The sequence below is a fragment of the Mercenaria mercenaria genome, chromosome 3, assembly GCF_021730395.1.
Source record: "Mercenaria mercenaria strain notata chromosome 3, MADL_Memer_1, whole genome shotgun sequence".
Taxonomy (NCBI): domain Eukaryota; kingdom Metazoa; phylum Mollusca; class Bivalvia; order Venerida; family Veneridae; genus Mercenaria; species Mercenaria mercenaria.
The window spans coordinates 95,326,981-95,399,069 of NC_069363.1; the positions used below are offsets into that span (position 1 = coordinate 95,326,981).

The following is a 72,089-nucleotide window of genomic DNA, read 5'->3' on the forward strand; positions in this document are numbered from 1 at the left end:
ATCCTTAAAAGCCCAAAACAACAACAGCTTTCTCGGAAAGCAACGCGGTTCATACAAATCTTGAATTGCAAAAAAAAATTCATTTTGCAATTTGAATCGCAAACTGCAAAACGGTGGTTTTCAATTCGAATCTCAATCTGCTAAATAGTTTGCCGTTTATAGTTCGAACTGCAAAATGCAAAACAGTTTGCGGTTTGCAATTCGAATTGCGAACTGCAAACTGCAGACCAACTTCACGCCTATATTCAACCACAACAACGGAGTTACAAGGATAAACGATCTATGTAAATACAACTATTACTACAGAATATAACACAACGCTAGGATATATTATTTCATCTCAGAAGTCAAACTTAATGAGAAAAGCTGAAACAGCAGTTAATATTTCAAGCACACACTTTTCAGGTCTAAAACAACGGAGGAAGAAAAACCTTTCACTATCAATCATTATTGCAGGACCAGCGGTGGCTTTGAGTATTTGTTTATTTCTTTGTAATCGCATTTTATTTCTAGAATATGCAACTGAAAAACAAAGCAAAACGTTTGTCTTTCATCTTACATAATACACCAGATACGTCTGTTAAAAATATTATATGTATTTATTCTAATGCCATGTGTACACAGAAACTCGTGTCAGCGTCTTCTAGCATGTGAATTTCTCGGGAAGAAATATTCAGTCAAAAACGGAAAAGTGCTTTAAAGGCGTACGCTAGAATTCCTTGTATATGAGATGGGCGAAATGTTTCCCAATAATAGAATTTCTTTATTGAAGGACAATCATCTAAGAAACAAAAATATGCAATAAGAATCATATGTCACTGGTTTTGAAAGAGTTATCTGCCTTTGAAAACCGCTTTTTCGGGGAGAGTTTGAAGAAATTCTATTATTGGGAAAAATTTCGCCCCGAATTCTAGCGTACGCTTTTAACCGCAACATCAATGATTCCAGAAACGAGGATCAAATTGGAATGTCTTTGCAGACCTGGAAATGCTTAGCCTGGCTGCCCCAAAAAGACATTCGACTTTCATCATCTAACTTTCAAAGTTGTGTCGGGTACTTTGAAATGTTGCTTAGGTTTAGGATCTAGTCTAACTGAAATAGATTCTTAACTTATACTTCATCTAAACAGAGAATATGACAGATAATAAGAAAACTCGTTTTTGACATCTTATTGATAATCTGGTAAATGTTTCTGTTTTTTCCAAAGATTGATAGTTCTGATACAAAGTCCCAATTAACGATTAGCATGCATTAATAATTGATATAAGATGGGTTTTTTTGAATTTTGAAGATCCAGATTGTCCTAAAGACAACTTCACATTGTAAATCCTTACATCTCTCACTTCTGTATACAAATGCTGATAATCTGAACAGGAAGAACACGCAAACAGAAAAGTGATGTGCATTAGAGCGTACATGTATTTACCCTGTAGACTGATGGTATCAAATTAATTAACAAGATTATTTATCGGTTTGCCTTGATATCAAACCATTTTTATAAGTATTCAACTTGGAAAATCATACTAAGAAAATGATGTCCATGTATTAGGGAAAATAACTTTAAGCAACTAAATAAAAGTGTCGTGATATATTATAAACAATGTGCGTATGTTCTATGTTTGTATGGTTATTAAGCTTCATTTTAGAACAATTTTGGAATTAAAGTTTGATCATTTTATACTACAACGTCAAGAAAAAATAGCGCACCAACAAATTTTGACCATATTTTTTTCAATGGTGCGAGCGTGAGCTTAATGATTTGTGCCTTTGCAAACTTGCGACAGGCAAAATAAAAGAATAATTCGTAATTTGGTGAGGCCTTCCAAGTGAAAAAAAACTAAAGTTTTATAGTTAGGTAAAACGCCAGCTATTTAAATAATTATTGCATGATTTACAGTAAATACAAAACCACTTTATTCATGTCGTCATTATGTTTTAAAGCAGCATGCCTCCAGATTTGGCTAAAAAAATAATATTTCTTTCAAACTGAAGTTTTGGTCATATTATGAACTTTAGAATATGCTTTTTTGTTTCTAAAATATTTTAAAAATTCCAAATCAAGAAAAACAGATGACCGCGTCGGGAATCGAACCACGGACCGCCGCGGCAATAAAGACATTTATTTAATTGATCAGTCATTAAAGTTTGAAGCCTGACTGGCTGCCTTTAAACAAAGTGTATTTCATGTCTTGAAACTGTTATAAGATCACATATATCTAACATTTACACGTTTGTTTCTCATTTCTTTACAGCTGTATTACGCCATTACGCTACCCTCTTACAGTTGGGAATATACTGCACACTTCGGCAGGATTTTTTAAGGCGAGAACTCAATTATTTGAAGTAACGGGTTAACTCTTTATAATGAAATTGAAGACTATATAAATCACCGATTCATAATTTGTGTAATTCATAGGATTTTGTGCAATATTTTTTAATAATATTGACTGTCAAGCTATTCAGTAAATGTATAATATTCACACAATACTAAAGCATCTATTATAGTCTATATCCTGATTCAGTAAGGTCGGTTTGTTTTTAGAATAGATATTAATGTTTGTCCATATTTGATAGCGCATAAAACACTGAGAGAATGCAAGGTTTTGTAACACGTTAAATATACGTAAAGATGCATTCTGCCATTGAAGCCAGTAAATCAAAGATTAACAGTCTGATACAGTACTTTACAAAAATGTTGTTGAAAACGGGCGAAACCCGTAAAATAAACAGAAAGAAAACAGTAATCATTCCAGGCTAATTTTCTGACTTTTATGTCGGTCAAAATATGTACAGCCAGAACGACACGAAGTTAACGTCAGACGTTAAAAGTGTACGGGCACGAAGTAAATAAATTATTGCACTTATGCAGTTGATAAACAGTAATTGTGTTGGATTTACGCCGTTACTCAACAAACTTCCAGTCTGCTTACACAACCTGCCTTTATAGTTTCTAACCAGTAGGCACAGGCACTCCGTAAGAAATTAACAACTTCTCCACCTTATGGAGCGCTGTAGCTAGTCGGGCTCGAACTAACAATCTCCGGATTCTGGGAGTAATTGTATTTAACCATGTATAAATTAGTTGAAACGGACTTAAATCCCACACGAAAAGAATATTTTATAATGCAACAAGCCTTTAAAAAATGTCTTCAAATAAATTCTACTAATTGACAATGTGAAGTTGGTTGAAAAACGAGGGGAAAAGACTTAACGTTTTAACTGTGCTTTAAATTCCCAATTGTCATAGCATCATAGCATTAAAATGAAACTAGTAGTCAAGGAATTTAATAATCTTTATTTAATTTGAAACAAAAATCAGGAACATTTTCAGAAAAAAAGTACTTGTGTACGAGTCGGTAAATGGCCTACACAATGAAAAAACGCTTAAAATGAAATTTATATTATTGTAAACTTTTCTGCGATTAACTTTTTTCTCTAAAATGCAAACAGATCCTTGTGAAATTTTGATGCACAAAAATTGCTCGAGATAAGGGGGGTAGGAGAAAATTTAAGACAATACTGCGAAAACGAAGTTGAAGACATCCGTAATATTTTCGCTCATTTTACAGTAAAATAAACTGATAAGATAATTCTAGTTGTCTTCTAAAAACCTACAGACCAGTTTTACATACTACTTTAATAAATTACAATTCTCAGAAATGCAAAATGAAATCTGTATTTCATACGGCAGGTGCATTTTTCAGTTGTATCGATTGCTTATGATAGTAGAATATTTTCACCTTAACCAAGGTTGCATGTATGAATCAATGAAATTGCAAAGTGCTGTTACTACACACATACTTGTTAATTTCATGAACTATATACAGTAATTGGTCGTATTTTCAACTATGAAATTTTAGCTTAGTATACCTTATGATATTCAAACTGTGTAGTGTTCTTTTCGAATAAGCTTTGATATACTGACAGGTATATTTAAAGACATATTAACTGTACTTTTATTTTTATTTCATCACTAATTCCTATTTATTCCGGCAATAAAACATGTTCTTTACATTTTGCTATAAGCATAAATGCAAAGCAACATTTTGCCAGCTTTACTTTGTGCTTTATAGCAGTACACTTAGTACATACAAACATGACGCGATAGTTCGTGCTTAGCCCTGGGGGGTCATGCCTGTTTTTGAATTGTTGTGCATTGTGGGCATTAACTCATTAAAAACTTTAGTTCATTTAGTACTTCGGTTTGGGATATCGATTGCTTATTGTTCAGCTGAAACTGATAAACACACTCAATGCCAGTTATGATAATATTAGTGATGGTTGAAATATACTAGTCAGTTTAGAGAACTGGCCTCCAGATCGTTTGACAGCAAACAAAATATTTTTTAGATATCTGGAAATAAATGCTATATTTCTTAAGAAGTCTTTAAAACTTAATTACTGACAAAATATATGTTACGGAAACACACGATGAAAATCGAACAGCGTTTGTAACGCTTTACACTAGGTAAACTGTCTCGATTAAAAATATCTATATTTAGCAGTCATAATTCACTAATTCCGCTATAGTGCTATTGGTTACGACGACGGGAAAATGTCTTTATTGCCGTGGTGGTCCGTGGTTCGATTCTCGACGCGGTCATCTTTTTTTTCTTGATTTGGAGTTTTTAGAATATTTTAGAAACAAAAACTCATATTCTAATGTTCATAATATGACCAAACTTCAATTTGAAAGAAATATTACTTTTAGCCAAATCTCGAGGACAGTGCCTTTAATCTAATCACTTACTAACTGTAATAAAACTTAAGTGTGATTAGGGTTAACTATTGTATTACACCGCAATGCCATTACGTTAGATTGTACTTCTATAAGACATTTCATTGGAGTTTTTATATATTAATAGGCGTTACCGGCACGGCCTTACTTAAAACATATCACTCTGAAGTTATAGCCTACATACTTTTAAACTTATCAATTCTTATTATTATTCTCGGAATACAGAGACGTATCATGTACGAAAGTGGATGCCATGATTTGATAGGAAACTTTACAAGATCAGTCCGATCTTAGTAATGCTTTTAACATTACCTGTGAATTTGCACTTCTTGACTCCAGTAATAACAATTGCGGTGATATCTGGCAGACACAACCTAGGAAGTAGTAAATCAGTACAGATATAAGAAGCACAGACATAAATCAGAATAAACAACATGTAAGGTAGACTTGCACCTTTGATCACCAGGAAGTGAGGACTAACGTCATTTATCCGGAAAGCTTAAAATAAAGCATGGAAGTCGTTAAAAGGATAGCATAAAGTTTGCCTAGAATAGTTTATATCCCGTGATTTACATGTTAGATAGGCAGTGCTACCAATCTGACTAAAGTACATCTCCAATTAGCGCTACGCACATAGGATCTGAAGACGTGCTATTGATAGCCTCATTCTGACGACCCTTCCGGTAGCCAATTAGAGCCTTACTTACAACATTTTGTATGTGAAAGTAGAAGTTATAAAAATCTGTATTTAGCCTGGGTTATTCATATTTACATTTCTTATGACAACCACATCGCGACTACGCCCTTGTGTTTTGAGCGAAAGCATATGGCATGGTACGGACTTGGTCACGTAAAGTGTCAGACAGCCGGTTAGCTCAGTCGGTAGGGTACTCGCCCTGTAAGCGAAAGGTCCCGGGTTCGAGCCCCGGACTGACTGCACATTTTTCTCATCCTTTGACATTCGACACTATGTTGATGGTTTAGCCAAATGCTTGTTGAAACAAGTCGTCTGATTGGTTCAAATAAAAATAAAAATAGCAATATCGGAAATCAAACATATACAGAAGAAGAACGTGACTGGGTCATTCTCAGATGTTCGTTTAAAAGATCAAGTACATTAGTCAGATTGGCAGTGCTACTTTCTTTCTTACATTTAATTGTAACAATAGAAAGGTATTGACGAAAAAACTAATTCAAAATTATAACAGAGGATAAGCAGCAATGTAATGTCTCTAACTAATGTTTGGCATAGTGTGAAAAATTAAGCAGACGTACCTATATATATATATATATATATATATATATATTTCATTTGACCGTATGAATGAAAATAGGTAAATGGAAAGGTTGCATCAAAATCTACGTTGTAGATATTTTTTTCCAGCAAAAATTTCAATCTAGCTAAAAGGCATTTTCTATGTTTAACACAATTCTATTCAATTACATTTTTATATTGATATTAATATAAAAAATTCAAATCTGTGTATAAGACAACTTCTCTAAAATGCTACAATTGTAAACCTGCCTGGAAAAGCCACCATTCTTTTCTCCATACCATTTTAAAATAGTTCAGATTTACGTTTGTTGAAACCACCTGTAAAGAGAGACTATTAGTTTTCATTTCCTATGGGTGGTCTTGATATCTTTCATAGGATTAAAGTGTCCTTTTTGATGAATATTTGAAGCAACCCGTCTGCTATTATCCCTCCGCTAACTAAAGTTTCTTTTTGTAACTGGCCTACTTTGGGATACATAGCTTTGACTGTATTAATTGTGCCTATTGGTTCAAGATAATCTAACATTTTTGTTTTTTTGTATTTTTGAATAATTTGTTAGTTTAAACATACTCATTTTACAGAAATCGTAGTACACGATCTCACAACTTAAGATAGACTACGGTAAGTAACCAGTACTGGCTCTTTTGTAAGGGATTTGAAGAACATGGTTAAAACTGGCCTCTGACTAGACTTCAAACCACGACCTTCGAATAATGAGGTAGATGCCCTATCCCTACATTCACAGGTTTCCTTCAAATGTTAATATAATACATTATTATTCACTGCACATACACATGTAATATAATATTATAAAATCACAATGTGAAAATAGTATTGAAACATAAGTATTTATATTTATATAAAAGAGTAGGCAGTTATTGTCAAAAATACATTCGTGTCTATGTCGCAGTATTTGAACTCTGTAATTGAATAATTCTGAACCAAATCAATGAGTTGATTATTTACTTACCTTCCATAATATAGATGCATGTAGTATATCATATTAAACAAAAAATAGATATGTTTATTTAACTTAAAGTTAAAATCATAATAAAAGTCTATTGTAATAACTATATGAATCCGTTGTGCTCATTTCAGAATACTTTGGGAAAAGGTTTTAATCAAGTTAAACTTTTGATGACTTTCAAATGTTGTCCTGCTTACAGCGAAACCTGTGAAAACTGATACTTTATAAAATCTACATTCCTACTCCATAGGTTCAAAACATTTTATTTTCTTCTAACATAAATTGTATCTAGAATTTTTGTATGGAAAACCACTTCTAAAGATATCACTATTATATATTCCTTCAAGAGGATTCGCTTAATACAAAGGAACAACTCAAGTTGTTCATGTAAATATACTACTACTTACTATAATAAAAAACAAGAAAATTTAGAAGTGAAAGTAGATAATAATAATTGTCTTGATCTTTTATTTATACTACTCAGTACTCTCTGGATGTTAAATTCTGAGATTGCAGAGGAAAGAAATTAATAGACAATACCTGTCCAAAATGTAGTCAGAATGAAGGCAGACTGACATGTATGTTGGGAGTAACAATTCAACGTGGAACTAAAACGAACACCACTGCGCTCTTTGAGAGAGATCTTCAGGCAGTTAGGGAGAACCAATTAAAGAAATGAATAAAGAGTATTGTAGAAAATAGGTAGTGATGCTGCTACTCAACACCAGATATAAAGTCATTTATTGGAAAGTACAAAACAATAAAAAACAATTTACTGTAATTCAATTATAATGTGCAGCAAAGTTAAAATAAAACATGATCAGTTACTGTAGTTTGTTTATTGATATACACAAAAACATTTTTTCTAAATTCGCAAAAGGTTCTTTTTCTCTCTGCTAAAGTTTGAGATGCTTGAATGAAATTGCAAATAACATTTAGCAGTTATTTATTTTATTTAAAACCAGCATTTCTTTGCATTAATTTTATGTAAATCTAAGTTTGCCCCAGGGCAGGGCCAATTTCAACCCTAACCTTAACCCTAGAGCGGAGTGATTCCGAATATTTCGAATTTGAATGTAAAGTTCATAATTATTCTAGAATCCGTTGCTGCTTGTTTTTGTTGTTTAAAACAGTAGTCCTCAGTTTCTCACACACTCACACCATACCAAGATTATAAAAAATAAATATGGGAGTATTTTTACACGTCCAGAATATTTGTGTGATGCGGTCAAATCGAAATAGACGGTAAACTCAAACGACGCGAGGTTGAAACTTGATAACTGATTTAGAGCTATAGCCGGTTGTTAAAGAACTGACTAAAACCGCACAGCCCCTGGGCTCGGGATATATCGTAGGTTCCAATCAGGGACTTTGAAACATCCGCACACTACGGACTTGATGTCAAATGATGTAACTCAATACCATAAAAATATATTATGACTTGCATTAAACTATCAGGTCATTAGTATATATTCGAAGTTTACACGGGTGGAAAGAATGTCGAGTGACAGATATAAATCAGTACGTCTTGTTATTACCCTATATAACAATAGCACTTTGTTTGTTTTGTTTTGTTAGGTTAAATGTGACACCGACACAATTATAGTTCATATGGCACCTTTCGAGCTTTTGAAAATGCATAAAGACCCCATGTGACCCTCCGTGCATTTTTATTTTATCACGGGCGGGAACATGGTAGAACCACAATAATCGCACTCAAGAAGTCTTTTGTAATTTATTACTTTTGTCGTTTAGGAAGGCTTCGCAGAATACTAAACGATTATCCCATATTAAATATGAATAATCTAATTCAGAAATCCAGATTTTAATGTCTAGATTTAATTGTCTGTTCTTATTACCCTATATCTAATGTATTATTATTTAAATTGAACTTTAAGACTGTTACAATATTTTGATACTTGAAATGCACACTATTATTTGTTTGGTGGTGTGCTTTTGATTTTACCTAGGGCAAATATTTTACCTAAGGCAATGAATGTAACGATCTAGCTATTTCTTTGAAATTAATACCTGCAGCAATTTACTGGATTTATCTTGAGTGTGAAAGGATCAACACTATGAATGGTAGCAATGTAACGTATCTGATCTGTTCTAATGTAAAATTATATGATTATCATAAGTGTTAAATTGTTAAGAATTGTACGTCAGATGCAGTAGTGATATGCTGAAGCTAAACAACATTAAAGACACCCCCACTGATAACTAGATAGGTGTTTTTAAACAAAGGGAAGGGAAAAACTACGAAAGAAAAGAGAAAAGAATAAAACACACACACAAACCGAAGTTTCTCTATGTATTTAATATAAACACGAAATAGAATCTGGAAGTAAATATCAGAACATGTAGAGAAATCTGTACTGATTATCGTGAATTGGGAGTTTTGATTATATGAATCGCAATAAAACTCAGTCTAACCGTTTGGAAGATTACCAGATAATGTTTCAAAATTTAAAAATTGTCAAAAAAAAAATATATCCGAACATAGGAAAGATAAGTGTGATTACATTTCTGTGAATTCTGACAATATATCATAGTGCAGGAAATAAATGAAAAGTCTTTAATATTAATTACAAGAATATGACCATGATAAATGGCTATATCTCATACTAATCATTGCTGTGAAGTTTGATCAAATTCTGATAAGAACTTAAGGAAACGATGCGTTCATAAATTTTAAAAGTAGAATAAGGATCAGTGTTTATAGGGACAACAAATTCAAGAAAATCCATCGAACACCTCGCAAAAACCAGTGAAAGAATTAGGATGATGATATGATCGTACAAGGTGTGGTAATTAAAAAGATAATCGTATGTCAAAATCTTTATGAAAAATTAAGCAAGGATGAAAATCTAACGGGTAAACCTACATTCACACACACACACACGCACGCACGCACGCACGCACACACACAAACACACACACAGCCATCAGAAACAGCAACCCACAGCACGGTTACGTGCAAACAGACCAACATGAACCTGAAAGAAGCGACTATATTCGCAATTACAATTATATTACCATATATTAGACCAAGATTCATGTTTAAATATATGAAGAAATACTTCGTAGTATTGTGTCAAAAGTGAACATATTTGTGTGTATAACTTGTACTGTTCGTTCGATTAAAAATAATAAGCACCTAGTACATGTAAGAGCATATCATGAATGTGTACTACCGCTAAAAGTCTGGAGTTTTTTTCTCCACAATGCAAATTACTGTTATACATGACACCTAACTGTCAACGTAGCTCTACAAACACATATAAGTTATATATTTATTCTGGTTAAATATTTTATGAAGATTTTCTCCAGTTAAAGCTAGTGAATCGAAGTAAACTACTTTTTCAGTAGATGATCATTTAGGTATTTTTAAAATCACAGCAACATGTCTGACATCTGACATCTGACACATAAACTTAAATTCGGGACATTTTGAAATAAATGACAAAGGTGAATAATAAACTCTAGGAAACATGGAATTCACCCAAATTCGCTAAGCGTAATTAAACACGGAAAATGAAAACGTGAAGGCGAAACTGCATTGAAAAAGTACATGGATAATAAAAAACATCATCGGCATCAATATCAAACGAGATGCAAAAGAGGACAATTAAAATGTTAACATGTATCACATTGAAAACACGATTATGGGAAGTCAACCTTATGCTAATAATTGTATATATGTTTAATAAAACCTATATGAAGTTCCTTTACATCAAGTATTTATAGCATATTTGGTTTAATTGAGTTTCTTCATTATAGGTAAGAATGGTGTAACACGCCACGCCCCTTGCACCTGCTTAAGCGGAGATGTAATATACATATTAAATGTAAAGCAACGACGATAGCATGGTATCGACAATACAAAGGTACATAACAGAACACATAAGAGCTCATTTCTATTTAGTTTTTATCTAGAATATAAATAATGTCAAGTAAATAATTGCTTTTCTGCAATGCTGCCAAACAAACTTTGTTTTTTGTTGTGAGGCAATTATGTATTCTTTCAGTATCATGACTCTGTATACATATACACAGCCATCAGCTTTAAAGGGAGAGAACTAGGTCGAATAGTGAAAGAAAAACCCCTTTCTTGTGTTATAGAAACATTTATACCATATTTAATTGACAAACACAGCTACGACTTACAGATTTGTTCATAATAAATGCGACGTGTTCAAAAGTTTGGTAACTAGACCTACTTATACAATGATATAATATTGCCTTGCAAATTGATTTCGAATGTTTATTGGAGAAAACACTGGAAAGGAAACACGTGAAGAATGTTTAGATAATTTTATGAATTTTACGGTATCCTCATCGCAGTGTGATGTTTATAACTGGTTTGGAATCTCCTGTATTCCTCTGATATCGATTTCTTAGAATATCGACAAAACACTAATATTACGCAAGGGTTGTACAGAAAAGAAAAAGGATTAACATGCATGATAAACTGGAAGTATTATTGAACAACCCATCTACAAAAGAGGACCTTGTAAACTTTGAAACACTTGAATTTGTGTGTGTATTGACCAGTATTGATTTAGACGCTTCATAATATGTAATGAATATGTTTAACAAAAAAAGACAAACATATATTATTTTGTTTTTATTCATATGTTAAAATCTGGTGAAATCTGATATAAAATGTCATTTATGTCACAATTACACGGTTTCGCCCCGAGTCGCTATTTTGTAAAATGACTTGTGTAATCTATCGGTATTATAACGCATACCGATGAAGCCGTAAGGAATATAAAGTAAATTTTAAACTTGTGTTAGATGGTCTTATCTCTGTGACTTTGATCAAAACATTTTTAGCTCATCTGATTTTTTGAAAAAAAAATGATGAGTTATTGTCATCACTTGAGCGGTTGTCGGCGTCGGCGTTGCCTGGTTAAGTTTTATGTTTAGGTCAACTTTTCTCCTAAACTATCAAAGCTTTTGCTTTGAAACTTGGAATACTTCTTCACCATCATAAGCTGACCCTGTACATCAAGTAACATAACTCCATCTTGCTTTTTGCAAGATTTATGGCCCCTTTTGGACTTAGAAAATCAGTTTTCTTGGTTAAGTTTTATGTTTAGGTCAGCTTTTATCCTAAACTATCAAAGCTATTGCTTTAAAACTTGCAACACTTGTTCACCATCATAAGTTGACCCTGTACAGCAAGAAACATAACTCCATCCTGCTTTTTGCAAGATTTATGGCCCCTTTTGGACTTAGAAAATATCAGATTTCTTGGTTAAGTTTTATGTTTAGGTCAACTTTTTCTCTTAAACTATCAAAGCTATTGCTTTGAAACTTGCAACACTTGTTGACCATCATAAGCTGACCCTGTACAGCAAGCAACATAACTCCATCCTGCTTTTTGCAATAATTATTGCCGCTTTAGGACTTAGAATATCATTTTCTTGGTTGAGTATTATGTTTAAGTCAACTTTTCTCATAAACTATCAAAGCTATTGCTTTAAAACTTGCAACAGTTTTTCACCATCATAAGTGGACACTGAACATCAAGAAACATAACTCTATCCTGCTTTTTGCAAGAATGATGGCCCTTTTTAGACTTAGAAAATCATGGGTAGGACAATATTTCTATTACACAAAAAAAATCAGATGAGAAAATGTCGACTCCGCATTCATCTGTGCTCATATTTGATTTGTCAATAGTATTTTTCAGAAGAAATTAAGAATCAAGAGTTAAGTTTATTCGACTTGATATATTCAATATTTCAAATCAAATTAAATGTTTGAAAGCGATATATACTTATGGCTGATATTGTAAAAATATTATTTTGTTTCCAACTATTAAATGTGCGTTAGCTGTACAAGTACATTACTTATTAGCCCCATAAAAAAACAACAACAACAACAACAACAAAACAACAACATAATATCCTTTTAAAGGAAGATTATTAATATTCAAGTCAGAATTTTATGAAAGCTGTAATGAAACAATAATATCGGATTTACTATGCTGAATAAGCATTCATTAATGTAGATATCACCATATGAGATAAACTATAAGAATTGAGAACATATAGATACAAAAAAACGATATATTACATGTTTCTTTTGTAATCGAGTAACATTCAAATAAACTTATTATATAGAAGTGTTTGATAAGATATTGGCTTTCTCATTAGCCTCATACTAGTTCTATGTTTATTATTATGATATTTTTGACGGGTGTATTTTTAAACCATCTTAAGCTGAAACTTTCATATCTTTTTATTCGCGCACTGTACTTTTAAACGCATAGTTTTATTAAACGTTGATCCATCGTATGAATTCCATGCTACAGAATGAAAATAGAATGTTTTCTTTTTGCAGACTGTTTAGCAATTTCTTGATCTGTATATGCACTTAAAGTAGATGCTCTGGATGGCAATCCCAGAGACACTGTACTCTTTCTTGGTTGGCATAACAACTCGTTGTCCCTGAATAAACCTACACTCAGCGCAGAGCAATTTCTAGGTATGGTCCCGTTAATATTCTGGAAAGAGCTGTTTCTAGAAATGAGGGGCATAGTTTGCACAGAAGTCAGTCCGTTTGTTGTTATAATTGGTACATTCGGTGTTGATTTTGGTTCTGGAATAGTCACATTAAGGCTCTGCTCTTCCATGGCATACAAGGAAATAGATAATCGCTCTGCCTTTTTATTGAGTTGTGCATTATGAAAATAAAATGCGATGCATAAAAACAGCATAATACTCAAAGCAGCCGTTGGCCCGGCTATAATAATTGACATCGGTAACTTTCTCGGAGGTTCATTTGGGATCCAAGGTGTCATCTTTTCGTTTGAATTTCTGTTTGTAGTCATTTTTGATGGTTTAGTTACTTCTGTTGTGTTTTCAATTGTAGTTACTTTATATTCAAATGTGTTAGTTACATTATATTCCAATGAAAAAGTATTTAGAAAAGGTGTATATTTCAAAGTATAACTCACATTTATCTTCCCAGTATTTTCCCTATCATCCAAAGTTTGAAATACTCCTTCATCGAATAAAAAAGTAAAGAAGAATAATGTTGATCTGCATTTCATAATTTCATTTGCTTTTCTTCACCTTCACAAAAACACTTTTATGTTTTATATATGTAGTAGGTAATGGAATTTTCACACACTGAAAACAGAAAAGTAGCTACACCGTCTATTTATACATTTCGAAGTATTAACTCTTGTTTGAAAATACATATATCTTATTCCTATGCACTTATTACTGCTTTTCAGCACTCAAATTTTCAACGAAACCGTTATCATTCGTTTAACTAAATTACCTCTCATTCAGTTTGCAATTACTGGCACACACATGTTCTTTATGCGAGAAAAAGCATTAAAACGTTAATAAGTAATGCATGTATTCCAGGTTAAATAATGAATTCCTTGCTTTGAAGTAATCGTTCATATATTGTCTGGGGTCTTAGATTAGGGTAAACAAGGTTTGCAGCACGAAAGAACCTTGTTTGTTCCAGATACTTGACTTAAGAGGTATAAACAAAACTATGGACAGAAATAGTAAGTAGATCACCCAATACTATAAACATAACTGGTTTGTTACAGGAATAATGATGGTGAATCCGTACACTTATGATAAACTATGCTTTAATTGCTACTTGAAAGTATTTACAGGAAGGCGAACATATGCTTTTAAACGACGGGAAGTCAACCCAACCAATGTTTATTTTTATTCTGTACCTGTATCAATTTGTTCTCCGCATGCAAATGCCAGCTTCTTAACATGAATAATAAGTGGGGGAAGAAATGACTTCACTCAATATGCTTTTTTATCAAGTTGTCACATAGAACATGTGCCTCACCCTGGAACCGAAATCACAACACCCACACCGTGATCTGTAGATCTGCGCTCTCCATATTTCCCTAAGCGGATGACACAAAGGCTTCGAAAACTGGCATTAAAAAGCCACTACGGAAAACAATATTATTCAATTTATTTGAACGTTTAGGAATATCAAATAAGAAAGATTTCGAAATCATCATTATTTATCATATTTAATAAATTAGTGTTTTAGAAAGAAAACAACTGCATGTCTACCAATGAATTTAATCCTGGTAAATATGGTATTTTCAGGAAATCGAATGTTAAAGTAAATATAAGCATATACAGAAAAGGTATACTGAAAATTATGAATGAAACTAGTTAGTTTTATGTATAACAACAAAGGCACTTAAACTTATAAAATGTGTGAAAGCTGCTACTAACTATTCCTATGACTGATAATTTAGATAATTTATCATCCAGACAAAATATATTCAAAATAATTTTAAGGCGCCATAACTTCACATACTTATTGATATAAACAGAACGCAATATATGGACAATATACGTACAAACTACTCTTGTGTTGTTGAATTAGAATCCAGCAAGCAGTCCGGGCTGGGATATCTAGACTTAATGTGTACACATCAAAGGGCCATAACTCAATGGAAAATCATTCAACAGTAAACCCCTAGAATGTACAAAACTATACTTACAACTGACCATTTACAATCTATATAAGCTTTACTCATTTTGAAACATTTCTCTGACTGTCGGAGTACTTTGCTGCAGGAGTTGTCTAGACTTTTGATATAGACTATAATTGGGAAAATCCCAAAATCAATGAAAAACTATCAGTAAAGGAGCTGATCATTTCACTTCAGATATTTTTTTTTCAAATATTTGTGTCATGGAGAGGGGGAAAACATAAATATATGTAGCTATCATATCACACTGAAAAAAAAACTGTGTAGACGAATTTGAATTTTTAGGTACCATCTCTATTTAAAGTCTTTTTGAAATCATCCAGCAAGCAATTTTAGAGATAAAATCCATGAATACACTGCTTTGTTATATTTTTTCTTTCTGAAGAACATGATGTATTTCGCTAACGACAAAAAAAAAAACAAAGACAAATATCAAACAGGGAATGCCACGTACCAAAAACGCAGCCTCCCAAAACGAAACCCACAGTACGCAGACGCGCACACCACAAACACACATACACATACACGCGCTCACACACAAAAAGCCGACACAGGACAAAACGAACAAAACCCTGTATTCAGCTCACATTGGATACTTAACAAACATTCAATGGTGGGACAGCTTGCTTTAGGTTTACGTCATAAATCATGTTATGATTGACTTTCCATAACAGTGTACCGTTTCAAACGGCATTTCAGTCTTACTTATAAAACAGTATGGCAATTTAGGCTGATATGACACTAGAAATAGTTCTACATATATAGCAAACGGCTCATTAAAACAATGCCTTGATCGACACCAATGCTTTCCGCTCTCGTGGATTTTGCCAGGCCGGATCACACTTTGAACAAGCGTCTCGTGGATTCCATGCCTAGTAACTACGATAGAACGAAAGATGAGATGAATTTTAAATGAATATACACGAAATAAAAACGAAAGTGCAATGACAGGCTTTCCCTGATGAATATTCATCAGCCTCAGACAGTCAAGTTGTTAATTAAAAAGAGAGTAAGATAAAAATATATGCAAGATCGTTCTTGTTCAGTGTACTACGCGCTAATGGCCTCTGTCATTGTTTGTGTAGCAGAATCATTTTCATAGTTTAAGAGTTCTGATCAGTTATACATAAAATATAGCCGCTGTACTTATTGTACACATGAAACATTAACTTCAGTTATTCCAACATTTTGTCGATTTTCTGAGACGTGATTGCCTCTGAAAAAAAAGATCAAAAATATATGCATATTCGAATAAAAGTACCGTATGGTCTCTTATTTCTCTCTCTTGTGTCAATCAGCATGCTGACATCCTGTCCATCATCATTATCCTTATCATTCATTTATCGTCATAAGTCATCATCAGCATCACTTGTCATCATTCACCTGTTTATCATTCGTCATGATAATTATTCATTGTTTTTGTTCATTCATCATCATCATCATTATCAGTCATTATCATAAACTTTCATCACATATCATTTTCGTTTATAAATGTATAATAAAACAACTGTTGACTAGTGAGCTATAGAACATGACCTGACATTCAGAGGCTGGAAATCATGTTGACCGAGGCGAGATCATATTCTTAGGCTCAATAGTCAATAATTTTATTATATTCAGGGACTCTGATAACGCCTGCTTACTTTTAATTTTCATTGGAGTCTTATGATTTCATATACACATACATGTATACGAAATTACAACCCCAATACCACTAACAGACTTGCAAGAGTTTACTTCAGTAAAACTTCTTAAAACACAAATACATGGTCTATTTACAATCATAATATGTGATGTTGATGTTAGCCCTGGCTCTCTTCATACCATCATGTTACAGTCTAAAATAGGTCATGATCAAAAGGCAGTTATTGTAGTAGTAGAGTTCAGGAATAGCCTTAAGGCCCATCTAGACGGTACTCCTTGCTGTATAAACTTTGATCTATACATCAAAGTTTACCGTGTAGATGGTGTCTACTACACTGTTTTATAAACCTCTCTGGGAGTATACAGCAAGTTTTTAGGATAGAGCATGTTCTATTTCTGTAAACCTTGGCTGTGCCGATTTTGTTTATTTTACCAATTACATCGAATTAAAGCGAATTAAAGGCCCATCTAGACGGTACTCCTTGCTGTATAAACCTGAGGTGTACATTTTTTAAAGAGTACACCTTGTACATCTACACGGCAAATCATGGTTTATGCAACTCATTATCCTTTATTTAATTTCCCTCCAACATTCCTTCTGCACAATGGAAACGCTTGAAGAAGACCTTTTGTTGTGTGTTTGTTTAGTAATAATTTGTGTTACTGTTAAGCAAATTAGAAGGGATAATTTGATAGGAAGACAATAGGTGAGGTCCTGGATAGCCAGGAGAGATAAATTTGGTGCATATAATGCACTGTTACATGAACTTGATGCTGAAGATCCGACAGCATTTAAAAACTTTATACGCATGGACAGACCTTCATTTCTTGAACTGTTGGAATTAGTCACACCCCTTATCAAAAGTGCTCTTTGTCTGCAGCCTTTCTTGGAATAATTAGGATTTCTTATATCCCATAATTCTTCCCCATGATAATATTCAATTATTATTTCTGCGATGCTCCAACTAGCCGACATTTTTGTATATAATACAAATAAATTCATAAATTGTACACTTTCATACTCTCAATACTTCTGGAATGTCATACAACAACACTTTAAATATAGTTATCATGCAAAAGGTCTCAGGGCTATAGCATGAATTGTTTTAAATTCTGACTGTCATACAGAAAAATCAGTGTAAACATCTGGGCCCGTATTCATAAAGCTCCTAAGGAAAAAATATTGTTTAGTTATTGAGATTTGCCTTAGTTTTCTGCATTTTCTCCTTAGTTGTTAGGAAATATCTTAAGTGTTATTCATAAAGCATTTTAGTTTAAAAAAACTCCTTAAGTCGATCATTTTTTCCTTAAGTTGAAGATTTTTTCCCTTAAAAAGTAAGGTACCTACAGAGGTACCTTGCAGTCATTTTAAGCGTAGAAAATGCTGCCAGAAAGTATCTAGAATGCTACGGATAGAAGAATGTGTAAATCTGTAAATTTCGTCATAATACATTAAAATATCATAAATAGCTAGAAAATCCAGATCAAAATGGGACTAACAAAAGGTATCGTATGTACTGTGGTAAGGTAGGTCAATTCAGAATTTATATCTGTCACAGTCACAACTATTTCCGAGCACTTTGATCAGTACTGGGTAAGTACTGCCAATGTCACAGTATGAAAAAATGTGTAGCCATACCTGGGCTTAGGAGCCCCTATTGGGGCACATTTTGCTTACAGTGTAAATACAATACCGACAGAGCTCTCGGGCTGCTTACAGTGTGAATACAATACCGACTGAATACAATACCGACAGAGCTATCGGGCTGCTTACAGTGTGAATACAATACCGACTGAATACAATACCGACTGAGCTATCGAGCTGCTTACAGTGTGAATACAATACCGACTGAATACAATACCGACAGAGCTATCGGGCTGCTTACAGTCAAGCCAGTTCTTTAAGGAAATTAGTATACTGAAGTCATATTAAATCGAAGTCAATAACTGTATTTTTGTATTGAAGGTTTCACGGTACATGTATAATACAGTATAAGTATGTGTTTTACAATGTAATTAGTAATTTATTGTTTTAGTTTTTCTGTTTGCCTTGATGGAAATGTACTGACAGTTTCCCATAGTCATAGAAGAGAATAATAAATAAAAACATATTGTGTTATATATTGTTTAATATTTCATTCACTGTGGTTTAAAACAGAAACTGGGTAAAGAGTTATAAGATATCGCAAGAATACGCAATTTGAGGAATGTTATGTTATGAGAACCATTAATCTCACTGAGATTCCACGGACAACTTTTGAGTCAACTGCTTGTGTTAAGAAAGACATAAGCAGATGTTTTCAAAATATGTTTTAATATAACAGATGCATAACTAAGCAATATCAGAAGGAAATACAATGGTACATCATCACACAAATACACACAGAATGCCTCCAAATTGCCCGAAATGACGCGCATGATTAAAAAAATTTCAGGGGGAGCATGCCCCCGGACCCCCCTAGCCCCATGCCCCTTTTTCACTGCCCCATGCCCTTTTTACATCCTGGATACAACGCTACAGTGTGAATACAATACCGACTGAATACAATACGGACAGAGCTATCGGGCTGCTTACAGTGTGAATACAATACCGACAGAGCTATCGGGCTGCTTACAGTGTGAATACAATACCGACTGAGCTATCGGACTGCTTACAGTGCAAATACAATACCGACTGAGCTTTATCAGACTGTTTACAGTGCGAATACATACCGACTGAGCTATCGGGCTGCTTACAGTGCAAATACATTACCGACGGAGCTATCGGACTGCTTACAGTGCGAATACTTACCGACTGAGCTATCGGGCTGCTTACAGTGCCAATACAATACGGACTGAGCCATCGGGCTGCTTACAGTGCGAATACAATACCGACTAAGCTATCGGGCTGCTTGCAGTGCGAATACAATACAGACTGAGCTATCGGGCTGCTTATAGTGCGAATACAATACCAACTGAACTATCACGCCGCTGTTAAACATGTATCAGCCTCTATAGCCGTGTGGTTATATTCCCCGACTTCAAATCACTTAGTACGTACAATCCATAAATTTAAAGATTTTTCAGTCTGTAGTAGTGTGTATATAATGTATATAATTGGTCTGTGATATCAGTTGTCCGATTAGCTCACTTTGTAGAGCATCTGACTTGTAAGCAGAAGGTCACAGGTTCGAGTCCTGCATCGGGCTGCACATTTTTCCGCTCCTATTACAAGTTACAATTTAATTCAAAACCACAGGTTTAAACTTAAAAATTTAAAGACAGCATAATGAGCATGCTTAAATGAAGGTGATAAAATCTTTGTGTGATTTTCTGCCGAAAGTAATACTGATGACTTTAATTTTTTGAAAAGTGATCCAAATTGTCTGAAATGGCTATCAGTTTTACCTTTGTATACAATAATAGAAATACCTCATTTTTAACCTGTGGTTTCGAGTTAAATTGTAATTTCAGCAATCAAATCTGTAAATTTATAGACTGAAAAATCATTAAATTATGGATCTATATCCTTACATAATTCCGGAGCGTAGCTAGGACCTTTTACATAGTACGCAGGGGTGTTGTAGGGGGTACAGGGGTATCCCCCTTTCCCCGGGATTATTTTAAATGAGAACCGCAAATGGTGCATTTTGGGGTATACAAGTTTGAAGTAAAAACAGTGAACTTAAACCTTGCTCTTTTTTTAATAAATTTGATACGAAAGGTATTATTTTAGTAGACCTACACACATGTAAAAAAATATGCAGCAGGTCTGCATGTAGACTAAAGAAAGATTTTTATTGTCGAGCCCACTTGTGGTGAGCTCGATATAGTTGCCACTTTTGGCGGTTTGGTGTATGTGTTTGTGTCCGTCTGATTTTGTCCGGACCATAACTTTGAAATGCATGGACCAATCTTGTTTATATTTGGCATGAATGTATACTTAATGGGAAGACGTGTCATGTGCAAACCGCATGTTCCTATCTCAAAGGTCAAGGTCACAGTTGGAGGCCTAGGGTCAAATTCACCATTATGTGACGGAGTGTCATGCGCAAGAACCAGGTTCCTAGGTCTAAGGTCAAGGTCACATTTGACAGCTGGCGGGTTTGACATTCTGTCCGTGGGCATACTTGTATAGATATTTTTCAGTACATACAATAGGATAGAGCCAATATGCACTCTAAAAACAGAGTAAATCTCTTTTCTATGCAAATTGACCAATCTTTTGAACAAAGTAAACGGTCTCATCTCTAAATACATCAGTTTAAAAAAAACGCAGACTTTTGTCATAACCACAAAATAAATCATAAAGACATCAAAGGGGTGATATTGAAAATGTTCTAAGTGTTCCTTTAGAATTTTTGCTTTTATGTTCACTTTCATGATGAGCCTGCAATAACCCTCGTTGTTTTCAGTAGTTCGAAAATTTCTATGCATTATTTAATGGTTTAATCAGATTTCTACAGACGTTCTTATGAAAACAATGCTAAAGACCGAACAAGATTTGCAGAGATGTTGTGATGTCCTGTTGCATATATTAATGTTATTTCATTTCAGTCTGTTGATTTGTTCAAATTTAAGACAATAGCGAGTTACTATGGTTATTAGGTTACTCCTATTTTTTTAACAACCCGAATTTCATGTGCTCGTGCTCGCGTGAACACAAAGCTCAGTGGTGGACATTACAGCCCAGAGGCCTACGGCGCACAGCCCTGAAAAACCCTTCACACCGGTATACATACAAAGACGCATATATTTAGATGAAAATCCTGAAACATTTAGACATAACAAGTTGCGTACAACATCCTTCGTTAAATGATATAGGCTCCTTACTGTAACCAAATAGATACAAATGCTTCAGATTAGCCAAATTAATTGTGCATGCTTGCCAGATTTTCTTTACACAGCTGCGCATCTCCGCGCCTGTAATTTTTGTAAAAAGGACAAAATCCTAGACCTGTTAAAGCCTTGTTTAGCCCGGTAGCAACAACCACCCATTTTAAGAAACTAGAAAGTATGTACAAACCTAAACATATTCTTGATGGTGTACTTGTGCCAAATAAGCAAATATGTAGTTTTAGTTTGCCTTTGTTAAAAAGATTACATAACTTTTTTGACTGTCCAGAAATTACAAGAAATCATTCTTAGGCATGGTAAGTTTAACCAATCACTCAAATAAAAAAAATGGAAAACCACAGGTTGCTCAACACGACATAAACGAAAATGTTAAACTGAAGTAAATTAAAGAAAATGAACTGTAAAATATCACGGCACTTCAAGACCAACCAAAGTGACTTTTCAATTTACAGGTGGCTCTTTAATAAGGGGAAAATCCTTGCATATAATGTTCATCATACAATGACATTCATGTTTTACCTGTCTAATGATATGGACAGTTCAATCATCCTTCAAAAATTTAAATTAGGTAACACATTAAGAAATATGCAATTACACTCCAGTGTATATATGATGTTTTTAGATTATCAGATGAAAGAACAGTTTGATTTATCACCTATTTACTAGGCAAAGCCCTTCCAGTACTGATCTTAAAAGATCACAACTGTACAATGTTTAGACTGAATAAATTTAGGCTTGAGGATTCCATCCATAGCTAACTACATCTGCACAAGTTCATTTTAAAAATCAGAATTACTTTTTAGCTCGACTATTCGAAGAATAGGAGAGCTATCCTACTCGCGTCGGCGTGAGCGTGAGCGTCACACAAATGTTAAAGTTTGCGTACCACCCCAAATATTTTCAAAGTCCATTGAGATATTGCTTTCTTATTTTGCATACTTGTTTACCATCATGACCCCAGTCTGTAAAAAGGAGGAGGCAACTCTATCAAGCATTTTGACTGAATTATGGCCCTTTTCCCCTTAGAATAAATGTTAAAGTTTGCGTACCACCCCAAATATTTTCAAAGTCCATTGAGATATTGCTTTCATATTTTGCATACTTGTTTACCATCATGTCCCCAGTCTGTAAAAAGGAGGAGGCAACTCTATTAAGCATTTTGACTGAATTATGGCCCCTTTTCGAGGTAGAATAAATGTTAAAGTTTGCGTACCACCCCAAATATTTTCAAAGTCCATTGAGATATTGCTTTCATATTTTGCATACTTGTTTACCATCATAACTCCAGTCTGTAAAAAGGAGGAGGCAACTCTATCAAGCATTTTGACTGAATTATGGCCGCTTTTCGGCTTAGAATAAATGTTAAAGTTTGCGTACCACCCCAAATATTTTCAAAGTCCATTGAGATATTGCTTTCATATTTTGCATACTTGTTTACCATCATGACCCCAGTCTGTAAAAAGGAGGAGGCAACTCTATCAAGCATTTTGACTGAATTATGGCCCCTTTTCGACTTAGAATAAATGTTAAAGTTTGCGTACCACCCCAAGTATTTTCAAAGTCCATTGAGATATTGCTTTCATATTTTGCATACTTGTTTACCATCATGACCCCAGTCTGTAAAAAGGAGGAGGCATCTCTATCAAGCATTTTGACTGAATTATGGCCCCTTTTCGACTATGCTTATTGTAATGTTAAAGTTTTACTCATAGCTTGTATTATACTATCAAGCACTGAAGATAGTCGAGAGCGCTGTCCACTGACAGCTCTTGTTTGGAATATATGTTAAAATGCTTATAGTATTCCTGGTAGTTATTTTAGGTATGCATAATCAACAATAAAAAACTTATGAAAAAATTTAATTTAAATTTATCTAAGAAGTTCCAAACTACTTTGCACTCTAATGGAAAAATTTATTCACATTTGATACACTACAGTTGACTGCTTTTTTCATTTGTTCCTTATTGCAAAAAAGTTTGTTTGTTCTTACAAATAACAACTCAATTTCACCTGTGTAACATGATTTTGCAACTGAACTAATTTCCTACTACGACAAGTGCCTGTTCTCAAAAATGTTTGAACAATGCTGCACAACATTGATTTAAAGAATTATAATGAAGAAATAATATTCTCATCCTCTTTAAGACAATTTCATGAATAATTTCATATACTTGATGTTGGTTTAAGAATTTATATTTCTGGATTAATTTCAATATTTTCAAGTTCTTTAAATAGAATTCTTGTTGAAGGAAAATAGGCAAAAACATAAATTGTTCACTAATATATTTAAATTTATTCAGATTACAAATGAAATTCAGAATATACCAAAACCATTGTATTTTCCAGTTTTACAACATTTAGCTTTCCTCTCCATAGTTCAATGTAAGAATGCTTCTTACTCCATTTAGGAAGAGGTCTTGGTTCAAGTCCCAGTGGAGAGTATCTTACTATTAAAAAGTTGTAGACTGGACAAAAAATACCTTCTTTAAAATAAAATTTACTACAAGGAAATGTGATCTGACTGAAGCCTGTCAACTAAATATAAAAAAAATCTGAATGGTAGAAGTTTAGACAAAGTAAGTTTCATTTAATGACACTATGTATACTCATGCCTTTTGATGGAAACAAGTCAAAAAATAATAATTTTGCTTCCCGAACAGGAAACAAATTACTGTATTTAGAAAAAAATCCCGTTTGTGAAGTAGGAAGAAAACATAAATTGATTTCCCGAACGGGACGTTTCCCCTACTGTGTATTATTGCTACACATGTTATTATAATGTATTGTATTTATCAAGAAAATATTGAATGTTGTAAGCTTACTAATAACAAAAGGCTTAAAAACACCATTATTCACATTTTAGTGTCTCTAACATAACTTTAGGGAACAATTAATCAATACAACAATCAAAATAATTATATACATGTACATTTGTTTATTTTCCTAGGAAAAAAGGCAAAATGATGGAATCCTCAAAATATATTAGTAAATTTAGTGTTGGGACATTTTTCAACAAGGTAAAAATGTTGCTTTTAAGATATTCGTTGTACAGTGGTACAGTGATACTTTTGCACAACCTACTGTTAAATGTTCTTTCATAATTTAAAGTAAATTTCCAGATATGATATTTCTTGTCCAGAAGCTTATACCACAAGGAAGATTTAAAATGAAACTTTTTCATTAGGTTAAAAAGAATTGTCATAATAAAACATTTCAACATGACTATTAATCTTTAATACAGCTAGCAGTACCCCCAGTATTCATGTTAATGTTATTGTTGTTGTATTTTAAGATACATTTTAATTGCCTTTTTAGCTCAACTATTCAAAGAATGGTTTAGCTATTCTACTCACACCTTGGTTAAAGTTTTGCATGCAATATGGCTATCATTCAAAGGCATATTGCTTTGAAACATATTTTTTTCATCTTTTAGGTAAATTATCAATTTCACTGGGTCAAGTCCCATAACTCTGACATGTATTTTGGCCATATTTTCATTTGAACTTACTTAGATAATCCTGGTTAAAGTTCTGTATGCATGTTACTATCTCCAAAACTAATGCAGATATTGAACTGAAACTTCACACATTTCTTAGGGTTTATAAAACTTGGTCAGGTCCCATAACTCTGACATGAAATTTTCAAAATTATCTCCCTTTTTAACTTAATCCTACTGGTTTTACCTGCAAGTTAATATCTCATACTTGATTGAAACTCTATAGATATTTTAACATTTTATAATAAAACTCCTGTTTCTGGGACAACAATCTGAATATTCGAGCACTGGCTGTCTTACAGACAGCTCTTGTTAGTCTTACATGTGGAGCATACCGGTACTACTTTAAATTCAACAAAATGAGAACTAAAAACTTGCAAACTGTCACAACGTGTGGTCTAATTCACTGACCTCAAACGCATTATCGATTCCACAATGTACACAATATGTACTTATAAGCACTCTTACATTGTACAGTAAACACTGCTTATAACGACTGTTTGTTTGGCCTGATTCTAATCCTTCTTTATTTAATGTTATATCATACACCTAAATAGTAGTGAGCACTTATATTATGTATGTGGATAGATTCAATTCCCTTTTCAAGGATATAGTTACCTTACCTTGTGATCAGAATTTTTTTTACTTCAAAATATGGTTTTCCAGCTAAGACAAGTGTAGCAAAGTCAAGTTTTACTTGTTTACTTATATAAAATAATTAAATTATTATATTTGTATGTATAATTATGTCCTTAAAGCCGTTGTATCAATACTCCGTATTCTGTTGTATCAGGTCTGTACTTTGTGTTCCATTGTAATTGTGTTGTACTCCGTGTTTTTTTTTTTTTTCATATCCATTCATGTGTCCACCCTTGCGTATGAACGTGTTTTGTAAGATAGAATACCTTTTGATTGGTCAGCTATGCTTTATGCATGAATAACAACTTTTTGGTGCGAACTAACATCTGCATGGCCCTCTATACATAATTCTTTAGAATCATTTACGAGTGAACACAAGTTCCTTTAGAACTACTTTTTAGTAAACAGTCCTTACCTTTGGACAACTTACTTTTTTATTAAATTTAAGCAGGGTTGCCACTAATACCTGGAAAAGTCAGTGAAAAATGATTTTTTACAAGGTCAGTGAATTGTGTAACGTAACGGAAATCTTGATAATGCATGGTCAGTGAAAAATGAAATTTTAGAAAAGTCAGTGAAAAGTCTGGGAAAAATGAAAATCTTGGTCAATGTTATTATAAGTTAATTTCAAAACACATTTTTGTGTAATTATGTATGAACATAATTTAAATGAGTTTGAATCAATCGATTTTTATGTTAACTTTTGAATCTTGGTATTTGAAAATGAAAGTTTAAATTGTTATATCAGAATCTGAAACAAAATAAATATAAAAGGGTGGATTGGACAGCTGTAGGGTAGTAGGAGGCCGAAAAATATGGTGGTATTAGTCAGTGAAAAGTATGGTTTAGTCAGGGAAAAGTCAGGAAAAAGTCAGGGAATTTCATTTTCTCAACTAAGTGGCAACCCTTTTAAGTGTACCATTCATAGACGTATCTTGTAAGCTATTTCATTTGGCCTTTTTTCTTTTAGTGATAGCCGCGCGAGATGTACTTTATGAAATCTGCATATTCCCACATTTGTTATTGTTGTATTACAATTTGTATTGTTTCATGTTTCTGATTTTACTGTTTTATGTTTTTCTTGTACTATACTGGTCCAATAAATGGGAATATATCTACAACATTGTTAAGTTCACCATGAATCCAAATTTATCCTACCTTCATGCAAAATAAAGGCAAAAATCAAGGGGTCAGATAAATTTTGCTTTATCTGGTCAGTGACTAAATAAAGCTTGGCGGACTACTTTTTGGATTTTTTTTTAAAACGACGCCATCTTGTTTTTGAGAATAACTGCTAAAAGACATATTTATGCAATTATTTTCATAAACGCGCTTTTATTAGGTATGTGAGACCATCACAAATGTATAGTGTATGCATACCGTACTTGCAATTACTACAAAAAGTTTTTATAACGGAAACGCTCGGAGAAACGGAAAGTGACTCATGTATAGCGTTTGTTCAGAATTTTAGCTTTCTACTCGTCAATCTAGGAATATATTGCATCTGTAATGGAGTGTTATTGAATAAAATCATCGAGGAAACGGTTTGCCTATTCGTTTTGTCAAGCGGCGATATGGCGTGTATATAAGTCTCGTCAATCGTTTGCTTGGTGAGGATGGGCAATCCGACATTCAACTGAACTTCGGACAAAACTTCACTTGGCAGCAAATTAAAATTATTCTTTAATGTTCAGCAGAACAGAGAAGTCAGACACAAAGCAGAACAAGGTTAGCCTTTGTTTTTCGGCTCTTATTTTATAATATTTTTATTTTAAAGACCTGTTTGTGTAATGGTGGGGCGTATTAATTTCTGTGCAAGACAGACTCAGATCTAGTTGGTGGTAAATTTTGAATTTTAATTAAAGAATGATTTTAGATCAGAAGGTAGGATAAATAGAACATTAGGTTACTGTCTTATGAATTTAAATTTATGAAGTTCGTCTACGAAAAAATAAAAGTCTCGGCAGAGCCTCGACTTCTATATTTTCTCCGACTCACTTAATAAATTTAAATTTATAAGACAGTAACCTAATATTCTCTATATATATACATACCACAAGTCTACAACACAAGTAAGAGATAATCAACTTCCTTTAACTAATACTAATATAATTAAGACAGTCACTGTATTCAATCATTTAGTCATAAATAAAAAAATAGATCATGGAATGAAAATATAAAACTACAACATTGGAAAATAAATTTGAAACTGGTGGTCGCAAATTTTATTACATTTAACTTACTAAAAATTCTTGTTTGTTTTATTCCTTTTTTCAGTTTACATATATATCTGAGAAATATTTTGTTATACATGTGTATACAACAAACACTTTGAAAGTCCCACTGACCAGGGGAATCGTTATAAGCAGAGTTTACTGTATATATTTCCAGCACAGTTCAATTTCACTTTCTTTAAATTTTATCTGTATGCCACAGCCTTTGATTTGCATTCATTCTTACTTTCTTTGCTAAAGGTTCCCTTTTCTCCATTTGTTAAACAATTTTTACTTTTTAACGTTTCTTTTCTGGCTTAATTTGAGAACACAACATTACTTCAGCAACTGTCAAAGCAAAAAAAAAAGTATCAAATACCATGCGTCAAATAGCCGTAAATTTTGGAGCTTGCTTTGTTTCTCGTGTTTACTGCCGTCAAACCGTACTTTCATTTTCTATTTTTGAACATGAATGTGGTCGTGAAGGGCAAGGTCGACGAACAAGGTATGCAAATGAAACTGAATCATGAGCAATATAAAATTCAGCTTCATATCATACCATAACCGCAAACCTCGCTGTCTATACTTTTCCGCTTATCGTTAGGAAATGAAAATTTTCGCTGCATCCAAGCAGGAAGCTGAGTCAATCCACCATTTTGGTCACGCGAGTGACGTCACTGTTACTATTTTGAGAGCTAGGGATGTCCGGGATTCCGTAGTTGCGATATTAAGATTTTCCTTAAATGCATAATTTTTGCCTAAGGAGAAAATTTGAGTTTAAGGATATTCTTGCCTAAGGAAAAACTTAAGGTGTTTTATGAATAAGAATTCTAAGGAATTTCTTCCCTAAGGAGAATTTGGTTAAGGGGAAAAATTCCTTACTTAAATCCTAATTAAGGTGCTTTATGAATACGGGCCCTGGCCTATTTTAACTGAAAACTTGTTTAATACTTTTTAATTGACATATTGCTTAGCACTAATGTAAGAGCCTTTCTCAGTGGGGATTTTATTTACATTGTGTTGTCTAACTTGTTGAAGATAGGGTGTTGCGAGTGCGAGGTTGGCATGCCCTAAACGCGTTTATACCCCCAGTTTCCTTTACATAGGTTACTGACCGTTCCAAGGCGGTGCCCCTATTTTCAACTGGTTATTTTGTCTATCTTGTATTGTCTGTTGCGTATATTATCTTGTTTGTTGTAAGCGTGTTTTCCTCCTCCTCACTCCCAGTTTTGCCCCCTCCTTTCCCTTACTTTTACGCTACATTTTGCATCCCTTCCCCCTTTTATTTTGAGTAAGTTTTCGTGGCTCCCCTTTGTTTTGGCACGGAGAATCCTAAGACGGTACACGATTGCTTTTCTACTTGTGTTGGTGCGTTTGTATGCTTGTGAGTTTATAACGGTTCCCTTCTGTTTTCTCGTGTGTTTCTTGCTCGTTTTTCTATGTTATTCAGTTAGTCGTGGTTGTATGTTTATCTTTGGTACACGAGTGTCTACTCTATTGTGGTTTACGTTGTAGTGTGGCTGTTACTAAGGAACGTGGCATTCCCTTTGTATATTCGTCCTTGATCAACTTTCCCCTACGGATTCCTTCCCCCACCCCCGGCCCAATTTTGCCCCTTACCATATCCTTCTCCTCAATCTATATTTAGCATAAATTAATATGTACATGTTGGATGTTTAAAGCAACTCGTCTGAAATAATTTTCCATTACAGTTATTTTTGTTGTGGACCTACTATACAAATGCGTGGCACTGTGACTGTGTTTTTGGTGCTCTGCGCTTCCGAGAAATCTACCCTTACCTATTATCTTTTGTATAAGAATTAAAAAGCATTTCCAAATAATGTTATATAATAATTGTTATGTAAAACAAATAGCGAGAGCGAAACGTTAATCAAGTTCACTACATTTGTAGTACAATGCATCAATTAAAACACACCAAGTGTTCGATTGACAAATATTAGTGTGGTACTATTGCTACATTTTCCTATCCATTGACTTTTCCCGAGAACATTGTTTTTAAATCGACATTTAAAGGATACTTAATATCACTGAGTTTTTGATTTGAACTTCACTGATGGTTTGATCGAAAATAAATCTATCTCCGCTTTATATGTTATCTCCAAAATTTAACAAGGTCAAGTAGATATTTGTTACTGGAGGCATATCGGTACAGGTTGCTTTCTGTCTTCACTTAATTCAGTGAAGCCGAGAATGCATGAAATATGTCTATATCACTACCATCCGAAGCAGTAGATATTTTAGGACAAAATTATATACGGTAAGGCGGTCTTCAAGATGTTTTTAGTTTAATCATATTTTATTGTATATATATACATATTTAATACACACACATACAACAAGCATACATAAATACATCAATGTAAATATACAAAAGGGTTGGGCCAGAAGTTATAACAACATTATCGGGGCCCTCCCCTGACAAAGCAGACTATATTTTTTTAGAAATACTGTCGTTATGTAATATATGTGAACAATCAAATCAGTAATTGAAAAAAAAAGAAAATATAGTATGGTACTGCAAAAAAACAAAACAAAAAAAAAGCAACATTTATATATTACAGAAAAGCGAAAAAAACGATACAATACCATTGCCGCAGATCCAATAGAGATGCCACCTTCCCAGTCCAATGCATTTCATGTATGTAATATTTTAGCAGTGGTCTATTCTATCTTGATGTACATCATTAACATACAGAAAACTAAACAGTAAAATAGTACAATAGTTGTCAAAATCTCTTAGTTTCCTTTATGAAATGATGTACTTGATGAAATAAGAGCCTATTTTGGGCATCGTTCAGGATATCAATACCAAATAGTAATTTATTCGCGCTAAGAGGGTGGAACTGACGTGTATTTATAAAAAGATTTCTCCTTTGATTGTTGTATTTAGGACATTTAAATAGAAATGTTCGGTATCTTCTACTAAAGCACTAAAGTTACATGCAGGATTTGCGATAAGGTGATTGTTATACAAATCTGAATTAAGGTTGCTACAATTGTTTCTAATGCGTGCTTGATGTACGGATGGTGAGCGATCGCCACTTGTAAAATATGATGGAACAATTGGTGGTTTGTATAAATCCTTTAGTTTTCTTTTGAAACTTGCTAATGAGTCTGATTCTCTAATATCTAAAGGTAATTCATTCCAAAGTTGTATTGCTGAAGGGATGACGGAATAAATTTCTGTTCTCCTCGCCATTGATACATAATTAACATAATTTCTCAACCAGTATTGATTTTCATATGCATTTTCGACTAAAGGGGGGAATAACTGTGATAAGAACAATGGCAATAAATGATGATTTTCTTTGTATACTAATATTAATTTCTGAATCTTTCTTCTGTCCACAAGAGATACCCATCCGATTTCTTTTAATAGTTTTTGAATAGATACTGATCTTGTTAAACCCGTTACAACTCTTGCAGCTTCGTATTGTATTTTTTCTAATATTTCTTTCTCATAATTAGCACAATTATCCCATAACAAAGAGGCATATTCCAGACGTGGACGTAAATAAGATACATATATTTGATTGAGGGTTTTTCGTTGAATTTGAAATTTCAACATTTTCATTGACCCTAAAATTTTCGAGGCAGATGAGACTATAGTGGCGATATGTTCATGCCATGACCCTTCCTGACTAAATGTAACACCAAGATGTTTATGCTGTTCAACAAATGTTAGATGTACATTATCACAATATAACTTTGGGCGGTTTCTATTACAATAGGAAAAAACATAACTTCTGTTTTAGAAGGGTTAAAATTCACTAACCATTGATTGGACCATAACTTAATTTTGTGGAGGTCATGATTAAGAGTTTCTTCCATCGTATCTATGTTACTTGTTGATACGGCTAGAGAACTATCATCTGCAAAAAGTCTAGTAATACTTAAAAGTGAATCAGCTATATCATTTACATAGATAAGAAATAAAAGAGGTCCAAGGACTGAGCCTTGAGGAACCCCACCATGTAGACATTGTGACTCTGAAAAAGAAGTTCCGACGAAAACTTTTTAAGTTCTCTTCATCATATAATTTTCTAACCAGTCAAACAAATTTCCAGTGAACAGTGGGGTGGAAATATGCCGTTCTCCCGTTTTACACTCGTGAAGTGAAGTAAAACTTGGTCCTTTGCTTTGAAACTATTGTGTCTGCTCGCTTAAAACCTTATACCAAGCACTGAAATGTTTATTTTCTTTATATATGTAATTTATATAAAAAAACTGGCGTATTCAAAAGATTTCGCTTGCTTACGGAATATGTCTGTGGGTAACACGGGTATAACCTCTTGTGTGTAATGATAAAGGTACAAGGGTCTGTGACTTTTTAAAAACAACAGAAGAAACATACAGTCCTTGCTCAGTTGGCCTAGACGGACTCACCCTTTGATTTTTTTAAAAGATATACTACTGTTTAATTAATTTCGTTTATAAATGGAAAATTATCGCCACAATTTCAATTTTAGGAATCTTATTCATCAAAATAAAAAGGCGGAGGAATTTTGTGTACCATGACCAGAATGAACAGGATTTTGTCCTGGGGGTGTCCTACATTCAACATGAGACTGGTAAGAATATATAAGAGAAATGATTGAAAAAAAACAACAAAAAAACAGACAAGATTATCCAGTCGGTAGCCTGCCAAAATTATATGGAAAACCTTGCCGATTGCAGAGGATTTATGTCAGGGGTTGTTCGGTCAAAGTTTTTTTTCCTGGTTAGAACAGAGGTGGCTCCGTTGACGCTAGGAGTTAGTTCATTGTGTTAAGATGTTAATGTTGAAGATAACTACACTGTTGTTTCTCTATCGAAACATTTTAGTGACTGCTTGTTGGATAATTCTGGACTATTTCACATTTATTGAAAGTAAAGATAGAAAGTTCTGTGCTATTACTTTTGTTTTCTGTGCAGACTGATATAGGTATAAATATTAAAAATAGCTAAATGCTCCTCAAAGGGTCATCTGACAGAATTTAAAAAAGTAATCTTAGAAGTTTTGAAACATTAATTGTTTTCTTTTGAGATAGTTTTATGCAATACGTGTTAGTTCCGTGGTAACATATTAAAACGTAGACCTAATGCTTGATTATACAAACCCATTATTGTCCTTTTTGTAAATTTTCCCTTCTTTTTCTATGATAAATATTACTATTACATGATTTAAAAATATAAAAAAAATATATTCACTTATTCATGTCCAAAGAAATAAAACTGGTGAATCTTCTAAGGCGTTACGACAGCGCTTTCCATTAACGTTTAAAGGGAGGCTAACTCAGAAAAATGTAAGCAAATTGCCTTAAGAGTTGTTCCACAGAGGTTAACTTTAGTCGTCCGCAGTAGCTCTTGTGTGCAGACCAACCTTTAACATCAATTAGATTCATACCGTACTTAGTCTGACATCTGCAAACACCCATTGTGTTAACGGTAAGGACTATGGCATGACTTTTATTATATAGTGCTGATGTTTGGGGTATATATGATTTTAAAGAAATAGACAAACTTCACATCAAATTTTGCAAATATATACTAGGTGTTCGTCAGCAGACGCCGAATGTGGCCGTGTTTGGCGAATTAGGCAGATACCCTTTGTCTGTAATTTGCAAGGAAAGAGCCTTGAAACATTGGCTTAAGGTGATGAAATGTAATGACTCGCCCATGCATACATGCTTTATCGAACAATGTAATAGTAATGATAACAATTGCTGGGCAATGAGAGTAAAACAACTGTTAGAGATACTTGGATTAAGTTACATATGGACTGATTTTAACGTAGATGTTAACTATTTTCCTGTCATTAAGCAACGCTTGAGGGATCAATATATCCAAAACTGGCATGCTACTATCCAGACCATGCCTAAGCTAGAATATTTTAGAAAATTTAAATCGAACTTTTGTTATGAAAATTATCTGGATATAGTAACTAATAATGCATTAAGAAAACAATTAACATGTTTTAGACTGAGCTCACATGATTTAGAAATAGAATTTGGTAGATTTTCTGGAACTATAAGAGAGGCACGTATTTGTAAAGTTTGTTCATGTAATATGATTGAATCCGAATATCATTTTCTTTTGTGCTGTCCATTATACTTGTCAGAAAGACATAAATATTTAAGAAATACTACATGGCCGAATATTCATATGTTTATTTCTTTTATGTCATCCAGAAATAAGAAAACCATATTAAATGTAGCGAAATATATAAACGAAGCTTTCAAGCTGCGAAAGGAAACCCTTGCCGGGTTAACTGCTTCTTAGTTAAGAAAGTATCTTTTTTAAACTAAGTTGATCAAGTTGCTATCTACTAGTCTGTATCTGTTGCAATTGCTTGTATTTTGTCATGTCTTTGCCATATTTGTACTGTTTATGTTAATGGCCAAAGGCAAATAACTTGCCGATTTGCTTAATAAAAAACTGAAAACTGAAACTAAAAGTGTCTTGCATTCTGCGATTAAAACAAAATGACGGCGATTTGTGTATGTTTTTATACATTGCCAGTACTTGAAAACTGAATATTACCTTGAGTATATTTCAAATCCATTGATACAAATTCATTTCTTAAAAATACAACCTGCGTTAAATAACGCCCTGACCAACACAACAGCTTTTTAACAGTATCAATACGATTCTTTATTTTTGCAAAAAAAAATGATCAAATCTTTATTTCATTTCAATGTGATAAAACACAGAATTAAAATCTGCCCAAATATAAGAAATGACTGGTCTCCCGTGGCTGTATTTCTTGGAAAGCTTATTTGTGTGTTTCTTACTCTTTAAACACGTGATCTAAATCTTGCAAACGTATTCATGATCTAATTCATGCACATGTTATAAGGTAGTCGGCTGACAGATCAGTAAGAGCTAAACAATTCAAAGACTATGACGAAATTAAATTTTAAACAATTACGGGAAAAACTACTTTACAAATTTCTCCTTAACAATCAAATAGTTAGACTGGTATCAGTCGTAAGAGTCCGTAGATGTAAATCACTTGACCTTAAAACCATTTCTCTTTAATAGCACTTTCTGAAAGTTTTGCAGTGTGTGTTATCTCTGACTACTCTGTTGAGGTAAACCACAGTAACGGGGGCAAAGAAAGAGGAAGAGTGGATTTCTAATGGACCCATTGTCGTACTGCATAACTATATCAATACAATTGCTCCGCCCCATCAGGTTTCTGAAAGCTTTGATTCTTAAATGGTTAATACAATAGACTGCACCAGTATAGCAGACGTTAAGAATAGGGAATCAAATGGGCCACAAGAATATCACCCTGCATGCTTTAAAGGGACTGGGATCAATATTTTGGCTAAAAACGATTTTTTAAGCTTCACAATTTATACATTACACGGCCATCAATTGACCGTAAAATACTACTGTAGTTACTGGTGAATCTCTATAGTGATGTTTTATTTGAGTGTTATATATATGACAGACTAGTCTTCTTTTGCCATATTAGAGCTTTTTTTGTGATACTGTCAACGGCCCCGGGGCTGACAGTATTTCTCCAAATGTTTTAGAGTGTTACTGTCGAGCAAAAGCAATGACATACCAAACAGTTCTCAGATTTTGTTTCCTTGACTATTACGGACAATAGAGTTCCGCTTAAGCAGGTGCTAGTGGGGCGTGAGGGGGTGTTGCACATTTCATTACCTCTCATGACCAGACTTAATCAAACCTAGTCTGCTATTATGTTCTTGATTAGTTGCGTTCTATTTGTTTATCTATCTGTTTGGGGTGTTCTGTTCCAAGAAATTTACCCCTACTTTTTTAAATGTCTCCGATATTTTAACCGCATGATCAGTCTCGAGCGAGTGCTGTGTCGTGGCTGTAAAAAGTCTCCCCGAACTTGTACTCAGTGTTGTTATATTAACTGGTCCTTTGGGATCAAGGAGTTCATTCAATGTTTATGTATAACAGAGTTCCGCCTAAGCCGGTGCTAATTTAAAGGGCGTGAGAGGTGTTGCACATTTCGTGACCTCTCATTAACATACTCAGTCAAACCGAGTCTGTTATTATGTTTGACTGGTTGTGTTCTTATAGATTTCATTCACTGCATTTTTGTTTGTTTTACTGAAATCACATGGCATGTCTATACTTGAAAATATGACAGTATAATTTTAATCATGAAATAGTATTGAAAGCATTATTGAAATAATTGCCTTATAAACATTGTTATGAAAAACTTACGTCATATACCGCCAGAAAAATTTCGGTGTTTCACTTTTAGCAGATTTTACGGGGAGTTTGACTGAAAATATTCTTTTAGCATCACGCAAGGCTCCCATATTTCTTTTCATTTTTATTCAGCATTTACAATGTTGTAAATAAAATGCAATTTACAGATATCTATAAAGGGTCCTGTAGCCCGCCAATAACAGTTTTTAGGCAGTTTACAGAATAAAGGAGGCATTTATGACTGTAAATACTGGAGCTACGACAGTTCTTTTTCAATAAATTTGAGGTGGGATTCTTTTTGTTTTCAAGAAAATTACATAAAATCATACCGTGAGAGTCCGGTGATATTTGATCAAAACTAGTCTTGTGTCAAAAAAAATCAGCTAAAAGCTACATTCATTTAGTCCCCTTCGAAAAAACAATTATTACTTCAGACATTTACTTATTTTGTTGGGTTTAACGTCGAATGGACACCATTATAGGTCATATGGCGACTTTCCAGCTTTGATGGTAGAGGAAAATCCCAGGTGCCCCTCCGTGCATCATTTCATCACGAGCGGGCACCTGGGTAGAACCACCGACCTTCCGTAAGCCAGCTGGATGGCTTCCTCACATGAAGAATTTAACGATCCGAGTGTGGCTCGAACCCACACCGATGAGGGGCAATTAAATGATTTGAAGTCAGCGACTTTAACCACTCGGCCACGGGGGACCCATTATTTCAGACAGGGAGCTTACACAGTTACTGAGGCAAAATCATGAAACATTGGTACATATATTTTTAACAGCACAAGATGAGCTAAATTTCTGAAAATCGTCTTAGTATTTTTGCAATGGAGGCAAATGTCTGTGATAGAATGTTTGTATACAAATCCGTTGCATTTTCTATTTTTAGCACTGATACTGGTCTACATGCAGTAGTGTATTTTTCTTTCTCCTCAAAAATCCCGTTTTCACACAAAAGTAGCCAATCCGGACAATTGACACATGTATTTGGTGCGGATTTAAACACCAAGGATAACCGGCTGGTTTTCGACGCTTGAAAAGGACGGTGAAGTACATAAGGAAGTACATAAAATTCCCGGCACTTTCACCTTTGAACGACGCTAATCGAGTACGAACCAGTAGAAGGGAGACAATCCAAAAAACCAAGATGTCTGCGCCCACGTATTGAAAAACAACGTCAAAAATAAAAATTATATTGTTTGAATTCGAAGTACATTTTTGATAAAAAAAGGCAGAGAAGAACAAGGTTTGTATTCATTATTCGATTTCGCTTCGCTAAATTATGGAGACTGACCGTGCAGTGTTTAAGAAGTTGATTGAAAACTGAGATAAAATGCAGTCAATGTTCAGCTCAAATAATCGGGTCAGAGAGATTGGCCTGTTTGTACCACTGGTTCATTTGAACCAGGCTGGTCCAATTAACCCATAACAAGACATGTTCACAAGGGCCTAATGAACCATATTTGTCATTAATATCAAATTGTGATGAAAAACTTGTAAAAATATGCGCTTAGAAACACATTCGCAATCTTGCTTTGACCTGTATGCTTACTTCTGAGCATGCACTTCGTGCTCAGACAAGCTATATAAGTTGCTTTGACTAGATTTTTGCTGCAGAACGAAGATAATATGGAACAGATTTGGAACTGTCAGTAAAGCAGGAGTTATTCGCATCGAATTTATGGTATTTTTCAACTTTTATACATTATTTTACTGTGTTTCATCAGTTCGCCGCCATTTTGCAATTTTCCCAGCTGTATTATGATCATGTGACTGAAAGTACCCATTTGATGCTGGCAAAACTGAAAATAGTATAAAGGGAGATAAATGTTGCCATATTTAAGTTACGGATGCAGGGGGATACGAATATTAAAGTAATAACCACAATTAATCAAAGAAAGCACAGTGGAATATACGGTTGCATCTCAAATCAGTGGAAGTCAGCGTGTTTTCTTCCTCCTTTATCGGCGCCCCTTTATCTCTCGGATTTTACAAATGGCCGAAATAAAGATTTTCCAACAGCTACATTATCTTATTTTAAGAATTTTGTAAAATCTATGGTGATATAAGTGTACGAAATAACATACCTGTTTGCAAAGTGATTCGCAGATTGTTGTAAGTGTCAAATGCATTGAAATTTAGTTGCATTGCATAAGTAAAAGTCCAATAAATCATAAAATGTCCATACCATGATGCAAATATCCACACAATGATTGTTAGTCCTCTTCTAAAAACAAGAAAAACGTGCGTCTCATGATTTATGGTTCATTAGGCCTATGTATACATGTCTTATTATGGGTCAATTGAACTAGCCTGGTTCAAATGAACCAGCCTGGTTCAAAAAGGCCATCTCTCTGACTTGATAATTTATCACACTGGCCATAGTTTTCGCAGAAGCGGTGGTTCCAACGCTGCGGCGATGGAGGATTCGTTGCAGAAGTGGTGGAGAAATATGGCCGACTGACTATATTTACCCTCTCATCGGTACTTATTCTAACGAGTGTTTTATGTTTGACTGAAAACAACCAGTGAGACAGGAGCCCACATGTGTACTGTTCCAGCCACAGACACTTGATCAGTGCAATTCTTTGTCATTAATGTAAACACTTCTGTACAGTTTGACGAGGGACTGCCGTTTTTGTAGAATTTCTATCAGAAATGGTAAAATCTTGTACAAAACGACCCCTGAGCACGTTTGCATCAAAATGTAAGTCTGACACTGTCAAGCAAAAATTTTTTCTTCTTAATCAGTGATTTTTCATTGCAAGCATACAAAATGATCGGCCAAAAATGATTCCAACGCAGTGTGCGGTGGGTACGCAACGCATTACGGTGGATCTTGTTTCTTTAATGTTCGCTATTGACTTTAAATTGGAATAAACAGCATTATTCCAGAATTTTGATTTGGTAGGGCCATGAAATCACTTTGACATTAGATAGCAACAGAGACTGAAAAAAAATTAAGAATAAATATGATATTCATTTGCACATCCGTAAATACAAAATATCGAGTGACAATATTGATTGTCTGATTAAATGCTGACCACATGCGACTTCTGCATCCTATGATAAACCAATTAAAGTACAATACAATTACTAATACGTAGCATACCATAACAAAATGCCACTGAGCAGCTGTGTTATAGGAGTTAAGACTAGTTACAAGTAGGCTAATTTACCTCTTCTTCAACAATATCCTTTTATTTTCAAATGTTTACCACAGAATCTCAAGTGTTAAGAGAAAAATTTAGATATTTTTTCGTAGTGACAAGATGAGATTATTTGATTGCCCTTCGTCAGTCGTCCGTCAGTTCGTCCGTCATCCGTCCACAATTTCTTGTGAACATGATGGAGACCTCATTTTTCAACAGATTTTAATCCCAGAAGGAGCCAAAATGTTCACCTTATGAACATGATTGCAGTGACATATTACTTTCGACTTTAACCACGAATTAAGTCACAATAAGATCTCGGTTCCTATGGAAAACCAGCTAGATTCCATCATATGGTCAAGAGCTACTACCCCTGAAAGGGGCAAATTTTCTATTCTGGCCCTCTCAGCCATATAAGGTTTCATTTATGCTTGGATTCATTTATGGCCGTATTGCCAGTATGACACTTTAATAAGCGTCTGTTGATTTGATCACCAGTGATCAAGTCAGCAAATGCTTCAATAAGATAATGTGGTGGCTTACGTGAGCTTATCTCTTGTTGCCAATTTGTGTATTTTATACTTCTTTAGTATTTGTGCTGTAATATACCCGTGTATAAGTTAATTGCTTGAATAGTTATGATTAGTTGTCATAAAGTTGCCTTTATTACATTTATTTTTAGCTCAACTATTCGAAGAATAGGGGAGCTATCCTACTCGCCCCGGCGTGAGCGTTAGCGTGAGCGTGAGTGTCACACAAATGTTAAAGTTTGCGTACCACCCCAAATATTTTCAGAAGTCCATTGAGATATTGCTTTCATATTTTGCATACTTGTTTACCATCATGACCCCAGTCTGTAAAAAGGAGGAGGCAACTCTATCAAGCATTTTGACTGAATTATGGCCCCTTTTCGACTTAGAATAAATGCTAAAGTTTGTGTACCACCCCAAATATTTTCAAAGTCCATTGAGATATTGCTTTCATATTTTGCATACTTGTTTACCATCATGACCCAAGTCTGTAAAAAGGAGGAGGCAACTCTATCAAGTATTTTGACTGAATTATGGCCCCTTTTCGTCTTAGAATAAATGTTAAAGTTTGCGTACCACCCCAAATATTTTCAAACTCCATTGAGATATTGCTTTCATATTTTGCATACTTGTTCATCATCATGACCCCAGTCTGTTAATAGGAGGAGGCAACTCTATCAAACATTTTGACTGAATTATGGCCCCTTTTCGACTTAGAATAAATGTTAAAGTTTGCTTACCACCCCAAATATTTTCAAAGTCCATTGAGATATTGCTTTCATATTTTGCATACTTGTTAACCATCATGACCCCAGTCTGTAAAAAGGAGGAGGCAACTCTATCAAGCATTTTGACTGAATTATGGCCCCTTTTCGACTTAGAATAAATACTAAAGTTTGCGTACCACCCCAAATATTTTCAAAGTCCATTGAGATATTGCTTTCATATTTTGCATACTTGTTAACCATCGTGACCCAAGTCTGTAAAAAGGAGGAGGCAACTCTATCAAGTATTTTGACTGAATTATGGCCTCTTTTCGACATAGAATAAATGTTAAAGTTTGCGTACCACCACAAATATTTTCAAAGTCCATTGAGATATTGCTTTCATATTTTGCATACTTGTTTACTATCATGACCCCAGTCTGTAAAAAGGAGGAGGCAACTCTATCAAGCATTTTGACTGAATTATGGCCCCTTTTCGACTTAGAATATGCTTATTGTAATGTTAAAGTTTTACTCATTGCTTATATTATACTATCAGGCACTGAGAATAGTCGAGCGCGCTGTCCACTGACAGCTCTTGTTGTAAATATTGTATGTATAATTAGGTCTCACTTGGGTTTGATACATATTGAATAAGAAAACAGCAATTTCCGGTAGTCACCGTTATTTGAGTAAAATGAATTCAACAGTTCCTGAGTAAAATCTATGTCCATTATACTGAAGAAAACATTAAGTTTATTAATATATTTATTCATCAGTCCCGAGATAAAGAAAAACAATAAAACTTTCCGATCACCTCATCAAGACGTTGTGCAGAATTCATGAGTCAGCCATGTCAGTTCAAGGTCAAGGTCACAGCTAAAATCAAAGGTTTACCCTTTCACTATCCATAGCAGTGGCGGGGGATTTAGCTGTCTTTCAGACTGCCTTGTTGAAAAAAAAAAATGATGAGTTATTGTCATCACTTGATCGGCGTCGGTGTTGCCTGGTTGAGTTTTATGTTTATGTCAGCTTTTCTCCTAAACTATCAAAGCTATTGCTTTAAAACTTGCAACACTTGTTCACCATCATAAGCTGACCCTGTACAGCAAGAAACATAACTCCGTCCTACTTTTTGCAAGATTTATGGCCCCTTTTGGACTTCGAAAATATCAGATTTCTTGGTTAAGTTTTATGTTTAGGTCAACTTTTTCTCTTAAACTATCAAAGCTATTGCTTTGAAACTTGCAACACTTGTTCACCATCATAAGCTGACCCTGTACATCAAGAAACATAACTCTATCCTGCTTTTTGCAATAATTATTGCCCCTTTTGGACTTAGAAAATCAGTTGTCTTGGTTGAGTATTATGTTTAAGTGAGCTTTTCTCATAAACTATCAAAGCTATTGCTTTAAAACTTGCAACAGTTCTTCACCATCATAAGCGGACGCTGTACATCAAGAAACATAACTCTATCCTGCTTTTTGCAAGAATGATGGCCCTTTTTAGACTTAGAAAATCATGGGTAGGACAATATTTCTGTTATACAAAAAAAATCAGATGAGTGTCAGCACCCGCAAGGCGGTGCTCTTGTTTATTACTGAAAGCACAATAGAAGAAAATACAGCTAAGTTTAAATAAGATAGGTGTAATTTACCAAACTCTATGAAAACTTCTATCAAAAGAACTGTGCTATATTTAATGCTGCATGGATGGTCAAATGGCATGACTATTTCGACTGGTCTTGCCATCCTGAAAGTAACATGATAAATACAGTAAAATGGTAATTATGTCTTCAGTGCTAAGTTCTTTAAATACTTGTTCAGATTGGGTTCAATATTGCTATTAAAAGTAGACATTTGTTTAAATATTATATTATTTACAATCTAAGAACTGTACTTTCAAAGTTTGTTGAGAAACATTAAGGTTTGCCTTGTTGCAGTGATTGGTCACGCAGATGATGTGTAAGTTCCTAATGGTTGTCCAATTTAGTTTTGTTCGTAATTTTTCTTGTTTATCTTTGAAAGCAGTGTACACATGTATATCTATATTTGATGATTAGTTGTTTAAATATAGACTGAAAATAACTGTTGGCCAAAGATGGTTTCTGACTGAGTATACAATGCTATTTAAACTGTTGTGTTGCAGATGTACACATTGTTGTCTGGATTGTGGAAGTACATGTTTCAGAAGGAGGAGTACAGTGTCCTTATACTGGGACTTGATAATGCTGGAAAAACTGTAAGTATTTTGATGTCTTTATGCGTTGGAAAAAGTAGTCTTTTGTTATCCTGACACTGGGACTGGACTGTAAGTCTTTTGAAGTCCTTGTACCGAGTCAGGATAATTCTTGAAGAACTGTAAGTCTTTTGTCGTCCTCAATCTGGGTCTGGTTTTAGCTCACCTGAGCCAAAGGCTCATGGTGAGCTTTTGTGACCGCTCAATGTCTGTCGTGCGTCATGTTTCGTCTGTCGTCAGTCGTCCGTCCATCAACATTTTCTAAAAAAATCTTCTTGAAAACGACTGGATAGAATTACATCAAACTTCTCAGGAATGATTCTTGGTTGGTCCCCTTTCAAAATCATTCAAAGAATTGAATTGCATGCAGAACTCTAGTTGCCATGGCAACCGAAAGGAAAAACTTTAAAAATCTCCTTGTCCAAAACCACAAGGCCTAGAGCCTTGATATTTTGCATGTGACATCATCTAATGGTCCTCTATGAAGATTGTTCAAATTATGCCCCTGGGGTGAAAAGAGGTCCCGCCCCAGGGGTCTCAAGTTTTACATAGACTTATATAGGAAAAAACTTTAAGAATCTTCTTGTCTAAAACATCAAGACCTAGGCCTTTGATATTTGGTGTGTAGTAGCATTGCCTTGAGGTCCTCTACCAAAATTGTTCAAATTATAACCCAGGGGTGAAAAGAGACCCTGCCCTGGGAGGTCTCAAGTTTTACATAGACTTATATAAGAAAGAACTAAAAATCTTCTTGCCTGAAACTGCAAGGCCTATGCTTTTGATATTTGGTATGTTGCATTGCCTTGTGGTCCTCTACCAAAGTTTTTCAAATTATGCCCCTGGGGTGAAAAGAGGCCCTGCCCTGGGGGTCCCAAATTTAACATAGACAAATAGGAAAAAAAATCTTCTTGTCTGTAAGTTCAAGGCATAGGCCTTTGATATTTGGTATGTGGCATTGCCTAGTAAATGTCTAACAAGATTGTTCAAATTATATGCCTGGGGTGAAAAGAGGCCCCGCCCTGGGGGGTCACTTGTTATATGAGTTATGTAGGAAAATAAATACTTAAAAAAATATCAGATCATATTTCCTAGACAGTTTAATTATAATTACCTGATGGCCCCAAGTGCTAAGGGGTCAGCTGACTGTGACCTTGACCTACTGACCTACTTTCTTGTTTTTAACATAAGCCTTGAAATTTGGATGACATATACAGTTTTGCACACCGATCTTAAAACTGACTTTGACCATGAATATGACCTACTGACCTACTTTCTAATATTTTAGCATCAGTTTGCCATTTTAAACATATGGTTCATATTACTCAGGTGAGCGATTCAGGGTCATCATGACCCTCTTGTTGGAATTTTGGTCAGGTTAACTGACTGCCAACAGAACTGGATATTGATGAAAAATGATGTTATCAAACAAACGGACAAAGAAATGCTCATTAATATTCATGATTTTCTGGGTTTAATGAACTATCGCAACAGCGAACTTTAAGTGCTGTATGGCAGCCATAAAAAGTCTTGCCATACTTTGATAATGTTGTTATATTTTCTGGGCCTTTGGATCATAGAGTTCATTCAGTCATTCAAGATTTATGTAAGTACTAACAGTATTCTGCTTAAGCCGATGCTGGGGCCTGAGGGTTGTTGTACTTTCATTACCTCTCTTAATTAGACTCGATCAAATTGAGTCTGCTACTTTGCTTGGTTGCATTCTGTGCTTCCAATTGATTGTTTTATAGATTTTATTATGAATACACTTTTGAATAGAAAAAAATTGTAGCAAAGTTAGCTTTTGTGAAATAACATTCATACTCATTTTCCCTTCATTTGATCCGCTATATGTAACAGAAACTTGTCTTTCTTTTCAGATAATGTTCTTACATACTGTATAGATATATACAGTATCTTAGTCTTATTTTTATATCCAGTGATGCTAAATAGTCTCAAGTCCTTGTCTTACTTACTAATAGGTAATTTTGCTCATTTTATAAACTGCAAGTCATGGTTGCGTGTAATGTCACTTATCCGGATAACATAGAATAAAGCCTTGACATGGCATAAGGTCTTCCTGCTTATAATATTTTGTCATCTCTTGTGTAAATTTGTACAGGGCAACAATACCTTCTTTCTACAGGATAAAAATGATTAAAAAGTATTGAAAATATTCTTAATAATGCCTTCAAGTCCTTTTGAAATTTGCAGATATCTTAAATCATTGACAAATATCTCAAAAAGTAATAAAATGGACATGTACATTTTATTTGATCATATGCAAGGGTATTTCATTAAAATATACAATAAAAAAACTGGCAAAAATGTCTCCAAAATTGTAATGTTATGATAGACTCCCATTATGAGAACTTAGGTAAGGTCCAATCTGATCAAATTAGTCTAGCAAAAATCATGCACATGATCCTATCTTTTTTTGCCAAGTGTTCTTAGGATATTCTGAAGTTTAAAAATAAAAAATCGGGGCTTAATCAAATTCTACATTGTAGAAAAAAAGTTGATCTGGAGATGCAGAAGTACTTTAATTTACTGGACTTATCTTATTTGACTACTATTGATCCAGATGGTTTTAAAAGGCAAGATGCATTCCATTTCTGCTTGTCACTAAAACAAGATTCTTTTTTGCTTTTTTCCAGACCTACTTGGAGCATACGAAAATGAACTTCACCAAAAAGTATCAGGGGATGAATTTGAATAAAATTACAACTACTGTTGGCCTTAATAGTAAGTATAATGAGGCACTGTTGTACAAGGCATAAGAAACATTTAGGATTTGTATTGTACAAATGTGGACCAATGGATCACATCAAGTATCATTGAGTATAAAATCATGGGTGAGTCATTTATACTGAATGTTACTTTCCGTGGCCAAATAATTCCGGTCACTGACTTGGAATCACTTGCCATTCACCAATGTGGATTTGAAAATTGGCAAGGATGTAAAATTGTTCATGTTAGGAAGTTATCCAGCCAGCTTATGTTAGGCCTATGATTCTTTTTAGGGTCCCACTCAAGCTTGAAATAATGCCTGGATTGGACCTGGGGTATTTCTCCATCATGAAAGCTGAAAAAAGATGCCATGTAACCAAAATTAATTTGGTGTATGTCTAAAATCAGTAAAAACAAAACAAAACAATCTTTAGTAAAAGTATTAATCAGTCTTTACTTACTTACTTACTTACTTACTTACTTACATTTTTCAGTTGGTACCATAGTTGTAGGAGGTGTCAAGTTGAAGTTTTGGGATCTTGGAGGACAAGAGGAACTACAGTCACTTTGGGACAAGGTTTGTCACTTTATTACTTTCATAGTGAATAGTATAGAAATATACTTAACCTTTACCTTGCTAAATTTCTGAAATAGACTGGTCCATCATTCAGTTTGGGCAGTACCATTTATTATTCGAAGGGGTGTTCACTGAAAATTCCTGACTGAATAGCGTACAGTGCAGACCATGGTTCGCAAAGGCAGAATCACTTGCCGCCAGCAGGCTTAAGGTTAAGTTTGCATTGTAGAAAAAAAAGAGTTTTGCAAGACTTTTCAAACCATGAGACAGATGTTTACCTAACTTACTCCACCGTGGCCATACAAGGACCATACTGTTAAACTTTAAAAGTCATATTGGTCAGATTAATTTGTTTTGTAACATATAATTATGTTGTTGTAAAATAATTTGTGTATATATTAAAGTTAAAAGTTGTATCACAGATAAAAGAAAAGTGCTAAAAAGATTATATATGTTTTCAGTATTATGCAGAATCTCATGCTGTCATCTATATCGTTGACTCGTCAGACAAGGAAAGAATTGATGAATCTAAAGAAGCCTTTGGTGAGGGCACATTTTCACTTCACTTTTTTAAGAAAAGGGTTATATTGTTTTGCTCTTTGCCTGTCAGTAGGTAAACCATTTGGTTTCTGATTAATATCTAAGAGGCTTTGGTCTACAGTGGTCAAACTTCATAAGATGATTGCCTATTGTCAGTAGATGGCCTTCTTTTTATGCCCCCGGCATCTACTGATGTTGGAGGCATATAGTGATTGTCCTGTCCGTCCGTCTGTTCGTGCGTGCGTCCGTCCGTTCGTCCGTCCATACGAGGTTAACCAAATGGGACCGTTTCATCTAGCATCAATACACCTAACTAGAATGACTTGATATTAATGCAGATGTAACCTGTGACCATTCCTCATCTTCAGACATCACCTGACCTCAGTTTGACCTTGACCATGAACTTGACCTTGTTTTGGACTTAAGTTGCTTTGTATGGACAAGGATGCCACCGGAGGCATCAAGCATTTATTGAACACAGCTCCTTGTTTTAAGAGGATCAGTAGGTCAAAGTCACAATGAATTTGAGACTGAAACAGTTCCCACTCATTGACTGAAGAACTCTTGGTCTACTTAGTTCAAACTTCCAGAAGCCACTGTTCCAGTTTCAAAATAATTACATAGATATTTTCCTTGCTGAAATGCATCAAACTGAACACAACAAATAAGAAATATACCCTGAAATTAAAATGTTTGAAAACTTAATATATGAATATATTAAAGCTGGAAAGTCGCCATATGACCTATCATGTGTTGGTGCGACGTTAAATCCAAAAAAAAGAATAAGGAGATTTCATTTTTTTTTCATTGTATTTGTAACATTTTGCTTTTTAGATAAGATGATAGTGAATGAGACTCTGAAAGACGTTCCTCTTCTCTTGTTGGCAAACAAGCAAGATTTACAGGTAAATACATCTCACAAGTTCTGTCTTATGATACATCATCTTTCTTAAAGGCTCTTTAAATTGATAGATAGGTCATAGAAATGATCTATGTTTTGCTGAGAGTCTGCAATTTGAACTTTCATATAATTGTAGTTAAGATACATTTATCCAGATGAATGTATGCATTTATAAAAGAAACAGTACACCTCTAGAGCCAAACAGTTCTCTTTTTTAGTTCACCTGTCACATAGTGACAAGGTGAGCTTTTGTGATCACCCTTCGTCCGTCGTCAGTCCGTCTCGTGCGTCCGTGCGTCCGTCCGTGCGTCAACAATTTCTTGTCTGCACGATAGTGGTTTCATTTATGATTTTATTTTAACCAAACTTGCACACAACTTGTATCACCATAAGATCTCGATTCCTTTCTTGAACTGGCCAGATGCCATTACAGGTTCCAGAGTTATGGCCCCTGAAAGGGCCAAAATTAGCTATTTTGACCTTGTCTGCACAGTAGCAGCTTCATTTATGATTTGAATTTAATCAAACTTGCACAAAACTTGTGTCACCATAAGATCTTGGTTCCTTTCTTAAACCGGCCAGATCCCATAATGGATTTCAGAGTTATGGCCCCTGAAAAGGCCAAAATTAGCTATTTTGACCTTGTCTGCACAATAGCAGCTTCATTTATGAATTGAATTTAACCAAACTTGCACAAAACTTGTATCACCACAAGATCTTGATTCCTTTCTTGAACTGGCCAGATTCCTTTATGGGTTCCAGAGTTATGGCCCCTTAAAGGTCCAAAATTGGCTATTTTGGCTTTTGCAGCCATATAGAGACTTCATTTATGGTTTGATTTGATACAAACTTCCAAAATATTTTCAACAACAATAAATCTTGGATTCCATGACAAATCAGATCCATTTGTAGGTTCCAGAGTTATTTTATATCTGATTACCTCCTTGATTGTAATCAAAATGGATTTATATCAGTAAGTACTTATAAAACTTATTTGAAATTTCATTTTTGTCATTAGTTGGACTGAGCCAATGAGGGTAGATAACTATGGACTGATTTTATATCAAATTACCTCCCTTTATTTCAAATTAAAATGGGTATATCTCGTAACTAATGTAGATACTGATCTGAAATTTCATTTATGTCAACATTTTTATTTGGCAGATCCTTCTTTTTTTAACTTACAATCTTTTTTTTTTTTTAATTACTTCCCTTTTACGTTACTATAAATAGCTTGTTTTTAGTAACTTCTTTATTATTGGCCGTAGGGAAAGACCGAGACCACTTTTCTGTCTTACAACATGGATGGTACCTCCAGTTTTTAGGTGTATTTTGACATATCTCTACCTTGTTAGAATTTTTTTTTTCTTTTTGGTTTAATTCCTTCCCTTTGTTGTTCCTGTCCTTTGGACTTAGATTTTTTTCTGAGCACCTTGTTGTCCTCAAGTGCAATGACAACAGGTGAGCGATATAGGGCCATCATGGCCCTCTTGTATTGACATTTTAATAATGACTTCAAGTAAAAGTAATGTTGATAAACCAAAATGCACATATTTATAGGGTTATTTTCTTTTACTAAATTGTGTAAAATTTTTACAATAAGGCTTTGCCCTTGACTTAAAATTTTGTGTTTAATATAACCTTTTATCATTCAACAACATAATATTGGACACAGTATAAGATATTTTAACAATTGTGCATATCGTATGAAACAGATTAAGCAAATTCAAAACTCAGCTGAGTAAGTGTGAACAAATCAAGGCCAGTATGAAAAAGCCAGTGACAAGAAAACAAGGCCAGTACAGGATTCAAGCATTTTGACTGCCTAAATTGAGGGGGCATTATGATATTGAATGATAAAATCATCATTAATAAAGTGATTTCATATTGGCCTTATTATTATTGGCATTTGATCTTTGGCCAGATTCATGTTCTACAGCCTTCGCATATATTCATGTTTGTCATATTTTGCTGTTAATTCAGGCATTTCCGACATTTACAAGTTCTTTTTTTCTCTGTAGGATGTGGTTACCGTGGGAGATATAAAGTCAGTATTCAACAGTAGTAGAGAGCTGATAGGACACAGAGATTGTAGAGTTAATGGCGTGTCAGCTTTAAAAGGGTAATGTTTGTATTTTTGTAAGGATATGCGAGTATTGTATGTAAGTGTTAAGTTACCAACAAATACTTCAAATGAGTAAAAGTATGACAAAAAGTGTTGATGTTTAACATGTGTCTGAAAAACCAGCAGTTATCAGAACATTTTTAGCTCGACTATACAAAGTATATGTAGAGCTATCCTACTCACCAAGGCGTCACTGGTTGGGTGCTGTGCTTGCATCTGCATCCACATTTAGGTTAGTGTTTTGATGCCCATTTACTAAATGTCTGTTTTCACTTGATGGATTTGCTTTAAATTCAAAATAGTCGTTCCTCATCATCCATCAGCCACATCATTTTGTTTCATAACTGTGACCTGACTGTCCAATATTTCATGAATTTTGCTTAATTTTTCGGGTATTAAGGTTTGATGCACTTTCGCTTCCTGTCTATAATTACTACTACAGGGATTTGATTCAAACTCAAAATCATCAGCCACATCATATGACACAAGGGCATTAACTCATGTACCAATATTTCATGAATTATTACTCTTTTATACTTGTGTCTTTTTGTAAAAGTTTTGATGAGCTTTCATTCTATCTCTATTATTACAAAATGGATTTCATTCAAACTTGAATAAATGTTCCATATCATTAGCCACATTGTATGACATAAGGACCATAACTTTTGCAGAAATATTCCATGAGTTATTTATGCCCATTTTATACATAGAATTTCTGTTTTATATTTGATGCACCTATGCTCTATCTCTGTTATTTCTGAATGGATTTGATTCAAACATAAAGCAGTTGTTCCCCATCAACACCCACATTATACATGACAAGGTCCATGAAGTAAAGCTGTTCTTCGATGTACAATGATTCATCACATACATAAAAATTAATCTTGTCAGTTCAGAAACTTCACTCATGCAATGTTTTGTTTCCCCTGCTCGGGTATTAATGACTCCGATGATTGAGTTGGTTTCCTCAAATATGCACCATTCCACTATCAAGCATTGAAATAGTCAACCCCACAGTCTACTCTGACAGCACATTTTTACATTCAAGTTATGTATCTAAATATTCTAATTATGTTAGTTTATACTGATTTGTTTTAGCTTCATTTTGATAAAAAGCTGGAAACTTTTTTGAATCACTTTTGTTTCCATTTCCTAGAATTTACTGGTAAAAGCCAGCACTGGTGTTATGAAAAGGCATAGTTGTGACTCCAGAGGGACTCAGACATACGACCTTTATATTGAACTGCTGCCGGCACTTTTACAACTACAACCATGCTTTTCTCACAGAGTTTTGGAGCAATCAACTCTCATCAAAGTAGCATAACTACTTACATTTGTTTCTTTGTTACAGGGAAAACCACATCTTAGGATCTTGATTTGGAAATGTTTTTTGAAGAGGCTATGAAAGGCAAAGAGTTGTTTATAATTTCGTGCTTTATTTTGAATAGTTCTTTAATTTTAACTTTTCAGGGATGGTATAAATGAAGGTATAGAATGGATGGTTGATTGTATAAAGAGGAACAGTTTAGTGCGACCTCCTGCACAGAAAGACATCACATGACACCTGATATATAATTCTCAACTTTTATGCTGTATATGTAACTGTGGGGCCACGTTGTGATAAAATATAAATATGGGATTGTTACAGGATATGTTATAGTTTGAGTAGATGGGGTAAAATCTTAAGGAACATGTAAACATGGGTACAAAGTATGACATATTCAGATTTTAGTAGTAGAATCTGTGATAATACCTGACTACTTGATAACTGATCAGAAGTCTAATTACTGCATGTGTATTTTAGGTGCTAAAAGCACAGTGTATATTACGATGTTGACATTCATTGTATAGTTATTGTTATCCACAAAAATGTTGGTATTGAAAGTTCTTGCAGATTACCACGTTTGTATTGAAGTTGCAAGTCCTTTGGTACAGCTCAAGATCTGTCTGGCTTGCTTGGTACCTTTGTACTATCTAATTTTAAGGTTGCAGGTCATGACCAGAAAAAAAATGCATTCAAGTCTGTGAATGGCAGTTTCTTATAGGAATCAAGTTGGTACTTATATGTATTCAAAATAGCTAGTTGGTTAAGAAATAATACATCTCATTTAGTGATTTTTTGCAGAATACATCATTCTTTGGAGTCCAGATGCGAAGGAATTATATCACGAGGTCGCAGCCCGAGTGATATAATAATACGCATTTGAACTCCAAACAATGATTTTATTCAAGAGCAGATCACTAGATGAGATATATTATTTTGATTCCAACACGTTACCAAGGGCTTTAAAGTACATCCTTGACGGCATTCATTAAATATTGGCACGTTTTCAATCGGTTTCTTTTGCAGCGTGCAGCTATGCCGTTTGACGCTATGACGTAATAATTGTGATGTCAGAATAATGAATTGTTTTATAATAACACGCGATTGTCAGCCTTCTTTGTTTAATAGTAAAATGAATCCGATCGTGTTAGAATTAATGATAATAATGCTCCAAAAAGCACAAAACCCAGATATAGTAGCATTCATGAGTAAAAAGTAACTATTATAAGTACTACCAAGGTGTATATTATTTAGTTTGGGAAAAAAGTGTTCTAAGGTTGTAACATTTTGTATTTTCACTTCTTTCAACAATGATGAGATTTTGTAATACTGTCAATACTGAAAAATTATTATATACAAATTTAACTAGCAGATAAATAAAATTTGGGAAGAGAAATATTTTACATACTGCATTGAGGTCTTTAAAAAATGAAAGAAGTACTAAAGATATTTATCTCTTAATATGAAATTAATGTTAGGAATTCACATGCACAATATCCCATTTGTTAATCTTTTCTGTGTTCTAACAAATTTCATTATGTCTCCCACCACACAGTGGTGTGGGAGACATATTGATTTACTCCAGTCTGTGTGTCTGTCACAAAGCTTGCCCGCACTCTTAAGTCGAACATTTCTCATCTGATCTTCACCAAACTTGAACAAAATGTGTTTGACCATAAGACCTCGGCCAAGTTCGATAACTAGCCAAATCCGCCAAGACACTTCGGAATTATGGCCCTTGAACATAATTATAAACAACCACTGGTGCAGCATTGTAGACGGTTACTCCCTTCAGCTTCTGTCGAACAGCATTGTACACCGACACAGCATTGTAGACCGGATGATTAGGCAGTTGTGGGAGACATGCGCTTTTCTCAAAAGCACTTCTAGTTTAAGTTTACTTACTCATGAGAGGATGTCTAGGTTTGATTTTTTTCTTTTGAATTGTTTCTTCCTTTTTATACGCCTGTTTGAAAAATGGGAAGTGTTATGGGAATGCCCCTGGCGGGCAGAGGGGCGGGCGGGAGGGAGGCGTCCACAGACTTTGTCCAGAGCATATCTTTTTCATGCATGGAGGGATTTTGATGAAACTTGGCACAATTGTTCACCATTATGAGACGGAGTGTCATGCGCAAGAACCTGGTCCCTTATTCTAAGGTCAAGGTCACAGAGGTCAAAGGTCAAATTCAAGAATGGCCTTGTCCAGCGCATATCTTCTTCATGCATGGCAGGATTTTGATGTAGCTTGGCACAATTGTTCACTAGTATGAGATGCAGTGTCATGCGCAAGAACCAGGTCCCTGGGTCTAAGGTCAAGGTCACACTTTGAGGTCAAGGGATACAAGAATGAAAACTTTGTCCGGAGCATTTCTTCTTCATGCTTGGAGGGATTTTGATATAACTTGGCACAAATGTTCACCACCACGAGACGTAGTGTCTTGCGCAAGAACCAGGTCCCTAGGTCTAAGGTCAAGGTCACACTTAGAGGCCAAAGGTCAGATACAAGAATGACCTTGTCCGGAGCATTTCTTCTTCATGCATGGAGGGATTTGGATGTAACTTGGCACAATTGTACACCATCGTGAGACAGAGTGTCATGCGCAGGTCCCTTTTTTAGAATTACTTCCCTTTGTTGTTTCTATAAATAGCTTATATTGTAACTTTTTCATTACTAGTCGTAGGGAAAAATCGAGACCACTTTTCTGTGGTACAACATGCATGTTACATCCAATTTTGAGGTGTATTTTGACCTATCACTACCTAGTAAGTATTTTTGTTTGGACTTGCAATTTTTTTTTGGATGTTTTTTTTTTTTTTTTGAAGATTAACTTCCCTTAGTTGTTACTATAAATAACTTACATTGTAACTTTTTTATAATTGACCGTAGGGAAAAACCAAGACCACTTTTCTGTGGTACAACATAGACGTTACTTTCAATTTAAGGTATCTCTACCTGGTAAGGATTTTTTTGGTGGACTTAGAAAAACAACAGAATTATAATAATTACTAAAAAAACATAGTAAACAACCACAAAATTAAAATTCCATTTGCAAATACAGGTGCTAATGTAAAGAAATTTGCTGTGACGGGTGTATATTGTGAAATTCTGGCACTCTTGTTAAATATCTGATTGATTTATTTATACTCGTTTTGTAAGAAAACATACAGTATTCTTAAGAATTCAGGGGCCACATTTCTTTGGGTTTAGAATCTTACTGGGTCACAGTCCAGCTGGGTTCTGAAAGAATGGTAGTTTTATCCTGGTGTCTGTCTGTGGCTGCAATAATGTCCCAAGGGGAATCCAGGGTCTTCCTGCACCATTAAAGCTGGAAATGGCCTGTTTTATTTTGTTAGATTTTAGAACACAAAAAAGTAATAAATAATTCAATGCTGGCAGTGATATGGTTGTAAAAAATACCTCAGTAGTTTTGAATTTGGCGCTTATGATTTATTATGGTATGTTTTGCACATTAAGATTCAGTGATTTTGTAATGAAATATGTTAGAGTGAATATGCCATGTTGATATATACGATAGATAAATATAGGCACCCCTTTACTATTTTTTGATCTAACAGAAAAATGTCCTATGTATCTGGTTATCTAACAAGTAACTTTAGGCAGATTTGTTATTATTTGCAAGCACATATAATTACTTTGAAAAATCACTTACTGATATGTTGTGGTTGCTTTTTTTTAAAATATAAAATTCATGTTTTAAAATTATTTTTTTTGTTAATTTGGAGGACTTAAAAATATTATGTCCCTGTATCTTTAATATTTACTAGAATATCTTTGAAATGTAAAATAAAACATTTTTGTACTTTTTTTCCATCAGCTAAAGACATTGCTGCATATCTTATGAAATATAAACTTTTGGTTGGTAAGTGAAAATAAAGATACATTACATTAAAAAAAACATTCAAAATGAAATATATCTGACATAAAAATCCTGGAAAACGTTCTTAATGCACAATAAAAAAATGTGTTATTACTCATTTCCATTGTTTGCAGGATATATCAAGAAAAGTTTTTCAGTAGGTTTCCATTTATACTTTGTTAGATTATTGGGTTGACTTGTGTTTGTGCAATATGGCTATTTAGATTAATAAATTACCTGAATATAACGCTTGCATTGTTTTGAAATCTGTTTTCTATCAGTATGCAAGAAACATTTACAGCAATTTACTTCATTTTGTGTTTAGAACTCGGTCATTGAACAGATAATTTTGCCTGCTGGGACATGTTTCAGGTGGTCATAATGAAAAAGTCATTTAATGTGATGTAATTATATAGTAAAAACATTCAGGTGGAATTTTAAATGGTCGTTTAATAGAAAAGTGGCTTAATACAGGTGGTCGCATGTAAGATGACTACTATAATTTCATTCACGTACAACGATTTACAGATATAAGGTCATTGTGATTAGAAACTAGTTCAATCAAAAATTTTTAATGGCATTGATCCAGGATTAAGGAAGATCCATATCTGTAGACAAACCATAGGGTTTTCACTAGGATAATGGCCGTAAATCAGAAGAACGGTGGTCTAGTGGTAACACGCTTGACTGCCAATCCAGAGGTCCGGGGTTTGAGTCCCGGTCCAGGCACTGGAAATATCTGAGATGCTCTTGAGTGTCTCCTACCTGACTAAGAGGCCTGTACTGATTTTTCCCAGGAAAGACGGTGTCGTATGTAACGGTGCTATACACTGGGCACGTTAAAGAACCAGACTGTCTATTTGCAAAGAGCTAGGCTAAGTTAGCTGGACAGGCCTGTATCTCTCTCTTTTCTCTCTGTCTGTTCTTGGGGGCTTTATCCCACTCTTTCCCTCTGGTCAGATCGCTCTGTGTCTGTACTAGTAGAGGATGAATTTCGTGCCCTGTGTGGCTGCGTTTGCTCTATATAAAGCGCCTTTGAACGTGTTTATCATGAAAAGGGCACTATATCAATCTGGTATAATAATAATAAATAATGAAAAAACAACAACCACTTATATTTTTTGTTGAAGTCCATATATTTAGCAATATATTTGGATGGAATTTGATTATATCTCAATTGTGACCTGAGCAGTCATTTTGGGTTTTTGGTTGTTTATACATGTAACAAACAAGTGTTGGAAATACGTTGCCGTTTTTATGATGCTGAATGTTCAGTTGTAGCAAGTTTTACTAATTCATTTTAACTTTACTATGAAACCGTCAAGCATATTTGAAACACTCTCGGTGCCCCTTCCAGGAAAAATCAGTGCTGGTGTCATATGGGAAAGCGTGGTTGTGACCCCTGTGGCATTCGATCGCAAGACCCATGAGTTGAACAGCCGACACCTTGACCACTAGACAACCACTTCCCATAAGTTGTGGTTTGACGTTTTTGTTGTGAATTATTAACAAGGTAATGTAACTTTATTATGCCCCCTTCGAAGAAGGAGGGGTATATTGTTTTGCAGATGTCTGTATGTCTGTCTGTCTGTCGGTCAGTTGGTCTGTCGGTCGGTATGTAGACCAATCCGTTTCCTGATGATAACTCAAAAATGCTTGGCCCTAGGATCATGAAAGTTGATAGGGAGATTGGTCATAACCAGCAGATGACCCCTATTGATTTTGAGATAAGTATGTCAAAGGTCAAGGTCACAGTGACCTAGAACAGTTAAATGGTTTCCGGATGATAACTCAAGAACGCTTAAACTCAAGAACGCTTAAGCCTAGAATCATGAAAATTGACACGAAGGTTGGTCATGACCAGCAGATGACCCCTACTGGTTTTGAGATCAATAGATCAAGGTTACAGTGACATGGAGCAGTAAAATGGTTTCTGGATGATAACTCAAGAATGCTTTGGCCTAGGATCATGAAAGTTAATAGGGACATTGGTCATAACCAGAAGATGACCCCTATTGATTTTAAGGTCAGTAGGTCCGAGGTCAAGGTCACAGTAACCCTGAACAGTTTAACAGTTTCTGAATGATAACTCAAGAACGCTTGGGCCTAGGATCATGAAAATTGATGGAGAAGTTGATCATGACCAGCAGATGATCCCTATTGATTTTGAGGTCAGTAAGTCAAAGGTCAAGGTCACAGTGACCCAGAACAGTTACATGGTTTCATGACGATAACTTGAGAATGCTTGGACCTATGATAATGAAACTTGATATGGAGGTTGATCATGATCAGCAGATGACCGCTATTGATGTTGAGGTCAGAAGGTCAAGGTCACAGTGACCCAGAACAGATAAATGGTTTTTGGATGATAACTCAAGAACGCTTGGGCGTAGGATCATGAAACTTAATTGGGAGGTCCATCATGACCAGCAGATGACCTCTTTTATTTTAAGGTCAATAGGTTAAAGGTCAAGGTCACATCCTAGAACAGTAGAACATTTGTATACAATGACCAAATAATTTCTGTTCTTTGTGCAATTACTGAATGCATCAAGGGGGCATTTCATGTTCTACGAGCTCTTGTATTAGATGATGTTCAACTACATCTAGGCCACAACACAAGGAGGCAGGGCCCGTTTTAGCCTTCATGACTATTAAAAGAAAAACGTTGACTGTTGAAAAATGAGGGCTTTTCTATCCTACCTGACACTGGCTTTACCGTTGCATTCAAGTGACATTGGAGCAAGCATCTCAATTTCATTTAATCACATTTTCTGGTTATTGGGAACATTTGTTCCCTGTAACATTAAAATCACTTCATACAACATTAAAATCTCTTCGTACATTGTTGTTCAGTTACCTTTAAACTTGAAACAGGCCGCACCATCCCGGGATTCCCCGCCTTTGACTTTAATTTTATTCATGTGATTAGACTCGCAACATTGACAACCAATTTACTTTATCTAATTAAAATTCTTATTCAGTGAGCTTCAATAAATCCTAAATTGTATTCGAGGTAGCTACAAGTAAGAGCTCCCACACTGTGCCGCCCATGGCATTACATTCGCTCAAGATATTTCAGTAACATCATGTATTATAGGACATGATTTTAATTCAGTGTTGAAAAACTATTATGTCATGGCGTGATCATAGGCATTCGGCACATTTGTTTGTTCCATAATATGCTCTATAGACAGCCCTGAACCCAAAAAATAAATACAGCACCCAGTTACTATAAATAATTAAAGGCATTTCACGGCGAACTTCGTTTGACGCACTGTTATTTTTCAACCAAATAGATACGGCAAACTTTTCGCATGCCAACAACACCAAAACGCATGCTTCTTTTAGTTCCCGGGGTAGATCATTTTCTTGTCGCTGATCGTTTCTGAGAAAAAAGTTTTTAAACATTGACAAAATTTGACAATTGCATTCGAATGTCACCACTTAACAGCCATTCAAAATAAAAATACAGCTACGTGCGTATATGGTAGATCCTATAATAAATGCTTATCATTTAGAAAAAGCTATAAACTATGACAATCCACCTATGGCATAAAGCGAAGTCTAATATTGCTGAAGTAGCAGTACACTAGAAACCGTATTCTGGAATGTGGTAGTGTTCTATGTCCATGTGTATCAAGTGTTTGTCGATACCGCAGTAAGCTTTGACCAGGTCTTGCCACACCACTGTCAGGTTCTTCCTCTGCATGCTTTTGGTCCGAGAGCTCACATACTTTTAATTGCAACAATTGAGGGCAAAAGGCGTTTATACGTTTTTAGAAAAAAATGTTTCATATTCTCCATGAAAACCCATTTCTTAAGTGTCAAAGCCGTGCCTATCTATAGTTTGTTCACTCATGTTTGTGATAGGGGAGGTAAAACTCACGTAAAAATATTAGGGGGTAGGGTAAAGTTACGCCTACCAGTTTTTTTTCACTGTTTAATTACAGTATCTGTCTGATTGTCAGTAAATGTATATATGTCACACAATGATAGAAATAAGAAATTCAATAAAAATGAATGAAGGGCAAACTTGATATTCAAGGTCAAAGGTCAAATTTATGTAAAAATCACAAAATTTGGCATATTTGAAATTTATTTTTATTCTTAAAAATAGTTTGTTATCATAAGTCACTCCGCTTATTCATGTAATGTGTATAATATATCACCCACTATTAGATATACAAATCTTATTGCAAAAAGTAAAGGTCAACCCTAATAATTGAAGGTCAAAGTTCATTTCCATGCAAAAATGTGAAAATTATTACCTTTACTTTTTCTAATCCATTTAATAAGTCTTTACATTATTATTCGCTGAAGTTAATTTGTTTTAATGTTTGTATGTCAGGCAAAGTCAGGAGTGCAGATGTAACCCCAAAACTGCCGATGGTAAAGCTAACATCAAAGGTCAAAGGTCATATTTGTGTGAAAAATCGCATGAGTAGCTTCCTGTTTGAAATATTACAAATATTTGTAATTGCTCGTGATTTATTTTAAGGTGTGTATGACCCACAATATCACTAACAAAATAGTCTGAAATTAGTCAAGTTCAAATGTGATATTAAGGGTCAAAAGTCATTTCAAGTAAAAGAATGAAAAAATAGCTCTTCACTATGGCATGTCAAACGTTGCTAAATATATATATACATTGGATAACAATATCAAAGATACAATAACAATAACGAAATATAGAATAACAATAATGACTTTTTAGAATATGAATGACAAGACATTGAATAACAATAACAAATATACAATAACAATAACGAAATATAGAATAACAATAATAACTTTTTAGAATATGAATGACAAGACATTGAATATCAATAACAAATATACAATAATAATAACATACACATATAATTTAGCAACGTTTGACATACTTTACCTTTTCTCTTTGTTAATAATATTTTGTCGATATTAATCAATGATTTCAGTTCATTTTAATGTATAAATGTTAGGCGGTTTTTGGTATGCACATATAATTTCAAAACATTCAAGGTCAACCATAATATCAAAGGTCAAAGTTCCAAAAAGTTAGTAAAATGTTGCAATAATATCACCTATTTGTAATAATTTTATTGTTTGAAAGTATTTGTTTTGTAATTTGAGTAATTTAGCGTTGTTCATTTTACTGTATATATGCCAGACAATGTCATGGAACAGAAAATAAGTCAAGGTCAAACCTGGTATTAAAGATCAGGAGTCATTTTTGTATTAAAATCACAAAATGTAGCATACTTACTCATAACTTTGCTCAAAAATAGCTTGTTGTTGTAATTCACTGATAGAAATTTACTTTAATGTATAGATGTCAATCATGGTCAGCAGTGTAGGTCTTATCCCAATATGTCAAATGCAAACCTATTATCAAAGGTCAAGGGTCAAATTTGTGTAAAAATACGCAAACACAGCATTTTTGCAAAGATTTTTCTTTATTGGTTAAGGGTATTTTGTCCTACTAGAAACACTGATATTTATTCATTTTAAAGTGTATATAACAGACAATATCACTGTTACAATAATAATGAAAAATTAGTCAAGGTCAAACCTGACATTGAAGGTCAAAGGCCATTTTCATGTAAAAATTCAAAAGCATATTTATTTTTTTTCGTTTAAAATTATCTTGCCATTTTTTCATTGAAGATAAAACTTTCATGTATATTTGTAAGGCAATGTCAGCAGTGCAGATCTAATTTCAAAAGCAGTGATTGACAAAGCTTATATCAAAAGTAAAAGGTCAAATGTATGTGAAAGATCGCAAAAATAGCATTTTTTTTTTGCAATGCTTTTCTTTGTTTAAAGGTATTTGGGTATTATCAGTACGTTATAGTAAGTCCTTGAAGTTTCATATATGTTTTCAACAATGAAGATAGCATCAGCCCTGATGTTAAAGGTTAAAATTCATTTTCAGGTAAAAATTTAAACGATTGCACTGTTACTTTATTTCTTTGTTCAAAACATCTTGTCGTTATAACTTGATGTTAATTCATTTTAAATGTAACCTTTACTTACTTACTTACTTACTGCGTTCCATCTTCTTATGGCCGTTTTATTGCTTAAGATTAGATGCGGCAATGAATAGCACCGTATTCTGAAGGTCGCTTGCATCTCCCCACATCTTGGTCTCATATGGGATGTCTGTGGGCTAAACTTTCTGGCGTGACGGTGCTTCTTCCAGATGGGAACAGCTTTGTAGGATGCGGAATGGCGTTTGTTTCTATGATCGTCATTGACATTCAGCTGTCTATGCAACACCCAGCTTCCTCATGGCCACAGTGTCCAGAGCGCAGACGGAAGATAATTGTTTGGCTGTGCCTGTTTAGCTTGTGTAACCTCCATTTATGTTCTTCCAGCCTGATGCAAAGCTGTTCTTCAGCAGAGTATGAGCTTCTCTGTATGAAGTTGAGGGGTTGGGACTGTATTTGCTTAATTGCTTCCTTTGCAAGTTTGTCCGCAGCTTTATTTCCAGCTATGCTCACATGTGCAGGAATCCATTGAAATGCTACCTTGTTGTTCTCAGACAGGAGATTGATGTTTTTCTGCAGCTGTTTGGTTGTCTGATAGACCTTCTCAGAGAGCCTGAAGAACTGACTTAGAGTCTGTTAAGAAAACAATATTTTGTCCCTTTTCTACTAGCTCATGCAGTTGGAGTGTGGCCGATGTGAGGGCGCGCATCTCGGCTCTCTAGTTTGAGCATCTCTTGCCGACTGGATGAGAAAGTGTGAGAGTTGAGCTGTCTGGAAATTTGATGTAGGCACCACTCCCAGCATTCTGAACTGCCTTTTCCACTGATCCATCGGTATATGCTTGGATCCAAGAGTGTGCTGGATAGGGATCATTGATCAATAACTTGAGAACCACTTGACCCAGAATGTTAAAACTTCATAGGATGATTGAACATGCAGAGTAGATGACCCCTATTGATTTTGGGGTCAGTCAATTAAAGGTCAAGGTCACAGTGGCCTGTTCATGTAAAATCATTTTTTGGAAATAACTTGAGAACCTCTTGACCTACAATGTTGAAACTTAATAGGATGATTGGACATGCAGAGTATATGACCCCTATTTATTTTGAGGTCACTTGATCAAAGGTCAAGGTCACAGGAGCCTGAACAGTGACTTGAGAACCACTAGGCCAAGAGTGTTGAAATTTAGCGGGATGACTGGACATGCCAAGTAGATGATCCCTATTGCAGCCAACCATCAGTGTCTCTTTGACTTTCGCTCCTGACCCCTATTGACTTCTTGCCTATAGGACTTTGCATTGGGGGAGACATGCGCTTTTTTACAAAATCATTTTCTAGTTGTCATTTGATACTGCAATTAACTTAATTAAGTGACATCATTATAAAATATTTTTCTATCTGTTTTAGGTCAGCCATCAGCTTTTGAAGTTGCTTTCTTGGCACATCATGCTGTCCAGTGGAGTTCATACCATATGCCAGGCCTTTATACATGGTCAAAGAAGATGAATTTGTTATTCAGTTTGTGAAATTTGATTTAAGGAGGACTTTCATATATGATGATTATATTCAGCAGATTATCTTCAAGTGTGCACTTCATAGAATCACAGTTTCTAGGAGGTTTTCAGTTTAAAGTTAGATTAATTGAAAAATAAGTAAACCTATCATACTCACCATGGCATCGGCATTGGCATTACACCAGTTTTAAGTTTTTCTTACCAGTCCATATTTTAAAAGGACCTTTTGAAAGTATTGAAACTTACAACAGTAATTTATCATCATTATACCATGTTTTAGGCAAAAGTACATAGCTCCATCAAGGATTTGACTGAACTATGGCCCTTTGAAACTTTTGTCACTTGTTTATTATAATAGTCTCTATAGGCAAGAGTTAATAACACTGTGGAGTAATTTGGTTAAATTATGTCCCTTTTGGACTTTTAAATTGGTTCAGTTTTTGTACAAGTCCACATTTTGACATATAGCTTTGAATCTTTCAACACTAAGTCTTACCATTACAATGATATAACTTAAAATAGTTGTTCAACATCATCACCAACATCATATGACACAAGATGCATAACTCTTGCACCAAAATTTAATAAATTATGCCCTTTTTTGCTTAAAATGTACTTGTATAGTGTTTTGATACACTTTATCTTTATCTCTCATATTACATAATATTTTAAAACAGACTTAGTTATTATGCAATATCTTCATCAGCCATTGGAGCCATTAGTTGGTGTTTAGATCCTATAATTGTAAAACATAAAATAAATGTTGAAAGTTTCATAAAAGATCGTTTCTTTAATATGATTTTCCATATAGATCTAACTCCCATCCAGTTTAAACCCATCCAGTTTGTTAAACACTTCTTGAAAAATATTTTTAAAGAGTCTTAGAGTTTCATACCCGATAACTATAATTGAGCCGCGCCATGAGAAAATCAACATAGTGGGTTTGCGACTAGCATGGATCCGGACCAGACTGTGCATCCGCGCAGTCTTGTCAGGATCCATGCTGTTCACTAACAGTTTCTCCAATTCCAATAGGCTTTAAAAGCGAACAGCATGGATCCTGACCAGAATGTGCGAATGTGCAGGATGTTCCGGATCCATGCTGGTCGCAAACCAACTATGTTGGTTTTCTCATGGCACGGCGCATATTTTTTGATTGACCTACTTAAATAATTATTATGTTAGACTTCATTTACCCGAGGGGTAATATATCAAACGTCATGCTGTAATCTGACGTCCTAATTGATGTCATAATTGATGTCATAATGGTCTCTTACCAGTCCATGCGTCAACCGTTGTTTATCGCAGAATATATAGAGCTTTATTTCCTTGTTTATTAGTAATCAAGGCGTAAGTCCGGGTGGTTAAATACTGAAGCATCAGAACGATGAACCTTGGTAAATTAGAAAATGAATAAAAAGAAGGCCTCGATTGTTTTCATTCTGACGTGCACATGCACACTTCGGAGAAGGAGGGGTATATTGTTTTGCAGATGTTTGTCAGTCGGTCGGTATGCAGTCGGTTTCCGGATAACTCAAAAACTCTTGAGCCTAGGATCATTAAGTTGATAGAGAGATTGGTCATATAAGTCCAACTTACATAAAATATATAGAAAAAAATGAAACTATTCTAAAAAGAAAGATTGGGGCCTCCGTGGCCGAGTGGTTAAGGTCGCTGACTTCAAATCACTTGCCCTTCATCGATGTGGGTTCGAGCCTCACGCGGGGCGTTGAATTCTTCATGTGAGGAAGCCATCCAGCTGGCTTACGGAAGGTCTGTGGTTCTACCCAGGTGCCCGCTCGTGATGACATAATGCACGGAGGGGCACCTGGGGTCTTCCTACACCATTAAAGCTGGAAAGTCGTCATATGACCTATCATGTGTCGGTGCGACGTTAAATCCAAAAAAAAAAAAGACAATTATTTTTATTAAAAAAAATCACATTTTTTCAAGGAATGTGGCTTTGATGCACACGCCCGATTTGATACGCGCCTGGATACCCAATTATTTATACCCGTTGGTGCAGAAATCATTCCTGAATATAAAAATAAGTGAATGGCCTGATTCAATGGTGAAAGTTTGATTACTCAGCAATTTTGTCTTGATTTATTTTGTTTATATCAAGTACATAATCATATAAAACGAGTTTTATATATAAAAGTAAGAAAAGTGCATTTATTTAGAAATTATCAACAAACAATATATCACTATCTGATCATTTATATGGCATATAATTTTATATATCATAATGGTATATAAGTCTAAAAGCTAAGACCGCCCGTGCGATTATCACAGCTATACCCGAAACCGTGTGATTCTCAAGCCGTTTTTTGTAGAGCCCGTTGTCCAAATGGTTGTTCGGTGTTCGTCCGTATTTCGTTGTCCTGACCATAAGTTTGTCATTGATTGATTATGGGATTTTAAAATAACTTATCACAATTGTTCACCAATCATTAGACGGCGTGTCGCGCGCAACACCCGAGTAGACATCTTACGGTCAAGGTCACACTGAGTTTAAAGGTCAAATACGGCCATTATTGACTTTGTCTGGACAATAACTTCGTCATTGAATGTCGGATTATAAAATGACCTGGCACAATTGTTCACCATCGTGAGATGGTGTGTTGCATGCAACACCAGCGTCAATATCTTAATGGTCAAGGTCACACTTAATGGTCAAATATTGCTATAATTGACCTTGTCATTGAATGTGGGATTTTAAAATAATTTGGCACACTTCTTCACCACCATAAGATGGCGTATCGCGCGCAACGCCTGTGTCAATATCTCAAAGGTTAAGGTCAGACTTGAAGTTTAAAGGTCAAATATGGCTATAATTGACCTTGTTCGGACAATAACTTTGTCCTTGAATGTGGGATTATAAAATAACCTGACACAACTGTTTTATTTGGCACAAATGTTTGTCTCGGTGAGACAGAGTTTCGTGTGCAACTCCCAGTCCTTTTGACAGCCGGCAGGCTCGACATGTTGCCCTTGGGCATCTCGTTTTCAAAGTATATATGTCTAATACTAAGACCGCCCGTGCGATTATCACGGCTATACCCGAAACCGTGTGATTCTCACACCGTTTTTTTTAAGGATGTGGCTTTGATGCACACGCCTGATTTGATACGCGCCTGAATACCCAGTTATTTATACCCGTTTATGCAGAAATCAATCCTGAATAATATTATTTATCATAATGGTATATATGTCTAAAACTAAGACCACTCGTGCGATTATCACGGCTATACCCGAAACCGTGTGATTCTCACGCCGCCGCGTAGTTATCGCAAGATACGGAAACCTTAAGACAACTTTTAATATGAAATACTTTATTACTTTTCCAATTTTTTTTTCAAAATATGTTGCTTTGATGCTCACTTTAGAGTTGCTACGCACCAGAATATTAAATTAATAAATAAATACCCCGCAAAAAATGCCTAATTCCCGCCCAGGCCCTGGATTTTTTTAATAGTTTATCAGCTCGTGGTTATGCATTTCAGTCCAATTTAGATGAAATATATTGAATAACTGAAACTATTTTAAAAAGAAAGGCACATATTTTCATGAAAAAAAAACTTTTTTTTTCAAGGTATGTGGGTTTGATGCTCACCTCCGAATTGATACGCGCCTGAATAGCCAATATTTTATACCCGTTGATGCAGAAATCATTCCTGAACAATTTTATGTATCATTTTGGAAAATATGTGTACAACTAAAACCGCCCGTGCGATTATCACGGCTATACCCGAAACCGTGTGATTGTCACGCCGCCGAGTATTTATCACAATATACGGGAACCTTTTAAGACAAATTTTAATATGAAATACTTTATTAATTTTCCATTTTTTTTAAATATGTTGCTTTGGTGCTCACACCCGAGTTTCTTCACACCTGAATATTAAAAGAAAAAAATACGCCATTAAATGCTGGAATTATTCTTGAAAAAATTAATACATCGTACTCGTATTTTATATATGTCTTAAACCAGGAAGGTCTAATATGTATCAGTTGTTCCAGCTTAGACTAACAACGTCCGTTCGATTTTAACGGCCACACGCCGAACCGCAAAAATGCTAAGTAACCGCCCTGCCCTGTTTATTTTGTTTAATGAATCAACTCGTCGTTAAACATTGATTTTAATGCACTACACGGAAAAATCATGTCGAAATTAATTCCACAGGATGCTGTGTTGCCACGCAGATAATTGCTCAATACAGAATAATTATTTTCTTTAAATAGAAATAAATATATTTTCATCAAAATGTTATTACATTTTAGTGTGCATCCTTGCGATGGCCTCAAGCCACGCATCAGAAAATAAAGTTTTAAAAATAGAGGCAGAAGTCTTTCTGAATCATTTTTGCATTATATACAGCGCCGTAGCCACACTGAGGCAAACCGAGGCAGCTGCCTCGGTTAAAATTTGAGGAGCCAAAAAAAAAAAAAGAGTGAAAAGTAGGCCTATCACACTGATGAAAAATTCAGTTACAAAAATTCAGAAAAGTATATAAATATGAATAGAATATATTAGAATATCATTTGCCTCATTACATCTTTGAGGCAAGGTGAGGTAGAAATCCTAGCAGTCATATTAATAGCCTTGCCAGGCCCTTGCCCCACCCCCAGTTTGCTTACAAGGGACTTATACTCATCAAAGTCAAACCCAATTGTTTATTATCATTATCACATTTAAACCCCAAAACGCACCAGAGGCCACTATTTCATACCGATATTTAAAATTTTTCCAGGGGAAGAATCACCGTGACCCCACTAAAATGAGGGTACCCCCATACTTGAAACTTAAGACCATAAAATGCACAAGAAGCCACCACTTTATATCTGTATTTCATTTTTTCCATTGAGAGAGCCCATTAACACCCCTAACACAAGAGGCTTTCCCATTCAGTACCTGAACATTTCCACCAAACAATGCACCATAGGCCACCATTTCGAGAGAGAGGCCCCTAAAATGCCCCGCCCCCCTCACACAGTACCTCATAATCAAGACAAAAAAATACACCATAGACCACCATTTCGAATCTGTATTTCAAAATTTTCCAGGAAGAAAGCCCACTAGCCCCACTAAAATGAGGGGAAATCCCCGCCATACCTTAAAATTTAAACCGAAAAATGCACCAGAGGCCACCATTTCCTACTTGTATTTCAAAAATTTCTACTGGGAGATTCCCTGATCCCCCCCCCCAACAACACGGACAGAGCTCCCTCCCGTACCTTCCCTATCTCGGCCTATATAAACTAATAAACTACATGTACTAGTAAACTGATGAATAGCATGTTCTTGTATGTCTTTATTGGTGGCTTTCTGATTTTACTGCCTTTTAGTTACAAAAATGATTGTATCCGACCATATAAATCCCCAAATATCATTGTTATCAATGTATTTCTTTCTTAAAATATGAAAGTAGAACTCTGATAAATAGGGCTAAAAAGACGATTTTTATTGTTATATAACACAATCTGAGAGGGCTCCGGAACGCACCAGAGCCTTCCTGAGGACAAATATTCCAGGGGGAGGGGGTATGCCCACGGACCCCCTAGATTGCCTCGGTTAAAATTTGTGTCTGGCTACGGCACTGATATAGGTATATCATATATACCTACAATTACGCCGCCTGCATAGACATTTATCGTAGTATACCCCTCACTAGCCGCCCCTGGATTTTTTAAAGTTCGTATCAGTTACTAGCCGCCCCTGGATTATTAAAGATTGTATCAGTTCATAATATTCGGTTTAAAAATAAATGTACGGACACGTGTTAACACTATTCTTAAAAGGTCTGAAACATTTTGTTTATGAAAAAAAAAACACTTTCCTTTTTCTTAAAACTATGTTGCTTTGATGCACACACCGAGTTGCTACGCACCTGCATATTAAATATCATTCCTGATAACCTTGTACGTGGTTTTTGTATATATGTCTAAAACTAACAACACCCGTATGATTTTAACATACGCTGTACGTCATATTTCTCTATCAAAAAGGCGTCAATTATAATCCGCCCCTGGTTTCTATAAAGACCTATTAGCTCATCATAAAACATTTCGTTTTATTGCAGTACACAAACATATTTATAATTGATTTCGAAGATAGATAGATTTCTTTATTTCTTTCAAAAAAGAAGAGCGTGCAATGCTATAATTATGTTTCCACGCACATAAATAGTCCGCTTTTACAGAGTATAATTGTTTCCCTTAAATAAACATTTTACCAAAATATTATTATATTTTAGTATGCACGCACGTGTTTTCCCCATCATTGTCCGTCCCTGGATTCCTAATATTCATGTCAGTCCAATTCAGATAAAATATTGAAACTATTCTAAAAAGAAAGACTTAATTATATTTATGAAAAAAAAATCCCATTTTTTTTAAAGTATGTGGCTTTGATGCACAACGCCGAATTGATACGCGCCTGAACACCCAATTATTTTATACCCATTGATGCAGAAATCATTCCTGAATAATTTTATGTATCATACTGGTATATATATCTAAAGCTAAGACCGCCCGTGCGATTATCACGGCTATACCCGCAACCGTGCGATTCTCACGCCGCCGCGTAATTATCACACGCGTGGTAATATTACCACGCGTGTGATATTCACGCGACACCGGTACCAAACGTGCGTCCCTCTACACTCTAGTCGATGGTTCTTCCCATTAATTTCAATTGAAATTATACCCTGGCTCATATACTTCCCCTTTAATCATACATATTCATATATTCATGCATTTAGTAAAAATGAAATCTTACAAACCAAAACCGATAGTGACATGTACATGTAGTACCATGCTACTATGAACAGACCAGTCATGATAACGGTATTCTTGCCAAGTTTAATTGCCGGATAACAAACCAGTACCAAGATATTAACCTGACCGGAAATATCCCTATAATCAACAAGAGGGTCGTCATGGCCCACTATCGCTCATATGAGTAATACTACACTATACGTGTTATTAAATCTGCGATTTTTGCCATTTCAGGGGCCATAAATCTAAGACCAATAGCGTGGTATGGCTACTCTTCGAGGAAAAAAAGCAAGATCTTAATGATATATAATTTCAATGCAAGTTTGGTCAAAATCAGATAATAAATATGATCTATGTCATGTTCACAATGCTAAAGTCAGCAAATTTTGTCATTTTAGGGGCAATAACTCCAGGACAAATGGTGCTATACAGCTTGGTTTCGCAAGAAACCGAGATGTTATAGATGTATAACTTCTATACAAGTTTGGTCAAAACGAAATAAGAAATATGGTCTCTATTGTGTACACAAGACTAAAATAAGCAAATTTTGCCATTTTTGCCATAACTCCGAGACAAATGGCGCGATATGGCTGTTTTTGAAGGGAGTGAGATCCTTTATAAAATTAATAACATTCAAATAATAAGTGTAGTCTCCACTGTGTTGATAAGGATAAAATCAGAATTTTTGCCAATTGAGGGCCGTTACTCCAAGTCAAATGGTGCAGTACGGTTATTTTTGAAAGGAACCGAGATCTTATAGATGTTGTGTACATGTTTAGTCAAAATAAACAAAAAATGTGGTCTCTGTCGCGTTCACAAGACTAAAATCAGTAATTATTGCCACCTTTGGGGCCATAACATCAAGACGAATAAGGTGATATGGTTGGTTTTTGCAAGGAACCGAGATATCATAGATATATACAAGTTCTGTGCAAGTTTTGTCAAAATCAAATAATAAATGGTGTTTGTATCGTGTTCACAAGAAAAATGTAAACGGACGGACGGTCGGACGACGGACGACGTACAAAGGATGGTCACAATATCTTACTTTGTCATTTCGTACAAGTGAGTTAAACATGTTACAAATGTGTTTCAGGTGTAAAATTGCACTTTTTTTGTTAATTTTTCCGATTGAAAATGACATGTGACAAATGTGATCAGATGCCACATCAAAAACCGGCATCGATCACATTTGTCTCAAAAATTGTTACAAATGTGCTTGATTTCTGTTACATATGCGATCTCATTTGTAACACCTGTTACGAATGTGGTCATGGCCCCATCAAAACAGGTTGGTATTTTCTACTAGCTGTAATGGCTTTGTAGAGATGATATGCTTGTTGTACGGCTAGGGCATTGTGAATATTAATTTCAGATTGGCCAAAGATATCATGTAATAAATGACTCCGCCTGTGGTCGGGTTGTAATAGCAAGCTAATCATGGCTGGGTAACTTGAATATTAGCTCCTCTAGATTTAGGCCGCTGTATAGGCCTTTGTATTGTCCGACATGGATAACTTTAGGTAGCGGACCGTTTAGTGTTTAAAAAAAATGCATTAACTTGTTACAGTCTTAAAGCAAACATTGTTTCGCACTGTGGTGCAATTTTTAAACAACCTTTACCGTGTCGTTTTTTTATTAAATTCAGTATAATTTATGATATTTCCTCAATCTCAAAAAAAGACGAATTTCAAACAGATAACCACTGTACAAAACGTTCGCAGATACCAATAAGTTTGATAAAAGAAACCTCGACGTGTTGGTAAACAATCATTAAACACAAAATAAAACTGCCGATAACAATTTTGTAGGGAGCCATATGTAAAAGAATCTAATCAGACAGAACTTAAGCTCTTACACTGAAATATTATGGCCGAGACATGTGAGACTGTTTTAAATTTTGTTTTCTACATTCAAAAAGTAACCATGGGGCAGAAGTAGAACCTACCTACATTTCTTCTACAGTATATGAAGTAAAGAGTAAAGGCGAAATAAAGAACTTTAGGACTTTTACCGTATGTAACTCGGTATTTTCAAAGATGTCTAACCCTTCTCTATCAAAGGTATAAAATTTAATTGAAACAGCAAGAAATGGCTTATCAAATAAAAATATTCCGCTTTTGTACAATAATCAACAATATGTCTAGAAAAACAGTTTAACTTACTAGAAAAAAGAATATAAAGAAAAAAGATTGGTCCTACTAAGGCTTAAACCTACACCCTTCTTAAAATTAGTCAAAGTAGAATTATGACAGGAATTGAATTCTCTTCAAAAGGAGGTACACTATCACGGGTCCATTACCTTAAAGGCTGAACACTACTAAATCCGAATGTTCTTTATTTCATTTAAAATCTACTTACTTTATAACATTTTTTCGACATTTTCTAGAATAACAGATTTTCAGAGACTTATATTCCCATAACGAACTATATCGCTACTCTAGAAAAACAAAAAGAAAAAGCGGGTGTTAATTCTTATCTAAGAAAAGTACAGTTTGTTAAATACAACCCGCTGAATTTACTCCTTTTCGCTTATATCAATTTCTATTTTCGAGATATTACATTCTTACGTCGCAATTTTTACCTAGCATGCGATTTCG

General features: G+C 34.8%; 1 protein-coding gene across 1 annotated transcript; it reads left to right on the forward strand.

Moving 5' to 3' along the window:
* The first annotated feature begins 37,654 nt into the window (after positions 1-37,654).
* Positions 37,655-55,470, forward strand: LOC123523341 (ADP-ribosylation factor-related protein 1-like). The gene is made up of 8 exons (XM_053539360.1): positions 37,655-37,773; positions 43,062-43,154; positions 45,806-45,893; positions 46,373-46,455; positions 46,917-46,998; positions 47,830-47,900; positions 49,918-50,018; positions 51,492-55,470. Exons 2-8 carry the CDS (start codon positions 43,062-43,064, stop codon positions 51,580-51,582), a joined length of 609 nt encoding a protein of 202 aa, XP_053395335.1. The 5' UTR covers positions 37,655-37,773; the 3' UTR covers positions 51,583-55,470.
* Positions 55,471-72,089: the final 16,619 nt, after the last annotated feature.

Coding starts and splice junctions, on each gene's coding strand:
- LOC123523341 (XM_053539360.1), top strand. CDS start 43,062: ATGTACACATTGTTGTCTGGATTGTGGAAGTACATGTTTCAGAAGGAG. Junction 45,894..46,372: donor AACTACTGTTGGCCTTAATA/GTAAGTATAATG, acceptor TACATTTTTCAG/TTGGTACCATAGTTGTAGGA. Junction 47,901..49,917: donor CAAACAAGCAAGATTTACAG/GTAAATACATCT, acceptor TTTTCTCTGTAG/GATGTGGTTACCGTGGGAGA.